This window comes from Phaseolus vulgaris, chromosome 3, assembly GCF_000499845.2.
Source record: "Phaseolus vulgaris cultivar G19833 chromosome 3, P. vulgaris v2.0, whole genome shotgun sequence".
NCBI lineage: Eukaryota > Viridiplantae > Streptophyta > Magnoliopsida > Fabales > Fabaceae > Phaseolus > Phaseolus vulgaris.
Window position 1 is genome coordinate 18,671,591 of NC_023757.2, and position 71,397 is coordinate 18,742,987.

Below are 71,397 nucleotides of genomic sequence, written 5' to 3' on the forward strand. Positions count from 1 at the left end.
GCTGCGCGGGAACAATTTGCTTGCCTGTTCCCCGACCTGGATCTCAGCATGGTGTCGCTGAACAATGAAGTGGTGGATGGAAAAGTCGTTCCTGCAGAAGACTAATCAACTCTTCTTCATCTGCTACCTTCGTGTTTTCCCTTGTATTATAACTTGTAATAAACTTTACGTCCCTTCGTATATATGATCTGAACTGTTAACTGTTAATGACAAAGGTCTACGTTTTTCCTTTTATAACTTCTTCACTCGCTTCAACTTTCCTTGCTTGTTTAATTTCAAAGAAATGACTTAGGAAAACTGTAGGTACAACCTTTGACTTAACTGCTTCGGATCACTTCAGCCTTAAGCAACAAACACTTAACAATTCGTAATCTTAAGGCAGTTAACCTTATCGTAAAAATATCCCTCAAGCAATGAACTGTAACTCAGTTACCGGCTTAAACACCGCTCCACTCGACCTGCTCCATCAAACAGGTGTTTTAACCTTCTCGCCGCTGTTTGAACTTTTCCTGATCGCCAAAGACTCTTGGTGATATTAGCTTCTTTCTAGCCTCATGCTTTGGCCATTGTTTCTTTGTCTGGGGGATAGAAACACCTTTTGGGATCCTTCGTTACCTCCCTAAACTTCAGAACAAAAGACCGGGTGACTAGGCGTTCTCTTCGAACCTACCTTAGCCACCTTCCAAGCTTCTTCCACCCTATGCACCATACCTGAACTCGTTCGAGACGAGAAGGATTTTATCTTGCCTAAGCTCGCATGTAGGCGAGAAGGTCTTTAACTCGCCTGAACTCGCTCATCGGCGAGAAGGTCTTTAACTTGCCTGAACTCGCTCATCGGCGAGAAGGTCTTTAACTCGCCTGAACTCGCTGATCGGCGAGAAGGTCTTTAACTTGCCTGAACTCGCTCATCGGCGAGAAGGTCTTTAACTCGCCTCTACATTGCCCCAGGGGTTACATCTTCTCGCCCCCAGAAACACGGAGGACTTTTTACTGGTGCCTCTACATTGCCCCAGGGGTTACATCTTCTCGCCCCCAGAAACACGGAGGACTTTTCACTCTTCCTCGCCTGCACTCGCTCGACGGCGAGGAGGTCTTTATCTCGCCTCAGAACGCGCGAGGGCGTTGAGGTCTTTTATCTGGTGCCTCCGATCGCCGAAAAACGATGAGGTCTTTAAATCTTTAACTGGTGCCTCCAATCGCCGAAAAACGATGAGGACTTAAAAACTTTAACTGGCGCCTCCAATCGCCGAAAAACGATGAGGACTTAAAAACTTTAACTGGTGCCTCCGATCGCCGAAAAACGATGAGGACTTAAAAACTTTTTAGAAAGCATGCGATATATCTTTACTTGCCTTAAATCACGTACAAGTGACAAGGTCTTTCTTCAAAACTTTTGGAAAATAGGAAACATGCAATCTGAAAACGCCTTATACTTCGAAAACTCTTCTTTTATTGGGTGGCCTCATTAAAAACCCTCCTTAGGGAAAAAATAGTGCCCCCTTCAAACCGTTTCATCAGAGACATTGTAATACGACTTTTGTGTTTGTCTTTACTTACAAAGCTCTTAACTATAGTACAACTTCAGGTGCGTGGCGTTCCAGGTGCGAGGAATCGCCCCTCCTTCCAGCGTCTCTAAGCGGTAGGCGCCGTTCCCGAGCGCCTCGGTTATTCTGAACGGTCCAGTCCACTTGGGCGACAGTTTATTCTCCATCTCGTACTGGTGGGCCTTCCTCATCACCAGATCGCCCTCTCTAAACTGCCTTGGCATCACCTTCGAGTTGTATCTTCGTTCGATCCTCCTCTTCACCGCCTCAGCCTTTAATCTCGCCTCTTCCCTGACCTCATCCAGTAGATCCAGGTTTAGCCTCCTCTCTTCATTCGAGTCTTCCTCTACGAAGTTCTGGAATCTCGGCGAGTTCTCCTGGATCTCCACTGGAATCATGGCATCACACCCATAGACCAAGCTGAACGGGGTCTGATGGGTTCCTGACTGCTCGGTGGTGTGGTACGCCCAGACTATACGGGGTACCTCCTCAGCCCAACCTCCCTTGGATTTCTCAAGCCTTCTCTTCAAACCTCTCAACAACACCCGATTGGCTGACTCCACCTGGCCATTCGTCTGAGGGTGCTCGACGGATGCGAACACTTGTTGAATTCCCACCCCTTCGCAAAGCTTCTTCAACAGGTGACTTGCAAACTGAGTCCCGTTGTCCGACACCAGGCGCTTGGGCACACCAAACCGGCACACAATATTCTTCCACACGAAACCTTCGATCTTGTGTGCGGTGATCTGAGCCACTGGTTCTGCTTCGATCCACTTGGTGAAATATTCAATCGCCACCACCAAGTACATCATCTGCCTGATCGCCAGCGGGAAAGGTCCCAGGATGTCGATTCCCCAGGTATGAAACGGCCAAGGGCTATAGATCGACTTCAACTCCTCGGGAGGCGCCTTATGCCAATCGGCGTGCTGTTGGCATTGTTTGCAACACTGGGCATACTTCTTGCAATCTTCTCTCATCGATGGCCAGTAATATCCCGCACGGAGAGTCCTCGCGGCCAGAGCTCGACCCCCGACATGGCTTCCGCATATACCTTCGTGGAGCTCCGCCATGATTCTCGTGCACTTCTCGCCGTGTATACATTCCAGGAGCGGGTGAGTGAACCCAAACCTGTACAGATCGCCATCAATCAGGGTGTACTTGCTAGAATTCTTCTTTACCTTCCTAGCCTCATTCGGATCCAGCGGGAGAAGGCCTTCTGCCAGGCACCGCTTGTACTGTGTTATCCAAGTGTCTGGCTCATGGGTAGCGCAGACCTGCATCACATTCACCTTCTCTCCTCGGCATGCTCTAATTCTCGGCGATCTCAGAGTTTCTTGCGTCAGGGACCTATGACTTCTTGCTGCCTTCTCCGTCGACTTGCTTATCTGAAGAACCAGGTGATCTGCCACAAATGCCCTTGGCGTCTTCAGAGTTTCTTGAATCACCGTTCTCTGCCTTCCCCCTTGCCTGAGCTGGCGAGCTTAGCAAGCAAGTCAGCTCGGGCATTCTGCTCTCTGGGTACATGTACTACTTCAAAGGAGGCAAAGGAACTCTTCAATTCCTGCACATACGCCAAGTAAGCCGCCATTTGTGGATCTTTAGCCTGGAACTCGCCTGTTACTTGCCCCGTGACTAGCAGCGAGTCACTCTTAGCCATCAGCACCCTAGCTCCCATCTCCTTGGCCAGCAAAATTCTGGCGATCAGCGCCTCATACTCTGCTTGATTGTTACTGGCTTTGAAGGAAAACCTCAGTGATTGTTCGATCAGCACGCCGTTGGGTCCTTCCAATATGACTCCAGCACCGCTGCCCTGCTGGTTCGACGATCCATCCACCGAAAGTACCCAACGGAAATCGCCTCCTTCAACCCGCGTCGCCTCTGATGAGAGCTCAACCACGAAATCTGCAAAGATTTGCCCCTTGATCGGGCCTCGGGGCTCATATTTGATATCAAACTCTGACAATTCTACTGCCCACTTCACCATCCTTCCTGCAATGTCAGGCTTCTTCAAGACCTTCTGGATGGGCAGGTCAGTCATCACCAGTATTGTGAAACTATGGAAGTAGTGGCGCAACCTCCTCGCCGAAAATACCACAGCCAGCGCAGCCTTTTCCAGGGCCTGATATCTCATTTCTGGGCCCTGCAACACCTTGCTCACAAAATAAATAGGCTTCTGAGCCTGATCTTGATCCTGGGCGAGCACCGCACTCACCGCCCTCTCAGTTACAGCAAAATACAACCTGAGAGGGATTCCCACCAGCGGTTTGCACAGAACCGGCGGGCTCGCCAGATACTCCTTCAGTTTGACGAAAGCTTCCTCGCACTCTTTCGTCCAAACGAACTTATTGTTGCGCCGCAGACACTGAAAATAGGGATGCCCCTTTTCTCCGCTAGCTGACACGAAGCGAGATAGGGCTGCCATCCGACCTGTTAGCTGCTGGACTTCTTTCACCGTAGCTGGGCTCCTCATCGCCAAGATGGCGGCACACTTGTCTGGGTTGGCTTCTATTCCTCTTTCAGTCAAGAGGAAACCCAAAAACTTTCCAGCCTCCACGCCGAAAATGCATTTCTCCGGATTGAGCTTTAGCCTGAACTTGGCGATCGTCGTGAACAATTCTTCCAAGTCTGCAACGTGCTTGCTTTTTTCCAGCGAGGTCACGACCATGTCATCGACGTACGCTTGCACGTTCCTTCCCAGCATTGGTGCAAGTACTCGATCCATCAGCCTCTGGTATGTGGCCCCCGCGTTCTTCAGCCCAAACGACATCACCTTATAGCAATAGCACGATCTCTCCGTCATGAAGGCTGTCTTCTCTTCATCCATGGGATGCATCTTGATCTGATTATATCCCGAGAAGGCATCCAGGAAACTCAGCAACTTACACCCTGCAGCACTATCGACCAGGGCATCTATGCTTGGTAAAGGATACGAATCCTTTGGGCAAGCTTTGTTCAGGTCGGTGAAGTCGACGCACATGCGCCATTTCCCGTTACTCTTCTTCACCAGCACGACATTTGCCAGCCATTCAGGGTACTGGACTTCCCTGATGTGGCCTGCAGCAAGGAGCTTATGTGTTTCTTCTCTAATCGCCTGCCTCCTTTCTTCGTTGAACTTTCTTCTCCTTTGTCGTACTGGTCTCACCAAATTGTCCATCGCCAGATGATGGCACAAGAAGTCGGGATCAATCCCGGGCATGTCCGAAGCGGACCATGCAAACGCATCCAGATGCCGCTCAATCACCTTGGCGATCTGGTCCTGGAGCTCGACCTCCAGAGATCTTCCCAGCTTGAAGATCTTTCCTCCGATCTCCTTTTCGAGCCACTGCTCGACAGGTTTTGGCCTGGATTCTCTGGCGATCACCGCCCTGGCGATTCCCTGCTCCCTCGCTTCCTCAGGGCGATTCCGCGCCTCTTCCTCCTCCAGACCAGGATTCCTCTCCCCCAGCTCAGCGTCCACCATCTCCACATCCCTTCCGACGGCCTCCTCTGTTACCGTCGATCTGGGCTTCACACCGGGAGGTGGGGTGGTTGTTACATAACTTACCGACCTCTTGTTTTTCAGGCTATTCTCATAGCACTTTTTCGCTTCTTTCTGATCAGACTTGATCGTGATCACCACCCCCTCCATAGACGGCAACTTCACCTTCATGTGCCGAGTCGACGGAATGGCGCCTATCCTGTTAAGCGTGGGCCTTCCCAACAGGATGTATGCTGAAGGAGCGTTCACAATGAGGTACTTGATTTTCTCCGTCCTCGACCCAGCCTCATCTGTAAACGTGGTTCTCAGCTCAATGTACCCCCTGACCTCCACCTGGTCACCAGCGAACCCATATAGGCACCCTCCATAGGGCCTTAGCTGGTCAAGGGGCAACTCCAGCTGCGTGAAAGTCGGCCAGAACATCACGTCTGCCGAGCTTCCTTGGTCCACCAGAACTCTGTGGACCTTCCTTCCCGCCGTAACCAACGAAATGACTATGGGATCGTTGTCATGAGGCACAACGTCCCGAAGATCCTGCCTGGTGAACGTAATGTCCACTTCCGGCGAGTGATCTTCAAACATATCCATTGTCATCACCGATCGCGCGTACTTCTTCCTCTGCGATGCGGTGCATCCACCACCTGAGAAGCCCCCTGCAATGGTGTGGATCTCCCCGTGGATAGGCATCTCGTGTTGCTGGGCTTCTCCACCTGCTGGCTGGGAACTCGACGCTCCCCCCGTCCTCCTGTCCAGCAGATAGTCATTTAGGAACCCGCTCTTAACCAGATCGTCGAGCTGATATCCCAAGGACAAACACGAGTCCAAAGTGTGGCCAAAACCTTGGTGAAACTCACACCAGGCATCCGGTTTTGACCCCAGCACCTTGTCGCCCACCTTCTCAGGCGCTTTCAACCTAGCAGATATGTTAGGAATGGCGATCAGATCCGCTAGTCCCATGACAAACTTGTGCTTAGGCGGGCGATTGTATTCCCGGCGTGCTGGTTGCTGGCGCCCCTGGCTCCTTCCCTTGTTCCTCCTATCGTAAGGATGGCGAGTCCTCTGGTCCTTCCTGGCCGCCGCCGCTGTTTCCAGCACCCTCTGCGGCTGGATCCTGGTCTGGGCGCGTGGCCTGGCGGGAGCCACGCTTCCTCTCTTCTCGGCGACTTCACTCTCGTCGGCGATGTGAGCCACCGCAAGTCGCCTGACTTCAGCAAACGTCGCGGGGTGAGCCCTGATCAAGGCCTCGCAGAATGGTCCTGGCAGCACGCCCTTCTTGAAGGCATAGACCAGCATTTCTTCATCCTTGGCCGGCGATCTGACCATCTGCGCTCCAAAGCGATTCAGGTAATCTCTGAGGGACTCTCCCTGGTACTGCCTTATATCAAACAGATCATAAGACACCCTGGGCGGTGCCTTATTCACGATGTACTACTCGACAAAAATCTTCGAGAACTGTTGAAAATTGGTTATGTGGCCGTTAGGCAGGCTCACAAACCACTCCATCGCCGTTCCCTGGAGCGTACTCACGAACATCTTGCAGTAGACGGCGTCTGACCCTCCCGACAGCATCATCTGCGTATGGAACGTGGTTAGATGAGCCTCTGGATCCTCCACGCCGGTAAAGACAGCCTTAACCGGAACCACGCTCGCAGGAATAGGCGTGTCAGTAATCGCCTGAACAAAAGGCATAGGGAAAACACGAGGTGGCGATGACGGCGCCACCTCCTCAGCAGAAGAACGCCCTTGCTGCTCCTGAAGAGCTTGACGCAACTCCTCAGTCACCTTGCTGAGCTCCTCGTTCCTGGCGCGAGAGGCGACCAGGTCCTCATGCATTCTCGCCTGCTCTACGCATGAGGCTTCCACAGTTGCCTGCAACGAACGCATCATCTCTGCCATCTGCGCCATGGTCATGGCAGCGGCGCCTTCGGCAGCAACGGGCGCAACTTGACTTGAACGATTGCTTCTCATTTTTCTCATGAAACTCAGCGAATCACAGAATGCAACGAACGACACTTCAACCACGATCGATCCAGCGATCAATCGGAGAAAACTGTGCGAAGCTGCGCAAGAAAACTCAAGAACACCGTAAACCTTCAAAGAAAACCACAACTTCACCAGAAACCACCGCTTCCCCACGGACAACCAAACGAGCGAAAGAACTCGAACTCCACTGAACAAATTACGCGGAAACAGCAGGGAAACCTCACTCCGCCAATCGAAAACCCAAACGAACGGTATAAAACGCGAATTCACCGAACGAAACTCAAGCAGACAGCGAACGATGGTTGCACCAGCACACAACCACGCAGAAAACTTCGAAAACCTCCAAGAACTCACGCTGTGGATGGGAGCAAGTTTTACACGGCCCCACGGTGGGCGCCTGATGATCCTGCCTATTGACCGGAACGCTGGAAACTGCCTCGTCAAAGGATCGACGTGCGCACCGCTTCACACCTCCGTTCCTCTCGAGATCCACCTCAAGAACCTGCAAAGAAACAGAGTGGCGCCGCTGCGGCCGATCGCACTCCAACGCCCAAGTCAGTGACCGAATCACCAAATACTAAGAGAACAAGAACCGTGCAAATCCTCTCTCACAGTCAGCTCTATAACTCGCAAGCGTAAAGAGTATAATCTGAACGTGCATACCTCATAAAGTTCGTTGAGAACTCTTATATACCTGGTTGCTTTCTCTCTCCTGGCAGTTACAGACCTGGACACGTGGCTCGCATCCAGTCGTACACGTGCCATCATCTGGAGCCTCCTTGACTTGGCGCTGCTTCTACTCTCATTTTGGCTAAGTTACTTATGCATGGTACTGCCCAGTGCACAGCTAACTTGGAAGTGCGATCTCTACTGGAATTGGCGAGTTAGGGTGTCCTCATACACCTTCCCTGTGGTCTCGCCGGCCGCCTTCATAACTTGCTTCTCCTTCGTCTTCGGCGATGTGCTTTCTCTGGCGATCTCCAACCGCTTGGTCGCCTGAGTTCACATCTGGCGACTTCATCTTTAACCCGGTGATCGCCTATTCTGATATGCTGGAGATCGGAACACGCCAACTCAAACTGGCGGCTTCACGAGCCCCCCGACTTCCTTTCCTTCTACCAGCCTGGCGCCTTGCCAACACGCCTATACTGTAGCAGGATGCCACATCATCACTCCCGACTACCAGGGCGGTACACACTCTGTAAAACTGTTTGTAAAATCCTGTAAAGTCAGTGTGATTCTGGCTTGAGGTGTTGGCTGTGTGCAAAGAGGGTGAGTAGGCTTTGTGGGATTCAAAGTCACCTCTTTGTGGTGTGTGTTTGTAGTCTGTGATTGGTTACGTAGTGGAATACTCAGTGGTTTGACTGAGAACAGGATGTAGCTCAGGGATTGAGTGAATCAGTATAAACCTTGTGTGTAAATCTCTCTATCTTTTCTCTCCATAACTGTTTGATATTTTCGCTGTCATAAACAACCAATTAAATCGTAATTTTAACCGATTATAATTCTGATATCAGTTTATGTTTGACTATTTGATTGGCTTTCTGAATTGCTTTTTTGAGTTGATTGTTAAAGATTCATTCTAAGAAAAGTATTTGAGAAAGTCTTTTATAAACAATTCAACCCCCCTTCTTCTTCTAGCCATCAATCCTAACATCTTTGTTTCTATGTATATGATATATTTAAGTCACCAGCTAATAAATATTGTCTAAATTACCCACAATTTAAAAAATGTGGTCTAAAGTGTTGTTTAAAGCACCCACATTTTAGAAACCGTTGACTGAAATACCCACATTTTAAAAAGTGTTGCTTGAAGTACCCACATTTTAATAAGTGTTGCATATAATTGTCCATGTTTTATATCCTGTTGTTTGAAATGAATAGACAACATTTTCCCTATATACTTTGAGTCAAAGACAAAAAAAACCTTACTATATAGCCAACAATTAAAAATCGTTCTTTATCTTTATTTTTTGCAACAACTTTAAACTATTGACATGTCAGCGTGACCTAAAATAAAAATGGTGTAGTGATATGTAAAGAACTAATTGGATGATTAAGTCATTGATCAAATCTAGAGGTCAATATAAGCAGACTATCAAGGTCTATACATATAAAAATCAATTAAAATATTATAAATAGTTGATGATCCTAAAGTATAAACTATTCATTATTACATACTTATTACCTTAGTTTGGCTTAAAAATGTTATAGCATATTTGTAGGCATATTCACCCACTAGTTTAAATGTTAATGAAAAGATACTTGTTCCGTCTGGTTGACCTGAGACGTCTTCGTGCGCGACCTCAACTGTCAGCTAGGGACTCCTTCCCACTGGTTACCCGGAAATTCCTGCAAAGAAGGACAAAAGGGCGCCCTAGCGGCCGTTTGCACTCCGACGCTCAAGTCAGCCAGCAAGAAACACCAAAAACTATGCACCTCCGTATCGGAGCACCGCGTATGGCACTCTGAAGGTGGTAAAAAGGAAACTGTGTCTAATGTATATTTTCTCGTTCTAGCCAAAATCCTTCCCTAGTCCCTTGTGCGTAACCTCAAGGCTCGAGCAAGCAACTAGAGTGTTTCTGGAAAATTAGCCAAAAGTTCGAACCCTGTTTCCAACATTCTCGGCGCTATTTAAACTACCCAAGCATTTAAAGCGCCTTAAAGCGCTTTTAATCATAAAATGTAACGCACTTAATTAACGCGTCTAATTAGAAAACGTAGCGCATTTAAGACGTTGAAACGCTTGGGAGCCTTTATAGTACCTTAAACGCTCGAAACATAAACTGTATTAAATGACTTTAATTACCTGGTACCTGACTAAATGGTGTTTCTGTTCTGACCTGACTGTATTAAATGGTGTTTCTACGTGTGAGTCCTCCTGCTTGGGAGTGCTACTGCGCAAGGGGTGACTTTTTGGGTGCCAACTCATGCCCCCAATCATCTAGTCACTCACTTTGAGAGCGTATCTGCCTTCCTCTCGTACCCTGCACCTGGCTACCCTGGGCGTGACCCTCCCCTTGAGTCGTATCTGTCCCAAAGGCGTCTCTGGGGTGGCAGGGGTACTTCACGAGTCAGGCTGCCCTACACTGGTGCTATCACTATGGCCTTGAAGCCACCTTTTCCTTATTTTTATCACTACCCCGGATCATCTGGACCTGAGGCCTTCCCACGGCGTCGCTCCCTCCATGGTCTTTCCTACCCATGGGTATCGGGGAACCACACTGTGATTGCCTTGCCTTAGTGATATTTGATCTTGGCGACGCCCTGGTTGGGCGACGCCTTCACCTAGGCGACGCCTTGCCTTGGCGACGCTTCCTCTTGGCGACGCTGGCACTTGGCGTCTCTTCACCTAGGCGACGCCTTGTGTTGACTTTGACTCCTGACGTTGACTTTGACCTTGACTTTGTCAACGCCCGGATACGGGACGGTACAATACTCTTGAAACAACTCAATCTTACTAATTCCATTTCATATATGATAAACAAATTTCTTCTCTATTGAAGCAACACATCTAATTTCACCTATATTTTTCTCCTTAATCCATTTATTTGTAATTTCAACATCCAATGTAGTCTTAGGTATTGATGGAAAATGAAATCATTCTCGCAAATATTGTTTGAACTCGTCCTGATTATAGTTAGAAATTTGTGCTTGGGTATGAGTATATGTATTTTAATTTGGATATATAGGGATGAAGATGAGTATGTACATATTCGTCCGTCTTTGTCCTCATACCCGTCTCAATACCCATCCCCGTCTCGATACCCATCCCCGTCTTCATACCCTTTTCCGTTTTAAATTACTAAAATACCTTTAATTTATTAGGTAACCTAAAAAAACTTATATACAATTTTCTTTGATTTTCAATTTCATACATTATTTTTTAATTCACACATTTGATTATTTTTACTTTTTCTATAATTATTTGAATTTTATCTAATTGTTATTTGATACTTTAATTTGATATTTATACAATTATAATTTCTTTCTTAATATATGAAAATAATATATATATATATATATATATTATTTTGACATTAAATATTTAATAATATCATGTTTCCTTTGTTTTGATTTTTATTTCTTATAAAATAAATATTTAATCAATATTTGAAATAATAAAGAACTAATGGTATACATGTTTCTAAGGATAACCATGAATTTTTTATTTCGGGAATGTGAATTACATAATCAAACTCCACGTCACATTGTTATCCCTAATCTTAAGAGTAATTATAATTACTACGCTTTAATTGACATAAATTATGGTTAAACTCTTCTCACTTATTAATATCCATATTTTAAAAGTGTAACAACAATAATAAGAATTATTATTATTATTATTATTTTGTTATAGATGTGCTAACCATATTAAATAATTATAATTGCATCTACCTAAATATATTTAATTAAAATTAGATAATTACTCATTTTTAACAAACAATATTTTGATTTATATATATTATTTTAAATTTCTTTTAGTTCTTACTATCTAAAGTTGAAAGGACTATAAAAAAATAATATTTTATAATAATATTAAAAATTTAAGGTGATTTGAAAATTATATATTAAATAAAAATAAGTAAAATGAATAATATAAAGTACAAAGACCCAATCCTTATAAAATTTTGAATCGAAAATAATGTGTCTTTTATATGATTTTGTTGACGGGAAGAACTCATCAATACCATTATCATAAGAATCAAAATCAAATTTGAATAAAAATACATAAATCAAATATGTATTAAATTTAATGAATAAATATTTTCAATCAAAGAAACCTGTAAAGTAGTCAAATACGAATAAATTTTAATTTCTCTCCTTCTCACGTAAGCTTTCAATTTCTTTATTAACTTAAACTATTACCAAATCTACATAATAGTCAATGCGTAAGATTATAAACAAAGGATTGACATTTGACCTTCGAGACACAATGCAGTGCATCATGTTCATGAATGGGTTACGTAGCTGATGAGCTGATGGATACGTTTATCAAACACAAATTGGCCACCCAAACATGTGAGTCTATTTTTTGTGTTTGTCATAAGAAACTTAAGCAAAATAGTAAACATACAAAAGTCAGAATATAACATAAATTAACCTTGGAATGAAAAGACCAAATTTCAAGAATGAAGAATATAAAGGAGACCAAAAGTACCAACACCTCGAATTTTCTTCGCAGTTTCAAATCGTTAAAAGTGAGCAATCCTTCGGAAATCAGGCAGTTTCGTGAAAAAAAGTCCAAAACTTTGTACATTAGTGTCGTGTTCCTTTTACGTTTCCATGAGCAGCCAGCGTATACGATTCAATCTTTCTTTTAATGACATGCACACAGTATCATTATCAAGATGATTGTTGGAATATTAAACAGGTTCGAACATGGCTTACTTAAAGATCATAAATTAAGAAACAACTAATTAATTACATAATAGTATAATATAAAAAAAAAACCCCACCACCACAAAATTTGTTCTTATAATTAAGCTCTAAATAGGCGAAGGACTAAAAGTAACAACAGTTTTAACTGTGAGATTAACACAGAAATATATAAGATTTTAATATTTTGCCACACGTGTTGGTCATAGTAGAGGAACACACAACTATTTTTTTAAGTAGTAATTTAAAATATTAAATGATGAGTGATCAGTAGGAAAGAATGAGAGGCTTTAAACAATATATAACAATATATCTTAAAGACGATACACTTTATTTCTTTGAATTTTAAGAAGATTATTTTTAATTTTAAATTGCCGTATAAGCATCGCAAGCAGTGACTTATGTATGGAAATCAAAATAGAGAAAGAAAGCCCTCTTTATTTAATCACTTGTTTATCTCATATGTTATTGGATTGTTCAATAAGTAAACAGAAGAATGGAGATTAGAAAGGAATTGGTGATGATGGTGATAATGTGTACTGTGTTGTTCCTGAAAGGCAGCGCCATCTCATCTCTCAATTCTGAACCCTGAAGAGTGATGTCACCTGGTGTGGTCAGAGTTGAAAAAATTGAAGTAAAAATTGAAGAAGAAGGCATGAGAGTAGGACATTTAAATACAGCCAACCCAACTCCTCACACAACACCCCTAACCTCTTTCTCTTTCTCTTTCTCTTTCTATCTCAACAACACCACCAACATATTTTGTCACCCTTCTCGAAGTTCATAATTAATCATGGGCACTCTGGTGGGACATGTAGCTCCAGGTTTTGGTTTCTTGTTGATAGGTTTGTGGCACCTCTTCAACCACATAAAGCTCCATGCCCTTAACCCAAAGTCCTACAAGGGTCCATCATGGTTCCCAACTGCCAAGTTTAGATACCTAGAGTTGGTGCTCATCATGGTAGGCTGCACGGCCTCCGTAGCAATGGAACTCTTCATAGGCCCAGATCGCCACCAACCTCTTGACCCAGATGGAACCATTCCCTCCAACCATCTCCACAACTTCGAGCACTCTTCCATCTCCATCACCTTCTTCCTCTACGCAGCTTCTTCCATCATCCTGGACCGTGCCCAACCCCAGGCACAATTCGTATTAACCCAGTTTCTTGGGGCCGTAGCATTTGCTCAACAACTGCTTCTCTTCCACCTCCATTCCGCGGACCACATGGGCCCAGAAGGCCAATACCATCTTATGTTACAGCTTTTGGTCTTTGTTTCACTCTCCACCACAATCATTGGAATTGGGTTCCCTGAGAGTTTCATAGTCAACTTCGTTCGTTCCATCAGCATTTTCTTCCAGGGGCTGTGGTTAATTGTGATGGGCTTCATGCTTTGGACACCTTCACTCATACCCAAAGGTTGTTACATGAATCAGGAGGAGGGTCACATGGTGGTTAGATGCTCATCCCACGAGGCAGTACACCGTGCCAACTCACTCGTTAACATTCAGTTCAGTTGGTTCATCATTGCTGTCACCCTTTTTGCGGTTTCTTTGTACTTGGTTTTGGTCAAAGTTTATGGGGAGAAGGTGCAGTATTTTTCCCTCGGCAACGAGGATGAAGAGTCAAACTACGAGGTTGAGTCTCAAAAGACCGTTGCCTTTGACAACAACAGTAAAAGCTTTATTCACGTGGGCAAAATCTTTCCTCAAAATCATATGGAAAGGTAGATAGATAGATAGATATAAAGAGAGTCATGGAATGAAAGTGTGTCAGTTTGTGATTACTGGTTGGGCGTGTGGGTGTATTGAATAGCTCTCTTTTGATTAGGATTGAGATTTAGCTTAAGATTGTTGTTTTTATTTGTGAATGTGGGAATTAGTTCATTTCATTTGTTTGTGTTTGTTAGTTAGTGGGGGCAAGAACGAGTGTTTTTGTTTCTTGATGAAACCATCTTTTAATTGTTTCTTGATGTGAAACTATCTGTAACTCACCTCAAACTCAGTATATAATATATTTTTTTCAGTAAGAGTTAAATCATAAAACGCATTAGGAGTTTTCTATCAATCTATAGAGCAAGATAAGAAGAAAATAATAGTACAAAATGTTATTTTATATTTGTGCTTAGTAATTAAAAATACACGATATTTAAAACAGAAGGTGTAATAATAATAATAATAATAGTAATATTTCATCATTATTATTTAAATTTAATGTTTCCCGAAACAATGTCATTTCTATGAAAGTCTAGAACTCAATAATCTCATTTGAGTCATTTGGTTGCTTCTTCCTGATCACATCAATACAGGAAACAACCTTGAGACTGAGGCCAAAGAAAACACGGTGGAATTATGTGATCATGCAATAATACCAAAACTCAAATGTCTCTCTTTTCTTGACACCAATAATTTTAAGATTGTTGGCTGTCAGGGAGTTCATATCACAATCTACAGTATTTCAGAAATATAACAACAATCAACTAACTAACAATAAATGGTAAAAATTCAAGATATTATGATAGGTGCCTTCGATTGGTTTCATATTTTTTTTTTTTGAGTTTATAATGATTTTTGCGGGAAGAAATAGATTAAGGAGAGTTTCAATGAAGCTATGATTTTCTTGTAAGTGCATGAAGAGTAGAGAGAGTGATTGTTTCGGCCGTATCACTTAGAGAGGTGAAGAAGATCAAAGATGTATATCTTAAAGAGGTTTAGACAAAGAAGTGTTTACGCTAACAATTTGGTATAACACTCATAAAATTGATTTTTCTTTCCATGAGCCAAACACTTCAATTTATAGGAGAGAGAGCTGAATATTTTGAAGCCAAAATTTGAAAATTCAAAATAAAACTCTTCAATGAGAAGATGCCATGTGGACTCATACTTTCCATGTTTAGCTCATACCTTCTATGCTAAATCCTTTCCACTACTAGCTGCCATGGACGTCCATGTGCTCCATACCAAGGTAATTTTCGTCCTCTAATATATCCTAGACGTTCTAGGGTTACATTGGGCTCAAAGAAACCCATTTGTTATCCTGACTAGTCACTTTTTATCCTAACTAGACATATTTTACTATTGGTCCAAATATAAGTCCAAAAACTTATGCTACTTGGCTCACATATTTGGTTAAATTATTTTATGCTACTAAGCCCAATACATGACCTATGAAATCATAAACAACTTTATACAATTATTTAAGCTAAAGCTTGACCCAAAAATAAGGTTCAGCCGAAACACAATCTTCTCGTGTTCTTCTGACCAAAACTCTAGTTTATATTTTGATGAGTTGGAGGTATTTTTGGATATGTTTTGTACATTCCTTCATCCTAGAGTTTTCCTCTTCATTGGACGTACAAAGACAAACAAAATCCTAATTAAACCCATATTTACAAATAAGTCCATATAAACTTTAGGTCTTCATCTTCCTTATTATGTGATTGTGTGTGGTTGGGGGTTCTGTCATCATATTAGGGTCAAGAACATCATTCATTGATTTGCATTGCTTCAATTCAAAGGTGGTGGCATAGAGGAGGTAAGATTGTTTGACTGGTGAGGTGGAGGTGGCTGACTTCCCATTTTTGATGGAGGTGGAAGAGGCTTGGGAGGAGCTTGTGAAGGTGGTGGCCTCTGGCTAGATACTAGGGTGTCGTGGCCAAAAATGTTGAACTTGAGGTGGAGGAGGCATTGTAGGAGGTAAGATTGTTTGACCGAGCTATTGATGATGTTAGGTTGATTGTTCAGGCACGGACATAGGCGGGAATGCAGTAGCTTAAGGGGGTGGTGGCTTATAAGGTTAGGAATGACATAAGCTGGAATGCAGCACCGTAATGAAGGTGAGTTATGTATCGACCGGTCCCCGAGCGTTTACTGACCACTAGTAATGTTGGTGCCATGTAAGCGAGTCCCACGAGCAGCGCGGGCCAGTACCCCGCAAAGCACGTGCGCCAAGGAGCCAAGGGTGGTCAAACATCAGTCATCAGGATGTACCGACTTGCCACTAAACAGTGTGGAGAGGTCGTATATCGGAAATCCAAACAGTAAGAGATGGGTCACGAGAAGTGGATCCCAGGTCACACACCAGTTATCAGTAAGGGAGAAGCCTAGATCACGAGTGCCTATGCGTGTAGAGTGGACGACGCGTTCAGGCGTGACACAAATTATAAGAGCCACTGGAAGGATATGGCCTACAAGGGTCACGTTCAGGGGCGAGTTGCATGCATAACAGCTAGGGCACTCCCAGAGGCGGCTGACCCCAGAGATCAGGTGCACGAGGAGGCATCCAGGTGGTCATCCCGTCAGAGGTTGCACTCCAGTTAGGGACCCCATGTGCTAGGTTATCCTGAGAGCAAGGTAACAACAGTGCTGGACCCGCCCATCAGAAAGGCCCATTTCAGGTAAACAGGAAACCCTAGTTTCTATCTATAAATAGTAAGTTAACAAACTTGACAAGGGAGAATTCTCTTGCGCTGTAAAACACACACAGAGTAGCAAGATTATACAGTTTTCGGTGTTTCCTAACCCTAGTATTGACTTGAGCGTCGGAGTGCAAACGACTGTTAGGGCTCCCTTTGTTTTTATGTTCAGGTGTTCATCACAGGAAAGGCACACGTGAATGCAAGGACTCTAGACGTAAGAGTGACGTAGGCGTACGAAGGCGTTTCGAGTCAACCGGCAGGAACATGTTATGTTTGCAACATATATATTATGAGATGTATATGACTTCCACCGTCAAATAAAGTAGGAGGTATGTTCTTCTTTGTAGTTGGATTAATTGAGGTCAAAACTGTGTCTCCAGGTCGTGTGTCATGTTTCTGTTTGGATAAGGGAGGATGTTTGAAAATTTGAAGTAATTTGAGAAATAAATTGAAGAAAATGTGATTGTTTTCATTAAGATATACATGAATTTTTTTTATTAAATTTTATGAGTGATATATTGATTGTAAAGAAATTTTTAAATTTTTTAAGAAATTAATGTAAGTTTATAAATTTGTTTTTATTTTAAAAAATATATAAATAATAAAATGAGATATTTTTTTTATAAATTTAAATTAATTAAAATTTTATAAGTTATTTTTTAATGTCACTAAATAGTTATTTTTTTAAAAATATGAATGACCTTTCATTGTCAGAACATAAAAAAAATTCATAAATTAAATTATAAAAATATTCAAAAAATAATTTAATATAATGGATATAATTAATTATTTTTTAATTAATAAAATAAAATACTTTAATTAATGAAAAAATTACGTATTTATATACAAAATCTATTTTAAAACATTATTAATAAAATATTTCAGTAAAAAAATATAAATTGTCCAATAATAAAAGTTATTAAAAATTAAATTTTTATAAAAATAAATAATATTTAAATATTTTTAATTACAAAAATTCAATAAAAAATTATTTATATTAAACAATATTATTATTTATATTTATTTTTGTATACTTAATACTATTATTATTTAAATTTATCTTTTTATTATATATAAATATATTTATTGTTATTATTATTTTATGATTATAATTTATTATTATAATTAATTACTATTAAATTTTTTTATAACATAAATTTATTTAATATTTTAAATTTTAAATATTTTTTTTCTTATATTATATTTAATTATATAATTTACTTATATATAATTAATTATATATTATATTATATATATAATCAGTTATATATATAATATGATTTATTATGTTAATTTTTCTAATTTTAATATTTATATGTGAATTATTTAAGAAAAATAATAATATAATTAAATACTATAATTTATTTAATTTTCTTATAAATTTTTAACACACATGTAAAGATGAAAAAAACTTACTTGAACGCATTTTTCACATTCACAAATCCACTTTTATAAGCATATGACACTGTAATTTAACGATTGCAAATATATTGTGCATTCATCGCCTCAATGGCAGAATGAGATTGCCTCAAATCAATCATAGCTCATGAAGCCAAAACCACGGCATGTTTAAATAATTATGTTTGCATCTAGTTGTATATAACTAAATTAGATTAATTACTGATGGAATCCTTATAGTTATATAAAATATAAAATTTACCTTTTTAATTTTTACTTCAAAATTATTCACTTTTACAAACAATATTTTGATTTATTTTAATTTCTATTATTGATTTATTTTAATTTCTATCACTACCATCCTTGTGAGGAAAAAGTTTTAACCACTACACCAAACAAATTCTTTTGTCATAATATGATTTTTATTATACTTATTATTATTATTATTATTATTATTATTAATAATGTGGGGCATGTGAAACATGCGTGGGCCGTGGCCAACGCAAATTAAATTTTTTTTTTAAAAAAATTAAATTCATAAGTGCGTCCATTTTTGCGTTAAATGGTATTTAGCGTAAATTTTGCGCTATTTTAACCGACAATATTAGCGTGCTGACCCACGCAAATATTTGGAAGCTAATAGCTTATTTTCTTGTAGTGTATATATATTTTTAATTTATTTTGGTTCTTATTATCTAAAAGCGAAGGAACTGTAATAAAAATTAAAAAATGATATGTATAAAAACCAAAAAAGGATGATATTTAGATATAAAGACTAAAATAAAATTTATTTTAAGTGCAAGAATGACGTAAGTAATTTTACCTATTAATTAATACGTATAAACAATTATTTTATAACACGCTTAGATTGTTATATTTAGTTTTTTTAACTATAAATTTAGTCCTTACAAGTATTTTATTAAAAATACTTAATAATAACAAATAAACATTTTTATAAAATGAATTGTAAATTTAGACGAAAATCTAAATAAAAAATATTTCATTTAAAATAAAACTAAGCTTAGAAATTAATATCATCCAAAATCAAATTTATTAACAGAGATTACAATAGAATATCCACACAAAAAATACTTCTAATGCGTAAAATTGAGAAGTATAAACATATTTACCATTAGTTTAAATTGGTAGAAAGTTATCATTCAACTTAAAATTATCAATAGAAATATGCAATAGTATCCATCAAATTAGCATGGTCCAAACTTGAGTAATAATTGTACAATAAAGATTACAGGTATATATATATATCAATCAGTGAAGGTATGGATATTATAATATTCAAATTTTTATTGTACCGCCCAAGTAGTCGGAATATATGACGTGGCCGCAAGCAATAGTATAGGCGTGTTGAACGAGACACCTGGCTGGTAGAAGGGAAGGACGTCGGGAGGCTCGTGTGATCGCCAGTCGTTAAGTTGGCGTGCCCCGATCTCTAGCATACCTAAAACGGCGGTCACCAAGTTTGTGTTGTAGTCGCCAGATGCGAACCCAGGCGACAACGTGATCGGAGATCGCCGAGAGGATGACATCGCCGAAGGATCAGGAAAGCTTGTTCCAGGATTTCGAAGCAAAGGATGAAGTCGTCAGATGGTCATTCCCTAGCTGGCCAGAGGTTGAGGTCGGGGAACAGATTACCCGAACATGCACAGTGAAGTAAGTAAAGTAGAATATAATGGCGGCCAGCGAGACCACAAGGAAGGTGTGTATGAAGACACCCGTACTCGCCACGCAGAAGAGATCGCGCTCCAAGGCAGTTATACGCTGAGTTGCTTCCTGCATAAGTAACTTAGTCGAAAGCCTGAAGAGTAAGAGGTGACGCTCAAGTCAAGGATGCTCTAGATGGTGACACGTGTACAGCTGGATGCAAGCCACGTGTCCAGATGTGTAACTGTCAGGAGAGAGAAAATGCACAGGTATATAAGGAATCCTAACGAACTTTTGAGGTACGTGCGTTTTAGAATACTTCTTTTACGCTTGCGAGAACTGGAGTACGCTGAGAGAGAATATTGCACGGTTCCTGAAGTTCTTAGTTTTCTCTTAGTATTTTGGTGGTTCAGTCGCTGACTTGGGCGTCGGAGCGTGATCGGCCGCAGCGGCGCTGTTCTGTCTTTTGCAGGTTCCTGAGGCGAATCAAGGCGAAGGACGGAAGCTAGCACGGCGCAAAGTCGATCCAAATTAGACGAGGCGAGGCTCCAGCGTTCTGGTCAACAGGCAGGATCATCAGGCGCCCACCGTGGGGCCGTGTAAAACCTGTCCCCATCCATAGCGTGAGTTCTTGAAGTTTCGGTAGTTTCTGTGTGGTTGTGTGCTGGTGTAACCATTTTCGATTCTTTTTACCGTTGGTTTGAGTTTTCGATCAGTAGTTTGACGTTTTTCGCCGTTCGCTGGAGCTTTTGTTTGGAGAATTGAGGTTTTCCCTGTTTGTTTGAGTTCTTGTTCGGTGAGGTGAAGTTTTTCACCGTTTGCGCGAGTTTCAATCGGTGAAATCGAAGCTTTACCGTTCGTTCGGATTTTTGACCGGTGAATCAGAAGTTTTGGTGGAGAAGTGGTAGGTTCGTGCTAAGATTTCAAGTTTCTGTGGAGGTTTTTGCTGTTGTGATTGCATTCTTGGAAGTTCTCTGGAGTTTACGAAGTTTTGACCGGTTGATTGCTGGATCGATTGTTTCGCTGGTAAAGGTTTTGTCCGTCGAACTTTGGTTGGCTGAGTTTTCATGAGAAAGATGAGAAGCAACCGTTCAAGTCCAGTTGTGCCAGTTGCTGCTGAAGGCGCCATGACCATGGCGCAGATGATGGAGATCATGCGTGCACTACAGGCGAACGTGGAGGCCTCGCGCGTAGAGCAGGCAAAGATGCATGAGGACCTAGTTACCTCTCAGGCCAGGAATGAAGAGCTCAGAAAAGTGACTGAGGAGTTGCGCCAAGCTCTTCAGGAGCAGAGAGGCCGCCCAGTCGCTGAAGAGGTCGCACCATTGTTGCCACCTCGCGTTTTCCCTATGCCATTTGCTCAGGCGATCACAGACACGCCTATCCCTGCGAGCGTGGTACTCGTGAAGGCTACTTTCACCGGCGTGGAGGATCCTGAGGCACATCTCACCACGTTCCACACGCAGATGATGCTGTCAGGAGGCTCGGATGCTGTGTATTGCAAAATGTTTGTGAGCACGCTCCAGGGAACAGCACTGGAATGGTTTGTGAGCCTGCCTACAGGTCACATAACCAATTTCCAGCAGTTTTCGAAGATTTTCGTCGAGCAGTACATTGTGAACAAAGCGCCACCCAGAGTGTCTTACGACCTGTTCGACATAAGGCAATACCAGGGAGAGTCCCTCAGGGACTATCTGAATCGTTTTGGAGCACAGATGGTCCGCTCGCCTGCGAAAGACGAGGAGATGCTGGTATATGCCTTCAAAAAGGGCGTGCTGCCGGGACCTTTCTGTGAGGCACTGATCAGGGCTCACCCCGCCACGTTTTCCGAGGTTAGGCGACTTGCGGTGGCCCACATCGCCGATGAGAGTGAGGTCGCCGAGAAGAGAGGGAGCGTGGCTCCCGCTAGGCCACGTGCCCAGACCAGGATCCAACCACAGAGGGTGTTGGAGACAGCGGCGGCCAAGAGGGATCAAAGGACTCGCCATCCTTATGATCCAAGGAAAAACAAGCGCAGGGGCCCAGGGCGCCCCAGGGAGTACAATCGCCCGCCAAAGCATAAGTTTGTCATGGGGTTGGCGGACCTGATCGCCATCCCCAATATAGCAGCCAGGCTCAAGGCACCCGAGAAAGTGGGCGACAAGGTGTTAGGACCAAAACCAGACGCCTGGTGCGAATTCCACCAGAGTTTTGGTCACACCGTCGACTCATGTTTGGCACTGGGATACCAGCTCGACGACCTGGTCAAGAGCGGTTTCCTGAATGATTACTGTACCGCCCTGGCAGTCGGAAGTGATGACGTGGCATCCAGCTACGGTATGGGCGTGTTGACAAGGCGCCAGGTTGACAGAAGAGGAGGAAGTCGGGGGGCTCGTGAAGCCGCCAATTATTAAGTTGGCGTGTTCCGATCTCCAGCATACCAGAACCGGCGATCACCGGGTTAAAGATGAAGTCGCCAAATGTAAACTCAGGCGACCAAATGATTGGAGATCGCCAGAGCAAGCACATCGCCAGAGATGAAGGTGGTGCAGATTATGAAGGCGGCCGGCGAGACCACAGGGAAGGTGTACGAAGGCACCCTAACTCGCCAGTTCCAGTAGAGATCGCACTCCCAAGTTAGCTATGCACTGGGCAGTACCATGCATAAGTAACTTAGCCAAAAAGAGAGTCAGAAGCAGCGCCCAAGTCAAGGAGGCTCCGGATGATGGCACGTGTACGACTGGATGCGAGCCACGTGTCCAAGTCTGTAACTGCCAGGAGAGAGAAAGTAACCAGGTATTTAAGGGTTCCCCAACGAACTTTTGAGGTACGCACGTTCAGATTATACTCTTTACGCTCGCGAGTTCTTGAGCATACTGTGAGAGAGAACATTGCACGGTTCCTTGAGAGTTCTAGAGTGTTCTTGCTCTTAGTATTTGGTGGTTCGGTCACTGACTTGGGCGTTGGAGTGCGATCGGCCGCAGCGGCGCCGCTCTGTTCTTTTGCAGGTTCTTGAGGTGGATCTTGAAGAAGGACGGAGGTTTGAAGCGGTGCACACGTCGATCCTTTGACGAGGCAGGTTCCAACGTTCTGGTCAACAGGCAGGATCAATTACCTGCTGGACAGGAGGACGGGGGGCGCGTCGAGCTCCCAGCCGGTGGGTGGTGAGGCTCAGCAGCACGAGATGCCCACTCATGGAGAGATCCACACCATCGCAGGAGGTTTCTCGGGTGGTGGATGCATGTTCGAGGACCACTCGCCAGATGTGGACATCACGTTCACAAGAGAAGATCTCAGGGACGTTGTGCCTCATGACAACGATCCCATAGTTATCTCGCTCGTCACAGCGGAGAGGAAGGTTCATAGGGTACTGGTGGACCAAGGAAGCTCGGCAGATGTGATGTTCTGACCGACTTTCACACAGCTGCAATTACCCCTTGACCAGCTGAGGCCCTATGGAGGGTGCTTATACGGTTTCGCTGGTGACCAGGTGGAGGTTAGGGGGTACATCGAGTTAAGAACTACATTCACAGATGAGGCGGGCTCGAGGACGGAGAAAATCAAGTACCTCGTCGTGAATGCGCCCTCAGCATATAACATTCTGTTGGGAAGACCAACACTCAACAGAATAGGAGTTGTGCCCTCGACCAGGCACATGAAGGTGAAGTTGCCTTCTATGGAGGGGGTGGTGATCACCATCAAATCTGACCAAAAGGAAGCGAGGAACCGCCCAGAGGAAGCGAGGGAGCTGGGAATCGCCAAGGCGGTGATCGCCAGGGAAACCCGTCCCAAACCCGTCGAGGAGTGGCTCGAGAGGGAGATCGGGGGAAAGGTCTTCAAGCTGGGAATATCTTTGGAGGCTGAACTCCAAGACCAGATCGCCAAGGTGATAGAGCGGCATCTGGATGCTTTCGCATGGTCTGCTTTAGACATGCCGGGAATCGACCTCGACTTCTTGTGCCATCGCCTAGCAATGGACAACCAGGTCAGACCAGTGCGGCAAAGAAGAAGGAAGTTTAACGAGGAGAGGAGGCAGGCGATCAGGGATGAAACACAAAAGCTCCTCGCCGCGGGCCATATCAGGGAAGTTCAGTACCTTGAGTGGTTGGCCAATGTCGTGCTGGTGAAGAAAAGCAATGGGAAGTGGCGCATGTGCGTCGACTTCACTGATCTGAACAAGGCTTGCCCAAAGGATTCGTATCCTTTGCCAAGCATAGATGCCCTGGTCGACAGTGCTGCAGGGTGTAATTTGCTGAGTTTCCTGGACGCCTTCTCGGGGTACAACCAGATAAAAATGCATCCTATGGACGAAGAGAAGACCGCCTTCATGACCGAGAGATCGTGCCACTGCTACAAAGTGATGCCCTTTAAACTGAAGAACGCGGGGGCCACGTACCAAAGATTGATGGATAGGGTACTTGCACCAATGCTGGGAAGGAATGTGCAAGCGTATGTGGATGATATGGTCGTGACCTCGCCGGAAACGAGCAGGCACGTTGCGGACCTGGAGGAATTGTTCACCACAATCGCCAAGTTCAGGTTAAAGCTGAATCCCAAGAAGTGCATTTTTGGCGTGGAGGCAGGGAAGTTCTTGGGATTCCTCTTAACTGAAAGAGGAATAGAGGCCAATCCTGATAAGTGTGCTGCCATCTTGGCGATTAGGAGTCCGGCTACTATGAAGGAGGTGCAGCAGCTTACAGGTCGGATGGCCGCCCTGTCTCGTTTCGTGTCGGCTAGCGGGGAGAAAGGCCATCCGTACTTCCAGTGTTTAAGGCGAAACAATAAGTTTGCCTGGACGAGGGAGTGTGAAGAGGCCTTCGTCAAGCTTAAAGAATACCTGGCGAGCCCGCCGGTTTTGTGCAAACTGTTGGTGGGAACCCCTCTCAGGTTGTATTTTGCTGTGACTGAGAGAGCGGTGAGTGCGATGCTCGCCCAAGACCAAGACCAGGCTCAGAAGCCTATTTATTTCGTCAGCAAGGTGTTGCAGGTCCCGGAGGTGAGGTATCAGGCCTTGGAGAAAGCTGCATTGGCTGTGGTGTTTTCGGCGAGGAGGTTGCGCCACTATTTTCACAGTTTTACAATACTGGTGATGACCGACTTGCCCATCCAGAAAGTCCTGAAGAAGCCTGATGTAGCTGGGAGGATGGTGAAATGGGCAGTGCAGCTATCGGAGTTCGAAATCAAGTATGAGCCCCGAGGACCGATCAAGGGGCAAGTTTTCGCCGATTTCGTGGTCGAGCTCTCGTCGGAGGCAGCACGAGTTGAAGGGGATGGTTTTCGTTGGGTGCTCTCGGTGGACGGATCGTCGAACCAGTAGGGTAGCGGTGCTGGAGTCATCCTGGAAGGGCCCAACGGTGTGCTGATTGAACAGTCCCTGAGGTTTGCGTTCAAAGCCAGCAACAATCAAGCAGAATATGAGGCGCTGATTGCCGGAATCTTGCTGGCCAAGGAGATGGGAGCTAGGGTGCTGATGGCTAAGAGTGACTCGCTGTTGGTCACGGGACAAGTAACAGGCGAGTTCCAGGCCAAGGATCCACAAATGGCGGCTTACTTAGCGTACGTGCAGGAATTGAAGGTTTCCTTTGTCTCCTTTGAAGTGGTGCATGTGCCCAGAGAGTAGAATGCCCGAGCAGACTTGCTAGCTAAGCTCGCCAGTTCGGGAAAGGGGGTAGGCAGAGGACGGTGATCCAAGAAACTCTGAAGACGCCTAGAGCATTTGTGGCAGACCACATGGTCCTTCAAATAAGCAAGTCGACGGAGAAAGCGGTCAGGAGTCACAGGTCTTTGACTCAGGAAACCTTGAGGTCGCCGAGAATAAGAGCATGTCGGGGGGAGAGGGTGAACATGACACAGGTCTGCGCTATACATGAGCCAGACACATGGATAACATAATACCAGCGACGCCTGGCAGATGGCCTTCTCCTGCTGGATCCGACGGAGGCTAGGAAGATAAAGAAGAACTCCAGCAAGTTCACAATGATTGATGGCGAGTTGTATAGGTTTGGGTTCACACACCCACTCCTGGAATGTGTGCACGGAGAGAAATGTACAAGAATTATGGCCGAGCTCCATGAAGGGATATGCGGAAGTCACATCGGGGGTCGAGCTCTGGCCGCAAGAACCCTCCGTGCAGGTTACTACTGGCCAACAATGAGGGAGGACTGCAAGAAGTATGCACAGTGTTGCAAGCAATGTCAGCAGCACGCCGATTGGCACAAAGCGCCGCCAGAAGAGTTAAAGTCGATTTACAGCCCTTGGCCGTTTCATACGTGGGGAATCGACATCCTGGGACCTTTCCCATTGGCGATCAGGCAGATGAAGTACTTGGTGGTGGCAATTGAGTATTTCACCAAGTGGATCGAAGCAGAACCAGTAGCCCAGATCACCGCACACAAGATCGAGAGCTTTGTGTGGAAGAACATCGTGTGCCGGTTTGGTGTGCCTAAGCGCCTGGTGTTAGACAACGGGACTCAGTTTGCAAGTCATCTATTGAAGAAGCTGTGCGAAGAGGTGGGAATTCAACAAGTATTTGCATCCGTCGAGCACCCTCAGACAAATGGCCAAGTAGAGTCCGCCAATCGGGTGTTGCTAAGAGGCTTGAAGAGGAGGCTGGAGAAAGCCAAGGGATTGTGGGCTGAGGAGGTACCCCGCATAGTTTGGGCATACCACACCACCGAGCAGTCAGGAACCCATGAGACCCCGTTTAGCTTGGTCTATGGATGCGATGCAATGATTCCAGTGGAAATCCAGGAGAGCTCGCCGAGATTCCAGAACTTTGTAGTGGAAGACTCGAATGAGGAAAGAAGGTTGAATCTGGATTTACTGGATGAGGTCAGGGAGGAGGCGAAAGTAAAAGCCGAGGCAGTGAAAAGGAGGATTGCACGAAGGTATAACTCGAAGGTGATGCCAAGGCAGTTTAAAGAAGTCGACCTGGTGATGAAGAAGGCCCACCAGTACGAAATGGAAAACAAGTTGTCGCCTAAGTGGACGGGACCGTTCAGAATAACCGAGGCGCTCGGGAACGGCGCCTACCGCTTAGAAACATTGGAAGGAGGGGCGATTCCTCACACTTGGAACGCCACACACCTCAAGTTATATTACAGTTGAAGCTTTGTAAGTAAAAACAAACACGAAGAGATTTGCAAGCTTTCTGTTAAAACAGTTTGAAGGGGGCACTCTTTTCCCTAAGGAGGGTTTTTAATGAGGCCACCCAATAAAGAAGTGTTTTCAAAGTTTAAAGTTTCTAAGATTGCATGCTTGTTGTTTCGAAAGTTTTAGAAAAAGACCTTGTCACTCGTGTGTGATTTAAGGCAAGTTTGAAGATATGCTACATGCTTTCTAAAAGTTTTAAAGTCCCCATCGGTTTTCAGCGATTGGCGGCATCAGTTAAAGTTAAAAGTCCTCATCGTCTTTCGGCGATCGGAGGCACCTGATACGTTTAAAAGACCTCAATGCCCTCGCGCGTCCTGAGGCGAGAAAGAGATTAAAGTCCTCCTCGACTTTGTGCGAGTGCAAGCGAGAACAAGTTAAAAGTCCTCAGTGCATCCAGGGAAGAGGAGATGTAATCCCTGGGCAAAGTAGAGGCACCAGATAAAGACCTTCTCGCCGTCGAGCGAGTTCAGGCAAGATAAAGACCTTCTCGCCGTCGAGCGAGTTCAGGCAAGATAAAATCCTTCTCGTCTCAAACGAGTTCAGGTATGGTGTGGAGGGTGGAAGAAGTTTAAAGGATGGCTAAGGTAGGTTCAAAGAGAACGCCTAGCTATCCGGCTTATTGTTCTGAAACTCAGGGAGGTAGAAAAGGATCCGAAAGGCGCCTCTACCCCCAGATGAGGGAACAATAGCCAAGTTATGAAGGCAAAAGGAAGCTTACATCGCCGGGACCCTACGACGATCAGAAGAAGTCCAGGCGATGGCAAGAGTAAGGGCCCATTTCGGTGGAGCAGATCAGGTGAACTATGTCTTAAACTATCAGTTGGATTGAAACTTGTTGTTTAGTAAGTAGTTCCACGCTGAAGTTAGTTGCCTTAAGTTCACAAGTTATTAAAATGCCATCGGTTGAAGAGTTGATAGTTTGCTCGAGTTTGAAGCAGTAAGTAAATGATTGAGCCCGCAGAATCGCTAAGTTAATTCGTTAAGCGATTTTTACAAGGAAAGGCAAAGTAACAGAGAGACCATGTGCAAAAGCGGGAGAAGTTATAATAAAAGTGGTATCAGTTCGAATGCATAAGAAGAAAAGAAAAAGTTATTACAGGTAAAGTTTGTGCAAAAAGGAACAAGCATTAGTTCCTAGGGAATAAGTGATGGAGGGAGACGACTAATCTTCGGAAGGCACGATCTTCCCATCCACCACTTCGTTACATATCGACACCATGGGGAGGTCGAGCTCGGGGTACTGGCAGGCGACTTGCTCCAGGGCGGCGTCGAATCCGGCGGCGAGAACTTGGGCAGCTTAGTTCGAGCTCTTTGTTTTGTTGTTTGAGCCCCTCAGTTTGCTGCTTCAGCTCGTCAGCTCGTTTCTTCAGTTCTTCAGTTTCCCCACGAGCCTGAGCAAGGTCGTCAGCAACCTTCTTGCCTTCGCCCCGCGCCTGGGCCAGCTCTGCAGCAATTTTCTCGTTTTCCTCTCGAGCCTTGGCGAGCTCGTCCACGGCGTCGTCCTTCTCCTTCTCGACCTTTCCAAGGAGAACCTCCCGATCAGCCGACCTCTTTTCAAGGTTCTCTACCTTGGCTGCATCCGCTTTCATCGATGCCTCCAAGTTGGCCACCTTAAGCCTGTAGGGAACCAGCTTGCTCTCTAGCTCGATTTTCTCTTGAGCTAGGAGGTGCAGTTTCTGGCGCAGATCGGAGGCCTCCTTGCGCGCAACCCTCAACTCGGCACTCATGGCGTCCTCCACCCTTGAGTGATCGATCTCTGCCATCATCAGGTTGCAAGACAGCTTTTCCGCCTCGATCCTTATCAGACGATTCTCCTCCTGGAGTGTGGAGATCTCGTCCTGAAGCTTTTTGTTGGAGCTCTTCACAGCCTTTGTTATGATTGAGGGAAGGTCCTCTGCCATCATCTTTAGCTTAGCTGTGAAAGGCCCCCAGACTTGTTTGACCAAGGGGGAAGGGTTTGCAACTGCTGTTGGTGGAGGTGCTGAAGGAGCCTGGTGCTGACTCTCACCACCACCCTCTTGAATTGGTTGAGCAAGGGGGGCTTCCTGGCGTGGTGGTGAAGTGGGGGACTCGGTTATGAGTATCGGTGAGTTGTGAGCGCCTTCATGCCCACCTGGTGCAGCTTCAGCGATTGAGGCGGTTGAAGGAGGACCCTCTCCAGCAGATATGAATGGCGTGGAGGCACTAGGAGGGTTCTCCATGAAGTAGGGCTCGTTGCTTTCAACCGCAGGGAGCGCGACCGCCAAGGGTGTTGCTTGGACTGGCGGTGTTGGAGCTGGGGGAGAGGACGGTGTTGGAACTGGGGGAGAGGGCAGTGTTGGTGTTGGGAGAGCGGGTGGTGAAGAAGGTGCCACCCTTTTCCTTTTGGTAACGAGGCCGTCCTCAGTCGCCTCATCATCCTCATCCTCGTCTTCTTGAACCACTTGAGGAGTTTTCCTCTTTGGTTTCCTTAAGATGAGCTTTTTTCGTTGAGGGGCGGGCAGTGTCTCTAGAGGAGCTAGGCCTTGAGGAGGCGATCTACCCTGGGCAGCGGCGATCTCCACCACCGAGTTGGGCACGGTTTGGGAACCCGTCGCCAACTTGTGAGTTCGGGCGAGTGCCCTCAGTTCAGCTAATTTGCCTTTGCCCAACATGAGGTCTGCACAGGGTAAAAATATACAAGTAAGCGCAAAGGCAAAAGCGAAATATACGAGTACGTGTGCGAATGATGCAAACAAATGGTGCATGAATTAAAAACCAAGTCCAGTGCACAACAAGCAGGACGCCCGATAGTAGATAACAGAGATGCGCAATCAATTCCAACACAAGACGAAAACCTAAGTGTCGAGGTAAATGCTAACTTATGTGAGCTTCGAGTTGGTCCTCGAGGAACTCGAAGGAGATTATTGCGGAGGTGGGAAAGGTGATGTTGGTGGCTGCTACTTTCTTCTAGAAAAGGCATAGATCTTTGTCTAGCTCGCCCATGTTGTCGGGACTTCTGGGCCTCCTGAAGCTCTCTTTGGCGTCTTTGTTCCCCTTGTGCACCCAGTACAAGGGGAAGCCGTCGAGCAGGGAAGGATCTTGGTCGTTGGCGCACACCTTCACAAATTTTCCTTTCCAATCTTTGTAAGATTGCTGGAAGATGGAGAGGATTGACCTTCCAGCGATCCCGTTCAGGCTAATCTATGAGGACTTTGACTGGGATGGCCATGGATTGGTTCATCAGCCTCCCAGAGGGTCACATCATGTCTTTCGCACAGCTTTTGCGGCTATTCAGAAAGCAGTATTTAGCCAACAGGGCCCCAGCCCCAGTCTCATACGACCTATTCGACGTGAAGCAGTATCAAGGGGAAACCCTGAAAGAGTACATAAGCCGCTTCGGGGCGCAGGTGGTGAAGGTGGGTACCACAAACGAACCCATGATCGTGTACGCATTCAGGAAGGGGGTGTGTCCTAGGTCTTTCAGCAAGTCGCTCAATCGCAGCCACCCCAAAACTTTTTGCTGAAATAAGGCGTCCGGCGGTAGAACACATTTCCTCTGAGGGAGAAGCATACGAGAAGTGCACGACTGCTGCGCCCACACGCCCGAGAGCGCAGATGCGCTCTCAACGTAAGAAATATGTGAGGTCAGTAAGTTCGGTTGCAGAGGAATTTCCAGATGACCCGTGGGAGTCGGACCTCGTTTTCACAAGGGCTGACCTGCGGGATGTCGTCCCACACGATAATGACCTAGTGGTCATTTCAATAGTCACAACGGGAAGGAAGGTACATAGGGTCCTCGTCGACCAATGCAGTTCTGCAGATGTCATGTTCTGGTCGACCTTCAATAAGCTACAGTTGTCCCCCGACCTTTTGAGACCCTATACTGGATGCTTATATGGGTTTGCAGATAATCCTGTAGAGGTACGTGGCTACTTGGAGTTGAGGATGACGTTCACTGATGGAGTGGCATCACGCACCGAGAGCATCCGGTACTTGGTGGTTAACGCCAACTCAGCTTACAACATTTTGTTAGGCAGACCTGCCTTGAACAGATTAAGGGCGGTGTCCTCCACGCGCCACATGAAGATGAAGCTACCAGATCTTAGTGGCAAGGTGATTATGATCAAGTGAGATCAAGAAGAGGCCCGTAAGTGCTATGAAAATAGCCTAAAGACAAAGAGAGGCGTGGTCATGGTTATTGAGCGACCACTCGTTTCAGATTCGCAAATGGAGTTAGAGCTGTTGGAAGAGGCGACGCCTATAGAAGATGCACATACAGAAGGAAGAAATGGCGATGCCTCGCCGATGGAAGGAGTACGCGGCAAGGCCTTGCCCGCTGAAGAAGAGCCAGAGGAGGCGATGCCCGATGCATTCGTTGGGGCGACGCCTATGAAAGAGGACTCCACGAATGAGTCTCTTGTAGAGAATGCGCAGAATGAGCGACCCCAACCAGAAGATAACATGGTGGAAAGACAGATAGGGGGTAAGGTGTTCAAGATAGGACGCTTGCTGAGCAAAGGAGAACAAGAAGAGGTAGCCGCAATAATCTCGCGCCACCTAGATGCTTTTGCGTGGATTGCGGCGGACATGCCAAGTACCGACCCAGACTTTTTGTGCCACCATCTCACCATGGACGCCAAGGTTCGCCCTGTGAGACAAAAAAGGAGGAAGTTCAACGAAGAGCGATGCCTCGTCGTGAAGGAAAAAACATAGAAGCTGCTCAGCGTTGGACAAATTAGGGAGATACAATACCTTGAGTGGTTAGCCAATGTAGTTCTAGTGAAGAAGGCGAATGGGAAGTGGAAGATGTGCGTTGACTTCACAGATCTGAACAAGGCATGCCCTAAAGATTCGTACCCACTGCCCAACATCGACCCATTAGTGGATAGCGCCTCGGGTTGCAAGATGCTAAGTTTCTTGGATGCATTCTCAGGTCACAATCAGATCAAGATGCATCCCAGGGACGAGAGCAAAACGACATTCATGACGGAAACGTGTAGTTATTGCTACAAGGTGATGTCGTTCGGGCTGAAGAATGCAGGCGCCACCTACCAAAAGCTGATGGACAAGGTCCTTGCACCCATGATGGGAAGGAACGTGCAGGCCTACGTAGATGACATGGTCGTAACTTCACAAGAGAGAGGGCAACACGCAGCTGATCTGGAAGAACTGTTTGCTACCATATCAAGGTATCGCCTCAAATTAAACCCAGAAAAGTGCATTTTTGGCGTGGAAGCAGGGAAGTTCTTGGGATTTATGCTCACTGAAAGAGAAATAGAGGCGAACCCCGATAAGTGTGCAACTATCATAGCCATGAGGAGCCCAACCTCAGTTAAAGAAGTCCAGCAATTGACTGGGAGGATGGCAGCTTTGTCTAGGTTTGTGTCTACTGGGGAGAGAAAGGCCACCCTTACTTCCAATGCCTCAAGAGGAATAGCCGTTTCGCATGGACAGATGAGTGTGAAACGACGTTCCTCAAGTTGAAGGAGTACTTAGCGACGCCACCTGTGCTTTGCAAGCCACAAGTAGGCATGTGCTGGTCCAGGAACAAGACAAAGTGCAGAAGCCCATTTTCTTTGTAAGTAAGGCCTTGCAAGGCCCGGAATTGAGGTACCAGTCACTAGAGAAGGCGGCACTAGCAGTGGTGTTCTCAGCCCAAAGACTCCGCCACTATTTCCATAGCTTCACAGTGGTGGTGATGACAAACCTCCCTATCCAAAAGGTACTTCAGAAGCCAGATGTAGCAGGGAGGATGGTTCGTTGGGCAGTAGAGTTGTCAAAGTTTGATATCCAATATGAAACCAGGGGGTCCATCAAAGGGCAAGTCTATGTTGACTTCGTGGCAGAACTTTCACCAGGAGGAGACCCTCAAGAGGTGGAGTTAGGGTCACAATGGATGCTCTCAGTGGATGGATCTTCCAACCAGCAAGGGAGTGGCGCTGGGATAATCTTAGAGGGGCCTAATGGAGTGTTAATCGAGCAAGCCTTACGTTTCGCCTTCAAAGCGAGCAACAACTAGGCGGAGTACGAGGCGTTGATTGCTGGGATGCTGTTGGCAAAAGAAATGGGTGCTCAGAGCCTCCTGGCGAAGAGTGACTCACAGTTGGTCACAGGGCAAGTGACAGGGGAGTATCAGGCAAAGGACCCACAGATGGCCGCCTACCTAAGGTACGTTGAGGTGTTTAAAAGAGCTTTCGCTGCGTTTGAGCTGGTGCATGTCCCTAGGGAGCAGAATGCCAGAGCTGACCTGCTCGCCGAGCTGGCCAGCTCAGGCAAGGGGGGAAAGCAGAGGACTGTGATACAAGAGAGCCTCAAAACGCCGCAAAAATTTGTTGCAGACAACAGGGTGGACGTTCTTCACGTTAGTACAACAAGAGGAAAACCAAGGAGTCATCGCTCTTTGAGTCAAGATACGGCAAGGGCACCCTGCATCAGTACTTATGCGACCCCGCCAGAAGAAGAAAAAGGCGACACATGGATGACCCCTTACAGGCGATACCTGGCGGACGGAATCCTCCCAGCGGAGCCGGAAGAAGGCAAGAAGATTAAGAGGAACGCCGCAAGATACACATTAGCAGATGGGATATTATTCAGACACGGGTTTACGCACCCCATCTTGACGTGCATGAGTGACGACGAGTGCACCAGGATAATGGCTGAGCTCCACGAAGGTATTTGTGGAGCCACGTGGGAGGAAGATCCTTGGCATCCAAGGTAATACGCGTAGGGTTTTTCTGGCCAACAGTAAGAGAGGATTGCGTGCGATACGCCCAACATTGCAAGGAGTGTCAGATGCACACTGATTGGCACAAGGCGCCGCCAGAGGAACTAAGATCCATATACAGCCCGTGGCCGTTTCATACTTGGGGGATTGATATCTTAGGCCTGTTCCCGCTGGCGATAAGGCAGATGAAGTACTTAATCATTGCCATCGAGTACTTCACCAAGTGGATAGAGGTCGAACCAGTGGCACAGATCACTGCGCACAAGGTACAACACTTTGGAAGAACATTGTGTGTCATTTTGGGGTGCCAAGGCGTCTCATTTCAGACAATGGCACCAAGTTCGCGAGCCAACAGTTGGGGAAGCTATGTACAGAAGTAGGAATCAAGCAAGTGTTTGCATCAGTCGAACACCCATAGACAAATAGGCAGGTCGAGTCAGCAAACAGAGTTTTGTTGAGAGGTTTGAAACGTAGATTGGAGAAGGCTAAAGGGGCGTGGGCAGAAGAAATACCAAGGAGCATATGGGCTTACCACACCACGCCTCAATCCTCCACCATGGAGACGCCTTTCAGCCTAGTGTATGGATCAGACGCCATGATCCCAGTGGAGATCCACGAGAGCTCGCCTCGTTTCCTAGGTTTCGTGGCAGAAGAGTCCAACGAAGAAAGGAGGGTGAACCTGGACCAGAGAAGAGGCAAAAATTAAGGCTGAGGCTGTGAAGAGAAGAGTGGAGCGTCAGTACAACTCTAAGGTGAAGCTACGACAGTTTCAAGTTGTTGATTTGGTCTTGAGGAAGGCTCACCCTTACGAATTAGAAAACAAGTTTTTTCCCAAGTGGACTGGACCGTTTAGAGTAACCAAAGCCAAAGGGAATGGTTCATATCAGTTAGAAACTCTAGAAGGGGGCCCCGTCCCACGTAGTTGGAATGCGGCTAATTTAAAGTTTTATTTTAGTAGAAATTTTGTAAATGGGACACTCTTTTTCCCTCCCACGGGTTTTTTAACGAGGTCACCCAAATAATGGAAAGAAAAGTTTAAGATATTTCTGCCTTAGTTTTTCCCTTTCTTGTAAGATAAAAAATCAAAGGAATAGAGACAAAGATGAGGCGTCGCCGAGATAAGGCGTCGCCAAGATAAGGTGTCGCCAAGATAAGGCGTCGACAAGATAGCGACGCCACAACAAGGCGTCGCCAGAAGTATGCATCGCCAGATAAAGAAGCGGGAGTCAGATGCAAAGCAAGATGACAAGTATGTTGAGTATAAGTTAAAAAACCGAGCGTCTAGTCCTTGAGCAGGGGATGAAGGATTCCTTCGGGACGCTCCCTCCTCAAGTATGAATAGCTAGCCCTGGTACCAGATGTTAGTATAAGTTAAAAATCCGAGCGTCTAGTCCTTGAGCAGGGGTTAGAGGATTCCTTCGGGACGCCCCCTCCTCAGGTATGAATAGCTAGCCCTGGTGTCTGGTGTTTTAGACACCCTGAGGATGATACGGCGCTGCTGTAATAGGCCTCTACTCAAGTGTAGGCACCAGACGCAAAGAGACAAGGGCTAAGTCCCCCTGATGTTTTAGACACTCCATGGACGATACGGTGCTGATTATATAGGCCTCTCCATGGGCGTGGGCACCAGAGCACGACTTCTGTCCCAAGTGTCTAGAAACGCTGAGGACACCCAGAGCAGTTATCCCCTCGAGCGTAGACACTCAGTATAGGTAAGATAAGTCCTCCTCACCCTTGAGCGATGTCGAGGCTAAAACCCTCGAGCGATGTCGAGGCAACAGAGTAACAGATAAGTCCTCCTCTCCCTTGAGCGATGTCAAGGCTAGAAAGAAGACGAGGCCCCTATGCATCTTAAGCAATGATGAAGCCGGCGGTGTCCCTGACAGTCAACGCTCGAGGGTTCGAGAACAAACAAATAAAGAGATGGTTAAAGGTTGGCAAAGTTAAGTCCTACTTTGCCTTTGGGCAAAGGCGAGGCAGGTGACGCCTTCATGAGGAAGATTCCTCACAGATAGGAAGGCTAAGCAAATTTTTGAGGGAAATGACCAAGAAAAGGACGTGCGTCACGACTTAGAAGGAAAGAATAAGAGAAGGAGTCATGTGCTACCTAAAGGGTTAGAAGCGAAGCGATGAAGTGATGTGCCAAAGGTAAAAGTACCAGTTGTGCCGAGCGGCGTAGAAAAGAAAGTAAAAACAGATAAAAGGTGTAAGGGAAGTTAAAACAGATAAGGAGGTAAAAACAAAAGTCACATAACATTTAGACAGGTCAAGTTAAAAGTTGAGATTACAAGTCAATATAAATAAGAGTTTGCTGTGATTACAACCAGAAGCTATTCCTCAAGGGCCTCTAATGGAACGATCTTGCAATCAACCACCTCATTCAGAGGGTTGCACCCGGAGACGTCGATGCCAGGTTTGGCACAGGCTGCTTGGACTAGAGCCTCCGTGAACCCATCAGTGAACCCAGTGGCAGCCTCCTCGACCAGCATCTCCTTAGCAACCTTGAAGTTGGCAGCTTGAGCGGTCATCTCTTGGTCCTTGAAGGCCAAGGCAGAAATCAACTCTTGGACATTGGCTTGGAGGGAAGTGTTCTCACTAGCTAACCGGGAGCATTCATCAGTTTTATCCGCAAGCGCGACCTCAGTCTTTCCCAGTGTCTGCTCCCGATCCACACACTGGTCCTCAAGTTTCTTCTGATACGCCTTGGAGGTTTCTGCTGCCGCTTCAAGGTCAACAATCTTTGTTTGAAGGGGCACCACCTGATTGAGAAGCTCGGCGTTGGCTTGAGCCACCTCATGCAATCGTTTGTTGGGATCCTCCTTCGCCTTTTGCGATACCCTCAGCGAGGTCTTGTATGCCTCCTCCTGACGCCCCCAGTGGGAGGCTAGCTTCTCCTTCTCCTCCTTTAGAGAAGCAACTTCCTTCTCCAGTACTCGAAAGGCGGAAGCTTGGGCTCCCTTAGCCCTGGCCTGCATATGCTAAGAATGGGCGCAAGCCATGAAGGCACCCATGTAATAGTATAGGCTATCCCTCTGGGGCCCTTTAGCTTGACCACCTGGGGACGCCCTACCCAAGAAGCCCCTCAATGAATCTTGCATGGGAAGAGGGAGCTCTGGGGCAGGTGGAGGAATGCCTGTGGGCTCAGCTTCAACTCCTCCCTCCAGGTGGAGGAGAGGTGGCGCTCGGTGGGTCCTCCCTCAAGGACTCAGCCCCGTGAGAAGAAGAAGTAGCAGAAGTGACCATCTGAGGGGCATGTTGAGTTCTTTGTCACTTGAAGACTTGCCCCTCAGCGGAGTCTTCATCGTCAGAAACTACCTCCACTACCCTCTTTCCCTTGTCAAAGGGGCCTGAGGAAGCACCATCCTCGACCAGCGCGAGAGGCATGGCCACGATGGGTGGTGGCGAGCTCGGAGGTGGATTGGGAGAAGTTTGGACCGATGGGGTTGACGGTGTTGTGGCAGATTGGGGTTGGGGGTTGGGAGAAGACGGGGGGCGGCGGCGGTTGAGAGAGGGGACGCCGAAGCCCCGTCTTTGGACTTCAACACCTGAGCCAGTCGCAACCGTCGTTGCCTATCCATCTTAGAATCTGCACAAAGAAGACAAACATGGTAGAGGTTAGGCACAAGTTAAAGCTAAAACACAAAAGGAAAAGACAAATCATGTATCAAGCAAGAATCCAGCAGAAGCAGAGACTAGAAGGTTATAGGGAGAAGCACTCATACTTATGTATTGTGCTAGAGCTTCGGCGTTGTACTCTAGACTTATTAGGGTGGCGGTTTCAAAACCCCCTCACGCTGGTCAAAATTTGACAAGCCTCTCGATCGTTCAAGGGCAATTCGTTCAGCGACTTGGGCTTCACGGTCTTTACCTCCTTCACCCAGTTTAGAGGAAAGCCGTCAAGGGCAGAGGGGTCGTAGTCGGAGCAGCAAACCTTGAAGAATTTGCCTTTCCACCCCTTGAAGGATTGCTGGAATAGGGATAGGAGGACCCTTCCAGGGATATTGATGAGGCTCACCCAGAGGCTCTTCTCCTGTTTCTTCACTTCGAAGAAATGTAGGAAGACGTCAATAGAGGGTGCGCACCCGAAGAACCCGCACAACACACCAAAATCCTTGACGAAGGCCCAGCCGTTGGGGTGCAGCTGGGCTGGGGCGATGTTGATCTTTGTTAGCAACTCCCTCTCAAACCAGGAGAAGGGCAAGCGCATCCCAATACGCTTGAAGACCACTTGATAAAAGTAAAAGAAGGGGACCCCGTTGTTGGCCCGTTCATCCCCGCACACGGGCTCCCCAAGAGTGCAAGGAAGCACTGCGATGTCGTTATCATGCCTTTTCGCGAAGGCACGATGATCGTAGGTGCTTGGCTCCCCTATATGATCCCTCCAAGCTTTAGTGGAGACCAGGCTCGAGCACTCGTCGAGTAGCTCGTCTGAGGGCCCTATGGTTGACTTTGGGGGGTGGAGGGTTGGCAGTTGTTTTAGTACGTGCCATTGAAGAACAAACTGAAGAATGAAGAAGAGGAAAGGTCCTGCAAATAAGGACAGGAAGAAAAGGGGGAAGAAACCCTAAGAAAACCCCTACCCACGCGAGAAATTCAAGGGGGGGAGAAATTGAGAAATAAGGAAGGGAATACAACAATACAAGAAAAGACCATATGTTCTGATAGAGCAATACAGTAAAGAACAAGGGTAATGATCCTGCCTGTTGACTTAGCGCAAGAGCGTTGCCTCGTCACGATCTTCCTCACCAGCTTGACACCACGTGCCCTCCAAGTCCGCTCCACAGATAGCCTCTCTGAGAACCTGAAAAAGACACAGTGGCGCCTCTGCGGCCGGTGGCGCTCCGACGCTCAAGTTAGATCGCAGAATCACTAGAGAAATAATGCGTGTAAAAACAGCGTGTGAAAGAAAAAACTCCCTTCTGAATCTCACTCTGATTCTCTTTTATGCCTCCCTCTGTATTTGCGCCTAACAGAATTCTGTTATGCCTCTCTGGCATGTGTCAGAACCCTGTTGTGCTTTTCTGTGGCAACGTACCTCCAAAATCAGTAAAACGGGAGTGTCTGCGCGTGTCTGTACCTTCAGCGGTACGGAGTGCACCTTTGTCTGGACCGCGCCCCTCTCAGATGATGACACGTGGAGGCATGCAACTAACCACACACGTGTCACTACTTGAAGGGCTCTAGCGCTTCTCTCTGTGTGTCTAAGTCATTCCCTTGCGGAGTAACTTAGCGCATTCCTTTTATCTGGGTAAATCGCATACTCCTAGGAGAACGCCAAGTGTGGCTGGTCTAGGCACACTCACCAAGCATTGCTCTCTGCGCAAACGATTTCCCCTTCACGATGCCATGCACGTAATGGGTTGAGGGAGTCACCAATCACTGACCGGTTTACCAACTCCCTCAGGCCACTCTCATGCGCGATTCTCTGAGATATGTTCATGCGAGGTTCGTGCGTAACGCTCTCGCTGGGAACCTCAGTCCCAGCTTAACTGCGTGTGACACGAGACCCCGATGACCTTGCACTCGATGACTGATCGGTGCTCTATTACTTCTCGCGTTCTGCCCCCAGGTGTTCATCTGGGAACTGGTCTGTCGGTGACCGCTTGGTTACTGACCACCGATCACCGTTCTGGGTGATCAGTCCCCTGACCTCTCTGCCAACTGATCTGTCGGTGGCCACCTGGCTATTGACCACCGATCACCTCTTTGGATGACCCCCCCCCCCTGGCCTTTCTGTCACCCGATCCACGTGTCACCCTACGAGTGGTCCACGTTATTATCTTCTGCTGACGTCATCAACTACCGATGACCGATCGGATCAGGTAATGTGAATGGAAAGACCATACCTTTTGTGGTTGGAAGGAAAAAAGGCGTGAGCTTTCGGAAATGGAGAACGCAAGAGTCGCAGGGAAGATGAACAGTGCGAAGAGAAATCAGAAATGATGAAACAGTGCTTTGGGCACACGTTTTCGAAAGGTCATAACGTTAACTTGGGAGCGTTAACGACACTCATCCCCAGCCATAGGATCGAGCCACGTGTCGAGGGACTAGCGCACAACTTAAGACGTCACATCTTCAGTGCAGAAAACGTCGCGTCAAACTCTCAGAAAGTGTCAAGTCAACTGCTCAATGGGAATGTCACGTCAGCAAGAATGCCACGTGCATGATGGGGCGAGGCCTTAGTCTTTTTGCTGAAACAAGTGTCAGCTCAAGACTGGGGGGCTTGTGTATCGTCCCGTCCCCAGGCGTTGACCAAAAGTCAAAGTCAACGTATGGTGGGACCCCTCGAGGGGTCCAAGGAAGAAAGTCAACAGATTGACCACTTGAAGCATCGCCAAGTTAAGGCATCGCCAGTAGGAGGCGTCGCCTAAGGAAGGCGTCGCCAGGTTAAGGCATCGCCAAGCTAAAACATCACAAGGAGGCTTCGGGCCTCGACAGTTCAGGACAGTAACAAAGAAAAGAGAAAGGTGGCTTCAAGACCATAAGTCCCAGTACCAGTAGGGAGTAACCTAACTCATGAAGTACCCACGCCACCGTTGGGAAACCCTGGGACAGATACGACCCATGAGGGGGCCATGCCCAGGGGAGAACCACGTGCATGGTACGAGAGAGAGGTAGATACACTCCGAAGGTGAGTGACTAGAGGTTGGGGCGCATGAGTTGGCACCCAGAAAGTCACCCACCCCCTCGTGCCAAATGCACTTCGAGAAGGGAGGGTTTGCACGATGGATTAACCCTAAGTTGGGTTACGGCGTTGTAGGGCCCTCTACGAAGAGTCACGATCAAGTTAGCCGAACATGTGGCAATGAGCACTGAAAACGTCAAGGCTTTCCTAAAAGTTCGCTAAGGTACGCGTTAATTCAGTTAAGATTCGAACGTTTCAAGGAATATTTTTATACGCTTTCAATGCGCTTTAACGCGCTTTAACGCGCTTTAACACGAGAGGTGTATAAAAAGGGACCTTGGGGCGTTTGAATGGGGATCCGAGTTTTGACCTACTTCTCGTAGCCTTACACAGAGCACAAACCCTAGTTGTTTTCGCTGCGCACCCACTATGTGCACAAGACGATTATGGCAACACAGTTTCAGTCATTCAGTTATTTTTCGATCACCTTCAGAGCATTCTTTACGGTGTTGCGATACGGAGGTGCGTCACCTTTGATGTTTCTCGCTAGCTGACTTGATCGTCGGAGTGCAAACGGCCGCGAGGGCGCCCCTTTGTTCACTTCTTTTCAGGTATTCAAAGACGGAGCAGAACGAAGGTGCCCTAGCTTGTGAGGACAAGCCTCGCATAAAGACAACCCAGGTCAACCGGCAGGAACAACACGCATTGACTTTCTCTTATTCAATGGCGAAAATGTTAACCAGTGGATTTATCAATGCGAAAATTATTTTCTTATTGACAAGACTCCGGAGCAATTCAAGGTACAGTTGGCACTTGTGCATCTAGAAGGCAAGGCCTTGCAATGGCATACCGTTATGAACTCTGATTTAGATATGGATGCACCTTCATGGCCAGGATTTACCAAAAGTCTAAATGATCGGTTTGGTGCAATTGGCGATGATCCCATGGTTGTGTTGATGCGTCTACGACAAAAGACTTCAGTTGATGCCTATCATGAAGAGTTCAATTCAATCATTACAAGATTGAAGTTAGCTAATGATCATATTCTCAACTGCTTCCTTGATGGCTTAAAGCAAGACATCCAAATGATAGTACGCATGTTCCAACCTACATCTCTACAGCATGCATTTACTTTGGCTAGGACGTATAAAGTAGCCAATTCTAGCAAGTCGACGACCAAATTCCACAGGGGAGTCTTAGGTCCAGCTCCAGTGCCTCTATCATCGTCAGCTCCAATCAATGCGGTCCCCAAACCTAAACCCACACGCCACTTAACGTTGGAGTTCATAGCAGAACGCAGAGCCCAAGGCCTTTTTTATTTTTGTGATGAACCCTACTCAATGGAGCACAATAGGGCACACAAGAAATTACAAGTTCACGTCATGGAGATGGAGGAGGAAGATGACGCACAGGATAGTCCTCCCAATGACACGACTGACTTATTGCAATGGAAGGAACCACAAATCTCAGTCAACGCATTAACAGGAGTGGCTGGGTTCAGAACTATGAGAATAACTGGATATCATCAAAAACGACCTTTACATATTCTCATTTATAGTGGCAACACTCATAATTTCTTAGATACCCAAATGGCTCAAAAATATGGGTGCATAATTTTGTACCGTCCCGTATCCGGGCGTTGACTAAGTCAAAGTCAAAGTCAACGGCTGGAGAGTCAAGGTCAACGCAAGGCGTCGCCTAGGTGGAGAGACGCCAAGAGGAAGCGTCGCCAAAGCAAGGCGTCGCCTAGGTAAAGGCGTTGCCCAATCAGGGCGTCGCTAGATCAAATAGTGCTAAAGCAAGGCAATCACGGTATGGTTCCCCGATACCCATGGGTAGGAAAGACCATGGAGGGAGCGACGCCGTGGGGAGGCCTCAGGTCCCGATAACCCGGGGCAGTGAAAAAGAGAAGGAAAAGGTGGCTCCAAGGCCATAGTAATATTACCAGTGTAGGGCAGCCTGACTCGTGAAGTGCTCCTGCCGCCCCAGAGACGCCTGTGGGACAGATACGACTCAAGAAGAAGGTCACGCCCAGGGCAGCCGGGTGCAGGGTACAAGAGGAAGGCAGATACACTCTCAAAGTAAGTGACTAGATAATTGGGGGCATGAGTTGGCACCCAAAAAGTCACCCCTAGCGCAGTAGCACTCCCAAGCAGGAGGACTCACACGTAGAAACGTCCTCAGATGGGCAGAAACGCCCCCAGATGGGGTCATGGCGTCGTGAGGACCTCCACGTGTACGACAGCCGTGCCAGAATAGAAACACCCTTTAGTCAGGTGCCAGGTAATTAAAGTCCTTCAATACAGTTTCCCTTTCGAGCATTCAGGTGTTATAATGGCTCCCAAGCGTTTCAACGTCTTAAATGCGCTACGTTTTCTAATTAAATACGCTGATTGAGTGCGTTACGTTTGTAATTAAAGGCGCTTTAAGGCGCTTTGAATGCTTGGGTAGTTTAAATAGCGCGGAGAATGTTGGAAAGAGGGTTCGAACTTTTGGCAAATTTACCAGAACTCTCTAGTTGCTTGCTCGGGCCTTGAGGTTACGTACAAGGGACTGGGGAAAGATCTTTGCCTGAGAGAGAGAAGACAGATACACAATACACAGTTATTTCGTACCACCTTCTGAGTGCCATACGCGGTGCTCAGAAACGGAGGTGAACAGTTTTGGTGTTTCTTGTTGGCTGACTTGAGCGTCGGAGTGCAAACGGCCGCTAGGGCGCCTCTTTGTCCTCTTTTTTGCAGGGATCCACAGGCAATCAGTGGGAAGGAGTCCCTAGCTGACGGTTGAGGTCGTGCACGAAGACGTCCCGGTCAACCGGACGGAACATTTTGGCGCCCACCGTGGGGCCGATATAAAACATCAGTCCCATTACAAGTTCGAGAAAATCTACGAAGTTGCAGTAACGTGGGAGGAGGTTGGAGTGACGATGGCCCCCACCAGACGAAGCACAGCACGCGCAGCCCCCGCAAAACTATCCATGCAACAGGTCCTGGAGATAATGAGGGGGCTGCAGCAGGACATGGCGGATTCGAAAATGGAGCAGGAACGCATGCAGGCAGACCTTGACGCCTCGCATGAGCGGAACGAAGAGCTCCACCGTCTGAATGAGGAGTTGCGCCAGGGCCTGAGAAATGATCGGAGGCGGCCTGGACACGACGAGATGGAGAACCATTCCCCGCCAAGGGAGTTTTCCACTCCTTTCTCGCAGGAGATCCTAGACGCAGCGATCCCGAACACATTCGCGGGACCCAAGGTGATCTTCGTCAATTAGCCTCCCAGAGGGTCATATCACATCTTTCCGCCAATTGTCGCGATTGTTCAGGGAACAATACCTAGCCAACAAGGCCCCGCCGCCGGTCTCCTACGATCTGTTTGATGTGAAGCAGTATCAGGGGGAGACCCTGAAGGAGTATATCAATCGCTTCGGGGCCCAGGTCGTGAAGGTTGGTACGACAGAGGAGCCTATGATCGTGTACGCATTTGTGAAAGGCGTATGCCCCGGTCCTTTTGGAGAATCCATCATCCGCAACCGCCCTAGGACTTTCGATGAACTACGGCGTAGGGCGGTAGAGCATATTGCTTCTGAAGGAGAGGTGTGTGTGAAGCGCACGAACGTTGTGCCCTCACGCCCGAGAGGACCGGCGCAAGCTCAACCCGTCAGGGTCAATGAGACCACGACGGGGAGAAAGAAGCCAGTGGCGAGACGCCCCTACGAGGCCAGAAAGCCCCAGCCCCGGGGTCCAGCAGGAGGCGATCGCCCCGCCAGAGAAAGAGCGAGACCGGCGAGGTACAACTTCGTGGTTGAGTTGAAGGATTTGATCGCCGTGCCTAACATAGCTGAGAGGCTGAGGCGACCGGCGAAGACCGACAAGGTGTTAGGGCCTCGTAAAGACTCTTGGTGCGAATTCCACGAGGCTTTCGGGCACCACATTGATAATTGCCTGTCGTTGGGCTACCAGCTAGATGAGCTGGTGAGGACTGGGTTTTTAAAGGACTATGTCGCAGATTCCACAGCGACCGCCACCTTGCCGCCGCCGGCGGATAAACCAGCACACGAGATGCCTGTGCTTGGCGAGGTCCACACCATTGCTGGAGGTTTTTCTGGCGGGGGACCCACCGCCTCCCAGCGGAAGAAATACGCAAGGGGGGTGAATTCAATCGAAGAGAGGCTCTCGGGGGAGCCGTGGAAGTCGGATATCGTGTTCACGAGAAGAGACCTCCGAGATGTGGTACCCCACGACAACGACCCCGTTGTCATCTCAGTCGTCACTGCCGGAAGGAAGGTGCACAGAGTGCTTGTAGACCAAGGAAGTTCGGCAGATGTCATGTTTTTGTCGACCTTTAATAAGTTACGGCTGTCCCCCGATCTGTTGAGTCCCTATACTGGGTGCTTGTATGGGTTCGGGGATAACCAGGTGGAAGTCCGGGGGTACCTGGAGTTGAGGACTACGTTCACAGACGGAGAGGCCTTCCGTACCGAGAGCATCCGGTACCTCGTCGTGAACGCTAATTCTGCCTACAATATTTTGCTGGGCAGACCGGCGTTAAACCGTCTGAGCGCGGTGTCCTCCACCCGTCACATGAAGATGAAGCTGCCGGACCTTAGTGGCCAGGTGATAGTCATCAGGTCAGACCAGGAGGAGGCAAGGAAATGCTATGAGAACAGCCTAAAAATGAAGATAGGCGTGTTCATGGTGTATGAACGTCCGCCCAGCGCGGACACGACGATGGTTGAGGCGGCGCCCGCTGGGTTGACGCCTGACGAGGCACTACCAGCGAAGGCGACGCCCGAAGCTGAAGCACCAATGGAGGAAAGCCCTGAGGACGCAGCGCCCGTAGAAGAGGCGGCGCCCGTCGAGGATGATAGCAGGGAACAGCCAACGGCTAACGCCGTAGAAAGGGAGATTGGCGACAAGACATTCAAGCTAGGGAGTTCGCTGAGCCCAGAAGAACAGGAAGGGGTGGCGGAAGTGATTTCACGCCACCTGGATGCCTTCGCATGGTCCGCCTCGGATATGCCCGGCATCGATCCCGATTTTCTGTGTCACCACCTCAGCATGGACGCCACGGTCCGCCCGGTGCGTTAGAGAAGGAGAAAATTCAATGAGGAACGACAGCAGGTGGTGAGAGACGAAACGCAGAAGCTGCTGAGTGCTGGCCACATCAGGGAGATTCAATACCCTGGGTGGCTCGCCAACGTCGTCTTGGTGAAAAAGGCGAACGGAAAGTGGAGGATGTGTGTTGACTTCACGGACCTAAACAAGGCATGCCCAAAGGACTCGTATCCGCTGCCCAGCATCGACGCCTTGGTAGACAGTGCGTCCGGCAGCAAGGTGCTAAGTTTCCTGGATGCCTTTTCAGGGTACAACCAAATCAAGATGCACCCAAGAGACGAGAGCAAGACTGCATTCATGACTGAGACCTGCAGTTACTGCTATAAGGTGATGCCTTTTGGGCTGAAAAATGCGGGCGCCACGTACCAGAGGCTAATGGACAAGGTCCTGGCGCCAATGCTTGGAAGGAATGTGTACGCCTATGTAGATGACATGGTGGTGGCGTCGCAGAATAGGGCGCAGCACATGGCGGACCTGGAGGAGTTGTTCGTCACAATATCCAAGTATCGCCTCAAGTGAAACCCTGAGAAGTGTGTTTTCGGGGTAGAGGCCGGAAAGTTCTTGGGTTTTATGCTCACAGAGAGGGGAATAGAGGCGAACCCCGACAAATGCACGGCGATTATCGCCATGCGGAGCCCGACGTCGGTAAAGGAGGTGCAACAACTGACAGGGCGGATGGCGGCGCTCTCTAGGTTTGTTTCCGCCGGAGGAGAAAAGGGGCACCCGTATTTCCAGTGCCTCAAGAGAAACAGTCGTTTTGCATGGACTGATGAATGCGAAGCGGCTTTCATTAAGCTGAAGGAGTACCTGGCGACGCCACCGGTCCTCTGCAAGCCGGTAGCGGGCGTGCCCCTCCGGTTATATTTTACTGTAACGGAGCGGGCCATCAGTTCCGTGTTGGTCCAAGAGCAGGACTAGAGTCAGAAGCCCATCTATTTTGTAAGCAAGGCCTTACAGGGAGCTGAGACGAGGTACCAAGCGCTAGAGAGGGCGGCGCTGGCGGTGGTGTTTTCTGCTAGGAGGCTCCGTCATTACTTCCACAGCTTTACGGTGGTGGTGATGACCAACCTCCCTATACAGAAAGTGCTGCAGAAGCCGGATGTGGCGGGAAGAATGGTGCGCTGGGCGGTAGAACTGTCGGAATTCGACATCCAGTATGAGCCTAGAGGATCCATCAAAGGGAGGTGTACGCAGATTTTATAGCGGAACTCTTGCCCGGAGGTGAGCAAGAGGTGGAGGTGAGTTCGCAGTGGCTGCTCTCGGTTGATGGCTCTTCCAACCAACAAGGGAGCGGTGCGGGAATAGTCTTGGAAGGACCCGACGGCATACTGATCGAGCAGGCCCTGCGCTTCGCCTTCAAGGCAAGTAACAATCAGGCAGAATATGAAGCCCTGATAGCAGGAATGCTCCTGGCCAAGGAGATGGGTGCACAGAACCTCCTGGTGAAGAGCGACTCCCAGCTGATTACGGGGCAGGTGTCGGGTGAGTTCCAGGCGAAGGACCCGCAGATGGCGGCGTATCTGAAATACGTCCAGTTGCTGAAGGGAGCATTCAACGCTCTTGAGCTGATACATGTCCCGAGGGAGCAGAATGCCAAAGCTGACCTGCTCGCAAAGCTGGCCAGCTCAGGCAAGGGGGGTAGACAGAGGACAGTGATCCAGGAGACTCTCAAAGCTCCGCGTCGATTCGTGGAAGACAACAGGGTGGATGTCCTCCAGATTTATACATCAAGGGGAAGTCCGAGGAGTCATTCCTCTTTGACCCAAGATACGCAGAGGGCGCCCCGCATCAGCTTGTACGCGGGTGTGCCTGAGGAAGAGCAGATGCAGGTATGTGTTTTGTCCAAGGGAGACACCTGGATGACGCCCTATAAGCGATACCTGGCGGATGGGGCTCTTCCGGTGGACCCTGAAGAGGGTAAAAAAGTCAAAAGAAATGCCGCAAGATATACTTTGGTGGATGGGGTGCTGTTCAGGCACGGTTTCACTCACCCTATCCTAACATGCGTCAGTGGCGATGAGTGCACCAGGATAATGGCGGAACTACACGAAGGCATCTGCGGAAGCCACGTAGGGGGAAGATCCTTAGTCTCCAAGGTAATACGCGCAGGTTTCTTCTAGCCAACAGTGAAAGAGGATTGCGCACGGTACACCCAGCAGTGTAGGCAATGCCAAAAGCACGCCGACTGGCACAAGGCACCGCCAGAAGAGTTGTGATCCATATACAGCCCGTGGCCTTTCCATACATGGGGAATCGATATCCTGGGCCCCTTTCCGCTGGCGATCAGGCAGATGAAGTATCTGATCGTTGCCATCGAATACTTCACCAAATGGATAGAGGCAGAGCCCGTTGCACAGATCACTGCGCACAAGGTACAACATTTCGTGTGGAAGAATATTGTGTGCCGTTTTGGCGTACCTAGGCGCCTGATATCTGATAACGGGACCCAGTTTGCCAGTCAGCAGTTGAGAAATCTATGTGCTGAAGTAGGAATCAAATAGGTGTTCGCATCGGTTGAACACCCCCAGACCAATGGACAAGTGGAGTCGGCAAACAGAGTTCTGCTAAGGGGGTTAAAAAGAAGGTTAGAGAAAGCCAAAGGGGCGTGGGCGGAAGAGGTACCAAGGATCGTATGGGCGTATCACACCACGCCCCAATCCTCTACAATGGAGACGCCTTTCAGTTTGGTTTACGGTTCGGACGCGACGATTCCAGTAGAAATACATGAAAGCTCACCTCGTTTTCAACACTTTGTGGTGGAGGAGTCCAATGAAGAGAGGCGGGTAAACCTGGATCTGCTAGACGAGGCCAGGGAAGAAGCTAGAATAAAAGCTGAAGCGATGAAGAGAAGAGTAGAGCGGCAATATAGCTCTAAGGTAAAGCCGCGACAATTTCAGGTTGGCGACCTAGTGATGAGGAAAGCTCACCCATACGAGTTGGAAAATAAGCTGTCTCCCAAGTGGACCGGACCCTTCAGAGTTACTAAGGCTAAGGGCAACGGTTCGTACCACCTGGAGACTTTAGATGGAGGTCCTATCCCGCGCAGTTGGAATGCAGCCAACTTAAAATTTTATTTAAGTTGACTTATGTAAGCAGTATGTAACAATTTAGTTGAAGGGGACGCTCTTTTTCCCTCGGGGGTTTTTTAATGAGGTCACCCTAATAAAAGGAAAAACCAGTTTGAGAAAAAGAAGTGCCTTGGTTTTCAGCCTTTATCTTTCTCTGTTTGAAGTAATGTGATGCGCCGCCTAGGTCATGGCGTCGCCAGGAAAGAAGGCGTCGCCTAGGTCATGGCGTCGCCCCTAAGAAGGCGTCGCCCAAGTGAAGGCATGCACCGTTGGAAGAACAGGACGAAAGAAAAGCGCGCAGTACGTGGAGCATATGCAAAGTAAAGTGGCGTTGCAAAGAATCAAGTATGATATTGAAAAGTTGTTGTTACAAGCAATGTTCAATACAATGGGAGTAGTACAAACGGAGCAAACGCTACAAATCATGCAAAAACACGAACAAGCCATTCCTCAGTGGTCATCAGAGTCATCACTGGAGGGAGGCGAAGCCCCTTTCCCAGCCCGCAGAGCTCGGGTAAGTCGTGTCCTCCTTTCTTGGTTTATTTTCGAACCTGCACCAAGGGAGAAGACGTGTTAGAGACACCATGAAGCAAGACATGCACAGTTAGAAAGCAATGAAGGCCGAGTTTTCTAAGGCAGTATTTCTTACATATGTACTTCTCAAGAGTCCCAGCGTTGAACTCCAGGCTGATCACAGTGGCAGAGTCAAAACCGCCCGCCTCAGCAAGAATCCGGCAAGCTATTTGATCACTTGGAGACAGCTTCTTGAGGGGTTTGGCTTTGAGGGCCTTCTCCTCTCTCACCCAGTACAGCGGAAACCCATCAAGAGCGTCGGGAACAAGGTCAGTACGGCAGATCTTGAAGAACCGGCCTTTCCACCCGGTGAACGAGCTTTGGAAGGGTGTGAAGAGAACTCTCCCGGGTACATTACTGAGAGTTACCCAGAGGTTGTGTCTCTGCCTCTTCACCTCAAAGAAGTGAAGAAAGTGGTCAACCGAGGGTACACAACCCAGAAACCCGAAGAGAATGTCGAAGGATTTGACAAAGGCCCAGCTGTTGGGATATAACTGGGCCGGGGCAACGTTGATCTCCGTCAGCAGTTCCTTCTCGAACCAGGAAAAGGGTAAGCGCACTCCGATGGTCCTGAACACCACCTGGTAAAAGTAAAAGAAAGGGATGCCTTCGTTGGCCCGTTCGTCTCCACATACTGGCTCCCCTAGAGTGCAAGGGAGCACAGCGATGTCGTCGTCATGCCTCCTCGCGAAGGCCCGGCGGTCATAGGAACACGAATCCCCTTTGTGCTCCCTTATGGCTCTGGTAGAGAGTAAGCATGAACACTCATCAAGAAGTTCACTCGAAGCCCAGGGGTACAAATCCTTGGGACTGACCCTGGACGAAGCAGCATGAGAAGACATTCTTTAACAAGATTAGGGGTTTCAAGGGTGTAGGGACTGCCTGAAATGCAAGAGTCGAACGAGGGGAGCGAAGGCTGGAACAACCCTTCATGAGAAAGAAAGGGTGCAAGAAGGAAGGGTGCAAGAAGAGAGAACGTAAGTAGGTTATGAAGAATGGGAAAATGATGAGGATAGTTTCAGAGTTTGAAGAGTTAAATAAAGCGGTTAGAGCGCCAAACGACGCGAATGGATGCACCGCACGATCGACCCACGTGGCAGTAGAGGGAAGGGTTGCCCTGGCACCCCTGGTTAAGCTCAGAACACGTCGTATCAATAGAATACCTGATGGTACGATGCGCCGTCGAAAGGGATCAGGGGCACAGTAGGATTCAGGATCAAATCGAACGAGTCCCATCAGCCATACAGAAAGCGCCACGTGGATCAAATCGAATGACTGGATGTCCCATCAGCCATATAGAAAGCGCCACGTAAAGCAGGTTGAATGACTGGATGTCCCATCATCTATACAGGGAGCGCCTCGTGGAAGATACGGGAAGGGCCTTGAGCTCATCGCCGCCCCCAGGCATCGACCAAGCCCAAGGTCAAAGTCAATGTCAAGTTAGGGACGACGCCCGAGGCGACACTGGCATGAGATGCCCGAGGCGTCGCCTGGAATGACATAAAGGACGACGCCGGCATGAGACGTCGCGGGCATCGCCAACCCAAATATCAGTAGGGTCGCCTCCCCGATACCCACAAGTAGGAAAGACTGTGGAGGGAGACGAAGGTGAAGGAGGCAGAGTTAGTTGCTGGTGTTATCTCCCCGATACCCGCGGGTAGGAAAGACTGTGGAGGGAGATGAGATCGCCAAATGCCAGCGAATTGCCGGCAGGGTGTTCCCCGATACCTATGGGAAGGAAAGACCATAGAGGGAACGACCCCCCCAAAGCACTCGACGTTTTAGACACCCGGGGACGATACGGCACTGCTGTAGCAGGCCTCTCCTTAGGCGTGGGCGCCGGGGGCTAAGAATCAGGGAGAGAACCGTTTCGGTGTTAGAGACACCCCGTGGACGATACGACGTCACTAGGTGAGCCTCTCCATGGGCGTGAGGGTTGGCACGCGACCTTTCCCGGTCATACAAGGCCGCCCAACGAAGCAAAGAAGCGAATATGATACAAACAGAACAACCGAAGCATAAGAAGGCAAAAGATGAGAATAAGATCGCACAAGCAGAATCGTATATGGCAAAAACACAAAAGCAATCATACGAACACCCAAATTTGTAGCAAGAGTACGGATGGTTCAAAGAGTTACAAGTTTAAACAGAAAGAGTCAAAGGCAAGCGTAAAGAATAAAGGAATTAAGCTTGAAGGTGAAGGTGGCGGGTGAGAGACAGCGGTTCAGTCATCCAAGTCCATGGGCACGACCTTCCCGTCGACGACATGGTGTGTGGGGTCGCAGTTCGAAATATTGATGCCAGGGTTCTCGCAGGACGCCTGGGTCAGAGCCTCTTGGAACCCCTCCTCGAAAGTACCCGCCATCTCCTGGATAAGGGACTTTTTCTCCTTCTCTAGCTCCTCAACGGCGGCATCCCCAGAGGTCACCTGCTTCTCCAGAGCCTCTTTCTTAACGCGGAGTCGACTGACCTCGACCTGTAGTTTGTCATAGTCAGCCCGGAGAAGGTCCATAGCTTTGGCCTGGGTGGCCATTTCCCCCTCCATCCGCTCCGTCTTGTAAGCCTGCTCACGGCAACGGTCCTTCAAGTCCTTTTGAATTTCTGCATCAGCTTTGAGCAATTCCTGAAGGCCCGTTACCTGGACTTGGAGGGCGACTTCACGAGTATAAAAGCCAGCCTGGAGCTCCAATGCCTCTGCCAGTGGCCTCTCAGTTTCTGCTTTGGACTCTTGCGCTTGCTTCAGAGAGGTTTGGTAGGTTTCGTTCTGGCGCCCCAGGGTCCTCATTTCCTCCTCCAGAGTAGTCGCCTTTGTTTCCAAGGCCTGGAGAGTTTGAGTTTGCATGACCGCGTTTCTGGCCTGGGCGCGCCATTCGAGGGCCATCGCCAAGAAGGCCCCCAAGTAGAAGGGCATGCCTTCCTTCCTGTCGGTGCCCTCTGGCAGAGTCCCGCCACTGAAGCCCCTCATTAGATGCATAATCGGAGGAGGGATGGCGATGAAATCAGGGGCGACAGCGACGGAAGCAGGGGAAGCAATGGTTTCTGCCGGCGGCGGAGGCGGGGCAGATTCGGCGCCTCGCCCCTTTCCTCTTGGAGTGTCATGGGAGGGAGTGAGGTCGCGCTCGGGGGGTTATCCATGAAGGGGTTCCCTCCCTGAGGCGACGCCTCTACCAAAAGAGGAACCCGCGCAGATTTTCTTCTTCTGAAGGGAGCCACGCCTTCAGAGTCCTCATCATCTGATAGAATCTCCAAAACCCGTTTCCCTTTGTCAAGGGGGGTTGGAGCCGGTGACGAGGCCGCGGCTAGGGGAACAGCGGCGATGGGTAGAGGAGAGCGGGGAGTCTGAAGTGCTGCGAGGCTGTGTGGAGATGACGGAGGTGAACTCAGGGGAGCCTCGGCGGTGACCGGAGGAGGCGGTGACAGAGTCGGTGGGGGAACCGGATCGGCAGCAGGGGTGGAGGAGGCGCCCGCCTTGGCGGCACGTGCCTCCTTCATTGCCTTCGCCAGCATCATTCTCTTAGAAGCGCCCATCACCGATCCTACATCGAGACAAACCAAACAGCAAGAATTAGGACCAAAGCAGCTATGCAAAATTACAACACATAGGGAGGCGTGAAATGCAAGTAACATGGCACGATATAAAACGAGCATAACAGTCTGGAGGAACAAACGTTCGATAGCAGGCTGTTCACAACAAGAAAGATGAGGGGTGAGCCCCCTTACCAAAGTAGGTGGTCAGGGCGTGAGCATTGTACTCGCTAGCGACCAGCTTCAAGGTATCAAAAATGATCCCCAACCCGGCCAAGGCTTTGCTTACCTCCCTATCGGCGGGAGATAGCTCTTCCAGGGTTTTGGCCCTGAGCAGTTTAGGGCGTTCCGTCCAGTAAAGGGGAAAGCCATCCAGAGCTGTGGGATCGTGCTTGGCGCTGCACACCCTGAAGAACTTCCCTTTCCAGTTCTTGTAAGAATTTTGGAAGAGGGAGAGGAGGATCCTGCCCGCGATTCCGGAAAAGCTTACCCAGAAGCTCTTCCCCTGCTCCTTCACCTCAAAGAAATGCAGGAAGACATCTATAGAAGGGGGGATACCCAGGTGTCCACAAAGAATTTGAAAACCCCTCACGAATGCCCAACTGTTGGGATGGAGCTGGGCGGGGGCAGTATTGATTTCAGTGAGGAGTTCCCGTTCGAAGGGGGTGAACGGGAGACGCACTCCTACGCGTTTGAACACGGTCTGGTACATGAAGAAGAAGGGTTTCCCTTTTCTAGGTCTGTCGTCCAAACAAACAGGTTCCCCAGGCCTGCCGGGACGGACGGAAATGTGGGCGTCGTGTGTGCGGCAGAAGGCGTTAAAGTTGTACAAATGGGGGTCCCCACGGTGAGCTTCCAGGTCCTGGAAGGAAGTCAGGCTGGTGCATTCGCTCAGGAGCTCGTCGGGGGCCCAGGGGTAGAAGGCTTTGTAGTTGGACTTGGGGGTCGTGGGGGAGGAATCAGGCTCCGCGTTCGCGCGCGTCATGGTGTAAACAAATAACTGGAGAAAGAAGAGAGGAAAAAGGGTTTAGCAAGTGTAGCCATGGCAGGAAGGGGAGGGAGCCCCAAGAAACATCACCCACGCGAGAAAACCTAGAGGAGGAAGGAGAAGTGGAGAAACACAGTAATGCACGAATAACAGTAGTCCCAGGCAGTTCAATAAATCACCTAATGCGACGAAAGGGGAGAGTCGTGAGCACTAGAAATCGTACCTTTGCTATTGGAGTAGAGGCAGTAGAAGAGCGCAGGAAGGAGAGAATCGCGATTGCAGAGAAAAAGGGTTTTGAAGGCGATGAACAATGCGGAGATGCAGAGAGAATGAATGTAACAGTAGGGTGAGCGCGGGGTTTGGAGTAACTTAAACGTTACATTTCGCAACTCAAGAGGCGTTAACTGAGGGCCGTGGGATCGTGCCACGCGTCAGCGGATCAATTGCCCATGGGAAACGCAAAGGTCTCTAGAGGATGGCCGCGCGATGGGCCACGTGGCGCACGATCAAGGGTAGCCCAAAAGGTGTTATCATCATCGTTTCAGAGGAGGTCAAATCAATCAGTAAGAGCGGTCCTAGGGTTCAGAGAGCGTCACGTCAACAATTCGAGAATTGTTGAGTCAGCAGGGAATGACACGTCATCAGGATGGCACGTGGACGGCGTGGGCGAGGCTCTAGTCTTTACGCTGAAGACAAGTCTTCAGCTTAAGACTGGGGGGCTTGTGTACCGTCCCGTATCCGGGCGTTGACTAAGTCAAAGTCAAAGTCAACGGCTGGAGAGTCAAGGTCAACGCAAGGCGTCGCCTAGGTGGAGAGACGCCAAGAGGAAGCGTCGCCAAAGCAAGGCGTCGCCTAGGTAAAGGCGTCGCCCAATCAGGGCGTCGCTAGATCAAATAGTGCTAAAGCAAGGCAATCACGGTATGGTTCCCCGATACCCATGGGTAGGAAAGACCATGGAGGGAGCGACGCCGTGGGGAGGCCTCAGGTCCCGATAACCCGGGGCAGTGAAAAAGAGAAGGAAAAGGTGGCTCCAAGGCCATAGTAATATTACCAGTGTAGGGCAACCTGACTCGTGAAGTGCTCCTGCCGCCCCAGAAACGCCTGTGGGACAGATACGACTCAAGAGGAAGGTCACGCCCAGGGAAGCCGGGTGCAGGGTACAAGAGGAAGGCAGATACGCTCTCAAAGTAAGTGACTAGATAATTGGGGGCATGAGTTGGCACCCAAAAAGTCACCCCTAGCGCAGTAGCACTCCCAAGCAGGAGGACTCACACGTAGAAACGTCCTCAGATGGGCAGAAATGCCCCCAGATGGGGTCTCTGCGTCGTGAGGACCTCCACGTGTACGACAGCCGTGCCAGAATAGAAACACCCTTTACTCAGCAATTGAACTACTGGTTTTGCAGTAATTGAACTACTGGTTTTGAGTTCTTGCATCTTCTATTCAGGTGTTATCTTTCTTGTTCTGTCCGGTTAACCTGGGACATCTTTGTGCACATTCTCACCCGTCAGCTAGGGACTCCTTCCCACTGGTTACCTGTGAAATCCTGCAAAGAAGGACAAAAGGGCGCCCTAGCGGCCGTTTGCACTCCGACACTCAAGTCAGCCAGCAAGAAACACCAAAAACTATGCACCTCCGTATCGGAGCCCCGTGAAGGGTACTCTGAAGGCGGTTAAGCGAACTGTGTCTAGTGTCTATTTTCTCGTTCCGGCAAAGATCTTTCCCTAGTCTCTTGTGCGTAACCTCAAGGCTCGAGCAAGCAACTAGAGAGTTTCTGGTCAATTTGCCAAAAGTTCGAACCCCGTTCCCAACATTCAAAGTGCTATTTAAGCTTTTCACACATTCAAAGCACCTTAAAGCGCATTTAATTATAAAAACGCTCAGCGCATTTAAGACGTTCGAAACGTTCGGGAGCATTTATAGTACCTTAAACGCTCGAAACGGAAAACTGTATTAAATAACCTTAATTACCTTGTACCTGACAACGTGGCGTTTCCATTCTGACTTAGCTGCTGTACACGTGGAGGACCTCACAGCACCGTTACCCTATCTGAGGGTGTTTCCTCGCGTGAGCCCTCCTACCTGGAAGTGCAACTGCGCAAGGGGTGACTTTTTGGGTGCCAACTCATGCCCCCAAGCCTCTAGTCACTCACTGTGAGAGCGTATCTACCTTCCTCTCGTGCCCTGTGCCTGGCTGCCCTCGGGCATGACCCCTCTCCTGGGTCGTATCTATCCCAAGGGCGTTTCTGGATAGGGGCACTTCACGAGTCAGGTTGCTCTATACTGGCGCTATTTCTGTGGCCTTGAAGCTACCTTTCTCTTCTCTTTATCACTGTTCCCTGGTTATCAGGGGTCTGAGGCCTTCCCACGGCGTCGCCCCCTCCATGGTCTTTCCTACCCATGGGTGTCGGGGAGCAGCGCTGTGGTCACCTTGCTTTTGTGTCATTCCACCTTGGCGACACCCTGCTAGGCGACGCCTTATCTTGGCGACGCCCTGCTAGGCGACGCCTTATCTTGGCGATGCTTCCTCTTGGCGAAGCTTCCTCTTGGCGACGCCTACGCTTGGCGTCCCCCACCTGGGCGACGCCTTACGTTGACTTTGACCTCGACGCTGACTTTGACCTTGAATTCGTCAACGCCCGAGTATGGGATGGTACACAAGCCCCCCAGTCTTAAGTTGATGACTTGTCTTCAGCGAAAAGACTAAGGCCTCGCCCACGCCATCCACGTGGCACCCGGTGATGTGTCATTCTTGCTGACGTGGCAACCTTGAAAACATTGACGTGACACTCTCTGAACCCTTGGGGTGCTCTTAATGGCTGATTGGACATCCTCTGAAACGGGGAAAACAACACTTTTTGGGCCATGCTTAATCGCGTGCCACGTGGTTCATCACGCGGTCATCCCTAAGAGCCTCTTGCGCACCCCTTGAGTTGCAAGTGTAACGTTTAAGTTACCCAAACCCCGCGCTTGAAACCACTGTTACATCCACTTTCTCTGCCTTTCCTCACTGTTCATCTTCTTCGAAAATCTTCTCTCGCGACCCCTGCTCTTTCATGCTTCCGCTCTCCACACCCTTCGATCCCCAAAGGTACGGTTTTCGCGACTTGTTCGACGTGCGTCAATACCAAGGTGAGTCGCTGAAAGACTACCTCAACCGCTTTGGGGCACAAGTGGTTAGATTGCCCAGCAAAGATGAAGATATGCTGGTGCACGCGTTTAAGAAGGGGGTGCTGCCTGGCCCCTTCAGCGAGTCTCTCATCAGGAGCCATCCCAGCACCTTTGCAGAGATCCGACGACGGGCGGTGGCGCACATAGTGGCAGAAACAGAGGTTTCTGAGAAGAGGGGAAGTGCTGCACCACCAAGACCGCGTGGAGGGCAAGGAAAGCCACAGCAAGCAAGGGTGCATGAGGCCAAAGAGGGGAAGAAGGTGCGGGAAAAACCTCGTCCCTATGCACCAGGCAAAGATCAGAGCAGGGGTGCGCAAGGGAGAATAACGCACCCCCGAGATACAACTTCATGGTAGGATTGGCGGATCTCATCGCCCTTCCTGCTGTAGCAGCAAGACTACGAGTACCAGAGAAGACAGATAAGGTACTTGGAAGGAAGAAGAATGAATGGTGCGAGTTTCACCAGGCCTTTGGCCATACACTTCACTCTTGTTTGGCACTAGGACACCAACTGGCAGAGTTGGTGAAGCCTGGTTTTCTAGCAGATTACCTGCGTGAGCCGCAGGGTGATCGCGCGTCAGGATCCCAGACTGGAGAACAGCAGCATGAAGTCCCTGTGCATGGGGAAGTGCAGACGGTCGCAGGAGGCTTCTCTGGTGGGGGATGCACAGCTTCACAGAGAAGGAGATATGCTCTATCGGTGATGGCGGTAGATGCGGTAAATGAGAGTCACTACCCTGAAGTGGACATTATCTTCAGGAAAGCTGATCTACGGGACGTTGTCCCACACGACAACGACCCTGTGGTCATTTCTCTCATCACAGCGGGAAGACGAGTGCATAGAGTACTCGTGGATCAAGGAAGCTCGGCAGACGTCATGTTCTGGCCAACATTCAACAAGTTACAGTTGTCCCCTGATCAGCTAAGACCGTATACCGGGTGTCTCTACGGTTTTGCAGGAGATCAGGTAGAGGTGCGGGGATACATCGAGTTGAGGACAACGTTCACTGACGGAACGGCAGCCCGCACTGAAAAGATAAAGTACCTGGTGGTGAACGCCCCTTCTGCGTACAACGTCTTGTTGGGGAGGCCAACACTCAATAGATTGGGTGCAATACCATCGACGAGGCACATGAAGTTGAAGCTGCCGTCGATGGAGGGGACCGTGATAACCATCAAGTCGAATCAGGCTGAGGCAAGACGCTGTTATGAGAACAGCTTGAAGCAAAAAAGAAGTGTGTGCCACGTCACCACGAAACCACCACCAGGCGTGCGCGAAGAGCGATCGGTGGTCAGGGAGATACATGGCGCTCAGAGGATGGAGGATGCCGCGGTGGGGGGCTCCCAGGTAGCCCAAGTTGAAGAAGAAGAGGGAGGCGCGATCGCTCCTCGCGAGTCAGGGATCGCGAGGGTGGTCATCGCCAATGAGAGAAGGCCCCACCCAGCTGAAGGATGGGTTGAAGCGGACATCGGGGGAAGAAAGTTCAAGTTAGGGGGATCCCTCGTTGAAGAAGAGCGATGGCTGATCATGGGTGTGATTGAGAAGCACATGAATGCCTTTGCATGGTCAGCATCCGACATGCCAGGAATCGACCCCGATTTCCTCTGCCATCGTCTGTCGATGGACCCTATGGTTCGACCTGTGCGACAGAGGCGAAGGAAATTCAACGAGGAGAAGAGGAAGGTGATCCACGACGAGGCACAGAAGCTCCTTGCCGCAGGGCACATCAGAGAAATCCAGTACCCCGAGTGGCTAGCGAATGTGGTACTGGTTCAGAAGGCAAGCGGCAAGTGGAGAATGTGCGTGGACTTCACTGACCTCAACAAGGCGTGCCCCAAGGATTCTTACCCCTTACCCAGTATAGATGCTCTAGTTGATAGCGCATCGGGGGGAAAGCTACTCAGCTTCTTGGACGCTTTCTCGGGGTACAACCAGATCAGGATGCACCCCATGGATGAGTGCAAGACTGCGTTTATGACGGAACGGTCTTGCTATTGCTACAAGGTCATGCCATTTGGGTTAAATAATGGGGGCTACCTACCAGAGGCTCATGGATAGGGTGCTCTCGCCCATGCTGGGAAGGAACGTACACGCCTATGTAGATGACATGGTGGTTACGTCCCAAGAGAAGAAGCATCATGCAGCTGATCTGGAAGAGCTATTCACCACCATTGCCAAGTACAGGCTGAAGCTCAACCCTGAGAAATGCATTTTTGGTGTGGAGGCTGGGAAGTTCTTGGGTTTCCTCTTAACAGAGCGGGGAATCGAAGCTAACCCAGAGAAGTGTGCGGCGATCGTGGCAATGAGGAGCCCAACGACGGTGATGGAGATCAAGCCCAAGAGAACATGGAGGCCACTCATCAAGCTCAAGAAAAGGTGGAGGCACAAATGGAGGACGCCCATGGAGGTCAAAGTCCACCTCAAAGGATTACAAGAAGCATGTTCAAAGCCTTGGGAGCTAGAGGACATTTATTTTCTCTTTTTGTAGTGTCTTTAGTTGAAGGTGCTTAGAGGGAAACCTTAGAAACCTCTTTTGTTAAAGCATCTTTTAGTCTTTAGTTAAGAGTCTTAGGGGGGGGTGTATTAGTAGATAGGTGTAGGAGTAAATAAGGAGGTGCCAAAGTGAGAGAAAGGATCACACCTTCCTCATGCCTTGTTTTAGGCGCAAATTCTAGAAGCTTTTTGGGAGGGAGTTTTTTTTGAATTTGTGTAGCTTACATTTCAGCACCTTAGGCTATAAATAGAGGTGCTCTCTTTGTAAAATGCAGATTTGAATTTTATCTAAAGAAACTATACTCAAAATTGGAGTGAGCATTTGGAGAGCTTTGAGCTTCTTCTCTAGTCTTATCTTGAAGGACCATGGTTTCCTCAAGTGGCGGCTTCCACACTCATCTAGGAGCATCCATTCTTCTAGTGGCGTGATCATCCAACCATTCCTCCATCTTCATGAGCATTCTCTTCTCCTTCCTTTCTTCTTCTTCAATTTGTTCTTATTGCCTTGAGTTTTGAGTTGTTTTTGTTTCGGTTCCTTTAATTTTCCAGCACCTATTTTCTGTTTAGTTTTTAAATTCTGTTCGGTTCTTTTGTTTTGAAGTTCAATTCTGTTCGGTTTGTTCTTTTCCTTCTCCTTTGTTGATTCAATTTGACAATATTTGGTTCATCCAAATGAGTTTGGGATTTGGTACTTGTTTTGGTGAGTTCTTGATCTTAGAACTATGATCCAACTTCTAAGAAAGTGCCTCTACATTTTCCAGCTCAAGGTGATTCCTCAAAGTGTCAAGAATCTTGTTCTATGTGGCTATTGGAATCACATCATGTGGTATCATGAGTCTTAGGTTCATTCTTGTTTAATTGTTGAGTTGTGTGCACTTTATTTCAAGAGCTCTTTAATTTCTTGCAATTTAAGTTTCTGTTTTAGAATTTTAATTGAGTTTTCTTGCTGTTTTTCTTTTGCTCCAAGTGTTTGTGGAAAGGTTTATGGCACTCATAATTCTTATGAGTAAGGTTGCTCTTTTGGAATGGCATTATCCTTCCTAGAGTTTACCTTAAGCTTCCTTTCACTTGTTACAATTTGTGTTGTGTCTTTTAATTTTTGAATCATGTCAAGTTTTGTCTTAAGTCATGTTATTCCATATATGTCATTACTTCTAGTAGTACTTTTATTGTTTTGATTGTTTCTTGCTTTAGTGTCATATAATTTTCTGAATTGATGTTGATCCTTTGTGCATTTTCTTTTTAGAATTGAGTTCATACTTGTATTCTAGACCTATACAAGTTCCAATACATCATTTTCTATTATGTCTTTGCTAGTTCATCATCCTGTTTTTTATTCTTATTAGGATTCCTCTGTTTCTGAAAAGAGTGCTTACTGTTTTTCCTTATTGCAACTGATTTACGTACTGTAAAATTCTGAAATTCTGGATTTGAGATATTCAAAGTGTTAGAAAAGAATAAAAAAAAGAATCATTCAAAAATATGAAGTACACAAAAAATGATAAATAAAATAAAAAAAGTGTACATTCCTGCCGAAAAAAATACGGTAATCTGGCAGTGATTTTAAAAAATTTATTTCTCTCAATTGGCTTACTGTTTTTAATTGATTCCAGTGCCATTATTGAGTTAACATCTTGAAGTTTCTGTGGTATAAATTTCATAATCCAGTTCGCTCTACAACGTTCCAGTTAAATCAGTGAATATCAAACACAGTTGGCATAAAAAAAAATAATTTTCCAGTAGCTAAATTTTTTTTGTTTTCTTCATCTACTCTAGTGCTTTTCCTTAGGTATTCTTTTGTGTGCCTACTTTTCTCATTGAGTTCTTTATTTTCTTGATTGTCTTTCATTCTTACTCTTTGAGTTTGTCTTACATATAGTATTCCTTTTGCAATTACCTTTCCTTGCTTATACCTTTTCTTGTTTGTCTTTATTGTTTCTTTGGTTTTGTGGTGGTTTGCTCTTAAGATTGGTGTGCTTGCTTTGACATATTTCATTTGAGGATTCCAAGGCCTCAAGATCAGATTGGAGCAAGAACATTATTTCTTTGAGAGTGATATCTTTTTCAGCCTTAAATTCACTTCGGCAGTTTCAAGTGCAAAGCTCACTGTTTTTGCTAATTTTTAACTTGTTTGCTGTTTTGTGTGTTTGCTGTTTTTTATTTACAAATGGCTGGATCTTCAAGTGATGCATCCTACAAGCAGAATTCTCCTTCCAAAGCTTCCATTCTTGGTGAATTACATGAAGCTCAAAGAACAATTAGAAGGTTGGAGGAAAAAATGCAAAAGATGGAGGTCCAACAATCTAGACCATCTCCTTCTATCCATGATGGACATCATTCTCATAGACCATCTTCAAGAGCTTCTTCAAATGATGTTGGCCGTGAAGATGAGCATAGGAGAAGGAGACCTCCACCCCAAGTCCATGGACAAAGACATCATCACCAAGGGGAAAGAATTCACTACGGCAATGGCTTCTACCATGATGCAAAGTCCAAGCTTCCTTCGGTCAAACTACCTTGCTTTAATGGTTCTAGTGATCCAAATGTGTATTTAGATTGGGAGGCTAAGTGTGAACAAATTTTTGAGATCCATGAGATCCAAGATGAGCATAAGCTCAAGCTAGCCACCCTAGAGTTTAGTGATTATGCCATGAAATGGTGGCATGGAATTGTAAAGGACATTATCTATCACAAGGGTCCTCCCGTGGACTCTTGGAACTCTTTAAAGGATCATATGCGCGCTAGGTTTGTGCCCCCACATTTTAGGAAAGACCTCATGTTGAGACTCCAACGGTTTCAACAAGGCACGCTAAATGTGGATGAATATTATAAGGAGCTTGAGACGCTTGTGCTTAAAATTGAATTAGAAGAAAGTGAAGAAGCCATGGTTGCTAGGTTTGTGAGTGGTCTTAGGAAGGATATCCAAGACATTGTTGAGTTACAAGAGTATTCATCATTGGGCTCTTTAGTTCATCTTGCAATGAAGGTGGAAGCCCAACTTGCTAAGAAAAACTCTTTTAAAAATGCTTCCAATAATGGATACTACTCCAAGTCTTGGAGAAACAAAACTTCTTTTTCAAAACATCCTTCCAAAGATTCTTCTTTCAAACCCAAGGAATCTAAGCCATCAACATCTAGACCTAAGTCTCCCACTAGAACATCTAACACTAAATGCTTTAAATGTATGGGTTATGGTCATATTGCTGCAAATTGTCCTTCAAAACGAAGTATGTACATGCATGAGGGCATTGTAGTTAGTGAGCATGATTCGGATTCTTCCAAGCATTCATTGCATTCTCATGCATCTAGTGAGGAAGAGAGCGAATGTCCACTTGAAGGGGACTTGTTAGTTGTGAGAAGACTTCTTGGACAAGTTTCACAACCTTTTGATGAAAGTCAAAGGGAAAATATTTTCCATACAAGATGTCTTATTCAAAACAACATTTGTTCCTTGATAGTGGATGGGGGTAGTTGTGCAAATGTGGCTAGTACAAGAGTAGTAGATAAGCTTGGATTGCCTACTATCTCTCATACAAAGCCCTACAAATTACAATGGCTTAGTGAAGTAGGAGAAATAATTGTTAATAAACAAGTCCTCATCCATTTCTCCATTGGAAAATACAAAGATGAGGTATTATGTGATGTTGTGCCCATGGAAGCCACTCATGTTCTTTTGGGAAGGCCTTGGCAATTTGATAGAAAAGTTTTACATGATGGCTTTACCAACAAATTATCTTTTGAATTCCATGGTCACAAGGTTACTTTAAAATCTCTCTCTCCAAGAGAAGTCCATGAGGACCAAGTTATCATGAAGAAAAAGAGGGAGAGTGAAAAAGATAAAAAAGATAAAAAAGATAAGAGTTCTAAGCCTACACTCCTTGTGTCTAGGCGTGACATTGAAAGGGAAATAGTGGCTCATCATCCTCTTTTTTTAGCCATCCCTAGAACTCTTAGCATAGAAACACTTGTTGATAGTCCTCATTGCTTGGAAAATTTGGTAGAAGAGTTCAAAGATGTGTTTCAAGATCCTCCAAATGGACTTCCACCTTTGAGAGGGATTGAGCACCAAATTGATTTGATACCGGGCTCTTCTTTACCAAATCGTCCCGCATATAGGACCAATCCAAGTGAAACCAAGGAAATTCGCCAACAAGTTGAGGCTTTGATTGAAAAAGGGTGGGTGCAAGATAGCATGAGTCCTTGTGCTATGCCTATCATCTTAGTGCCAAAAAGGATGGCACATGGCGAATGTGTTCGGATTGTAGGGCCATAAATAACATAACCATTAAGTATAGGCATCCCATACCTAGACTAGATGATTTGTTGGATGAATTACATGGTTCAAAAATCTTTTCAAAGATTGATCTTAAAAGCGGCTACAATCAAATCCGTATCAAACCGGGTGATGAATGGAAGACGGCTTTTAAGACCAACTTTGGTTTATATGAGTGGTTAGTTATGCCTTTTGGTTTAACTAATGCACCAAGTACCTTCATGCGCCTCATGCATCATGTTCTTAGACCTTTCATTGGTAAGTTTGTTGTGGTTTACTTTGATGACATTCTCATTTATAGCTTATCTTTGAATGACCATAGGTTGCATGTTAGGCAAGTTTTGGAAACCCTTAGGAAGGAACATTTGTATGCTAACCTTGCTAAATGTATGTTTGCTCTTGATCATATAGAATTCCTAGGGTTTGTTGTGAGTTGTAAAGGGGTCCATGTGGACAAAACCAAGGTGGTGGCCATTCAAAATTGGCCTACACCGAAATCTTTGAATGAGGTCCGAAGTTTTCATGGGCTTGCTTCTTTCTATAGAAGATTTGTCCCAAACTTTGGTACCATTGCCGCACCACTCAATGACATAGTGAAAAAGGATGTGGTCTTTCATTGGGGAGAAGCACAACAAAATGCTTTTGATACTTTGAAAGAAAAATTGACTAATGCTCCCATCTTGGCCCTTCCTAATTTCACTAAGACATTTGAGATTGAGTGTGATGCTTCAAGTATAGGTATTGGGGCTGTTCTCCTTCAAGAGGGCCACCCCATAGCCTATTTTAGTGAGAAATTGAAGGGAAGTCATCTCAACTATTCCACCTATGATAAGGAATTATATGCACTTGTTAGGGCTTTGTTTACTTGGCAACACTATCTTTTTCCAAAAGAGTTTGTGATACATAGTGATCATGAATCTCTTAAATATTTGAAAAGCCAAAACAAACTTAACAAGAGGCATGCTAAGTGGGTGGAATTCATTGAGCAATTTCCTTATGTGATCAAACACAAGCAAGGCAAAATAAATATTGTGGCGGATGCTCTTTCTAGAAGATATACCTTGCTAAATCTTTTAACCTCTCAATATCTTGGTTTTGATCACATTAAGGAACTTTATCATGATGACCTTGATTTTTCTCTCCTCTATCAAGAGTGTCTTAAGGGAGGACACAAAGACTTTTTTATTCAAGATGGCTTTCTTTTTAAAGGAAAACGTCTTTGTGTTCCCCAATGTTCTATTAGATTATCTCTTGTTAGAGAAGCTCATGAGGGTGGCTTAATGGGACATTTTGGGGTTGCTAAAACTTTGGATGTGTTGCATGAACATTTCTTTTGGCCTCATATGCATAAACATGTTCATAGTTTGTGTGATAAATGCATAGCTTGCCGCAAAGCTAAATCTAAAATGCATCCCCATGGTCTTTATACTCCTCTTCCTATCCCTTCAATGCCTTGGGTAGATATATCTATGGATTTCATCTTAGGCTTACCCAAGACATCAAAGGGAAAGGACTCCATTTTTGTGGTAGTGGATCGTTTTTCAAAGATGGCTCACTTTATTCCTTGCCACAAAGTGGATGATGCATGCCACATTGCAAACCTCTTCTTCCAAGAAGTGGTTCGCTTGCATGGGATTCCTAGGTCTATAGTGTCCGATAGAGATCCTAAGTTCTTGAGTCACTTTTGGAAGACCTTGTGGGGCAAGCTTGGAACTAAGCTTTTATTTTCTACCACTTGCCATCCACAAACCGATGGTCAAACCGAGGTGGTGAATAGAACTTTGGGACAACTATTGAGATGCTTTATTTCGGGGAATCCTAGAGTGTGGGAGAATTTACTACCCCATGTTGAGTTTGCATATAACCGAGTAGTAAATTCTACCACCTCCCATTCTCCTTTTGAGGTGGTCTATGGGTTTAATCCCCTAACACCTCTTGATCTTCTTCCTATTCCCCTTCTTGACGATGTCTTGTGCAAAGATGGGGATGAAAAGGCTTCTTTTGTGAAAACTTTGCATAAAGACATCAAGAAGAGAATTGAGAAGAAGGTTGGCAAGTATGCTGAACTTGCCAATAAGAGGAGAAAAGCATTGTTGTTTGATGAGGGCGATTGGGTTTGGCTTCACTTGAGGAAGGATCGTTTTCCTACTCAAAGGAAGTCCAAACTAATGCCTCGAGGGGATGGACCTTTCCAAGTCCTCAAGAGGATTAATGACAATGCTTATGAGTTAGATATGCCTGATACATTCTTAGGTAGTCATACTTTTAATGTCAGCGATCTAACTCCTTTTTCTGTAGGTCTCCAGAATTCGTGGTCGAATTCTCTCCAACTCGGGGAGTATGATGGAGATCAAGCCCAAGAGAACATGGAGGCCACTCATCAAGCTCAAGAAGAGGTGGAGGCACAAATGGAGGACGCCCATGGAGGTCAAAGTCCACCTCAAAGGATTACAAGAAGCATGTTCAAAGCCTTGGGAGCTAGAGGACATTTATTTTCTCTTTTTGTAGTGTCTTTAGTTGAAGGTGCTTAGAGGGAAACCTTAGAAACCTCTTTTGTTAAAGCATCTTTTAGTCTTTAGTTAAGAGTCTTAGGGGGGGGTGTATTAGTAGATAGGTGTAGGAGTAAATAAGGAGGTGCCAAAGTGAGAGAAAGGATCACACCTTCCTCATGCCTTGTTTTAGGCGCAAATTCTAGAAGCTTTTTGGGAGGGAGTTTTTTTTGAATTTGTGTAGCTTACATTTCAGCACCTTAGGCTATAAATAGAGGTGCTCTCTTTGTAAAATGCAGATTTGAATTTTATCTAAAGAAACTATACTCAAAATTGGAGTGAGCATTTGGAGAGCTTTGAGCTTCTTCTCTAGTCTTATCTTGAAGGACCATGGTTTCCTCAAGTGGCGGCTTCCACACTCATCTAGGAGCATCCATTCTTCTAGTGGCGTGATCATCCAACCATTCCTCCATCTTCATGAGCATTCTCTTCTCCTTCCTTTCTTCTTCTTCAATTTGTTCTTATTGCCTTGAGTTTTGAGTTGTTTTTGTTTCGGTTCCTTTAATTTTCCAGCACCTATTTTCTGTTTAGTTTTTAAATTCTGTTCGGTTCTTTTGTTTTGAAGTTCAATTCTGTTCGGTTTGTTCTTTTCCTTCTCCTTTGTTGATTCAATTTGACAATATTTGGTTCATCCAAATGAGTTTGGGATTTGGTACTTGTTTTGGTGAGTTCTTGATCTTAGAACTATGATCCAACTTCTAAGAAAGTGCCTCTACATTTTCCAGCTCAAGGTGATTCCTCAAAGTGTCAAGAATCTTGTTCTATGTGGCTATTGGAATCACATCAGACGGTGAAGGAAGTGCAGCAGCTCACCGGTCGCTTGCCGGCTTTGTCCCGATTTATGTCCGCTGGAGGGGAGAAAGGTCACCCATACTTCCAGTGTCTCAAACTCAACAGCAGATTTCTCTGGACGCAGGAGTGCGAGGAGGCCTTCATCAAGTTAAAGGGGTATCTGGCGAGCCCACCAGTCTTGCGGAAACCTCAGGTAGGCATCCCTCTTCGTCTATACTTTGCTGTGACGGAGAGAGCAGTCAGCTCAGTCCTGGTGCAAGAACAAGACCAGACCCACAGGCCTGTTTACTTTGTGAGTAAGGTGCTGCAAGGCCCTGAAACAAGGTACCAGGCCCTCGAAAAGGCTGCTCTGGCGGTGGTGTTTTCAGCCAGAAGACTCAGGCATTACTTCCACAGCTTCACAGTGGTGGTGATGACTGATCTGCCTATCCAGAACGTATTGAAGAAACCTGATGTAGTAGGAAGGATGGTCAAATGGGCGGTGGAATTGTCAGAATTTGACATCCAGTACGAGCCCCGAGGACCGATCAAGGGGCAGGTGTTCGCGGACTTTGTCGTCGAGCTGTCGTTGATCGCGACACCTGCGGAAGGATTAGACTTCCGATGGGTATTATCGGTGGATGGCTCCTCTAATCAGCAGGGAAGCGGCGCGGGAGTCATCCTGGAGGGACCAAACAGGGTACTGATCGAGCAGTCCCTCCGCTTCGCCTTCAAAGCTAGCAACAATCAGGCGGAGTATGAAGCCCTGATCGCAGGAATGTTGCTAGCAAGAGAAATGGGAGCAAGAAATCTGCTGGCCAAAAGCGACTCTTTGCTGGTCACCGGGCAGGTTACAGGGGAGTTCCAAGCAAAAGATCCCCAGATGGCAGCCTACCTGGAGTATGTGCGGCTCCTGAAGACGTCCTTCGCCGAGTTTGAATTAGTGCACGTGCCAAGAGAGCAAAATGCCAGAGCAGACCTGCTTGCCAAGCTGGCCAGCTCAGGCAAAGGGGGGAAGCAGAGGACCGTCATTCAGGAGACCCTGAAGGTGCCGCACGCGTTCGTGTCAGACAACCAGGTACTTCATGTATACAAGTCGATGGAGCGTCTAACGATCGGTCATCGGTCGTTGACCCAAGAAACGCTGAGAGCACCAAGGGTGAGATCGGGACCGTCAAAGACCGATGAGTCGATGGAGGTCCATGCGGGGAAGGAACCCGACACCTGGATAACGCCGTACCAGCTATACTTAGAAGATGGTGTACTCCCGCTCGATGCGGCAGAGGCCAAAAGGATAAAGAGGAGTTCAAGTAAGTTCACTCTTATAGATGGAACCTCTTTAGATTTGGATTTTCTCACCCTGTGCAGATCTGTGTGCACGGCGAGCAATGCACCAGACTCATGACTGAGCTGCACGAGGGGGTGTGCGGAAGCCACGTAGGTGGTCGCGCTTTGGCAAGTAGAGTACTCCGCGCGGGGTACTACTGGCCAAAGCTGAAGGAAGACTGCATAAGGTTTGCTCAGCGTTGCAAACAGTGTCAGCTGCATGCAGACTGGCACAAGGCACCCCCTGAGGAGTTGAGGTCCATCCATAGCCCGTGCCCATTCCATACATGGGGGATTGACATCCTAGGACCCTTTCCCCTGGCGGTGAGGCAGATGAAGTTCCTCATCGTGGCCATCGAGTATTTCACCAAGTGGGTGGAGGCAGAGCCAGTCGCACACATCACCGCACAGAAAGTCGAGCACTTCGTCTGGAAGAACATTGTCTGCCGCTTCGGAATACCCAAGAGGCTGGTTTCCGACAATGGCACCCAGTTCACAAGTCATCAGCTGAGGAAGATGTGTGAAGAGTTAAAGATACAACAGGTTTTCGCTTCAGTGGAACACCCACAAACCAATGGGCAGGTGGAGTCAGCAAATCGAGTACTGCTCAGGGGGCTGAAGCGAAGACTAGACAAGGCCAAAGGAGGCTGGCAGAGGAGGTCCCCAGAATTGTATGGTCTTATCACACCACCCCACAGTCCAGCACCCATGAGACACCTTTCAGCCTTGTCTATGGGACAGACGCCATGATTCCTGTGGAGATACAGGAGAGCTCCCCCAGATTCTTGAACTTAGTTGCTGAAGAGTCCAATGAAGAGCGTAAGGTGAATCTGAACCTGCTAGACGAAGTGCGAGAAGAGGCCAGAGTCAGTGCTGAAGCTGTGAAGAGAAGAGTAGAGCGGAGGCACAACTCTAAAGTCAGGCCCAGGCGCTTCCAGGAAGGTGATCTGGTGATGAGAAAGGCGCATCAGAACGACATGCAGAACAAGTTGTCCCCAAAGTGGACAGGCCCGTACAGAGTGGTGGAGACATTGGAGAACGGAGCCTATCGCCTAGAGACTTTGGAGGGAGGAGCAATCCCCAGAACGTGGAACGCCACCCATTTAAAATTTTATTTCAGTTAAAACTGTACAGTAATGGCGTTCTCGCGCTAAAAGATACATGTTTTGTATGTGATGGAAACAGTTTGAACAGACAAGGGGGCACTCTTTTCCCTAAGGAGGGTTTTTAACGAGGCCACCCAATTAAAGAAAAATTTCCAGCATTATCAAGTGTGCTCAAGTATTAAAGTTAAAGTCCTCCTTGCCCCAGGTGCAAGTGCAGGTGATTGGTTAGGCCCTACTTGCCCTAGGAGCAAGTACTGGCACCGATCCAAGTCTTCCTCACCCCAGATGTGAGCGCAAGCAGTTAAAGGTTTGAAAAGCCAGGGGTGCTAGTAAGACCAAGGAGGGAAAGGGAAGGTTTTGACGAAATGTCCTTACCCGCTTGGCATGCACCAATATTGGCCCAGTAAAGCCCTTATCCCGAAACCCTTCTCACCCCAGGAGTGAGGCAGGGAATGAATGACTCAACGCCCCGAAGGGTGATGACCTTGGGGAAAGTAAGAGGGGTTAGCGAGAAACACTTTTATTTCCCCAAAGCAAGGCATCACTTCGAGCGATCCGATGCCAAGGTCTCTATGCACTTAGTGCTAGAGAACAGGGAAGCTAGGTGAAGATCGAAGAACGATCACTGACGAGTCGTCAGTGATTGGTTAGTGGTGTGAAGCAGCGCACGAGGACTGTCAAACACCAAGCTAAGGGAATAGCCAGTCGTGATCAAGTAGAAGCGAAAGAATAAGAGAAGCAGATCGCGCTAAGCCTAAGCTGGTTAACACTTAGTCGTGCGCAAAGTGAAAGACAAAGCTCAAGATCGCGCTAAGCCTAAGCTGGTTAACACTTAGTCGTGTGCGAAAGGAAAGATAAAGCCCAAGATCGTGCTGAACCTAAGCTAGCTAACAGTTAGTCGCGCGCATAAAGATGAGTGAAGCTCAAAGAAAATACAAGAGAATAAACTTATGCAAAAAAAAGAAGCATTGAGAGTTTGTATTCACAGTCAAGTCTTATACAAATTTTGGAGTAGTAAGAAAATTTGTGCAGAAGTTAAATTTACAGAGAAGAGAAAAGATTAAGGGGCAGGAGGGATGAGCTTTCCATCTACCACTTCATGATAGATGCTGAACTGCGAGAGGTCCAGGTCCGGGAGAACACATCTGATTTGCTCGAGTGCTAGCTCGAATCCATCAGTAAGGGCATCAGCACCCACATTCATCAAATCAGCATTCTCCGCCTCCAGTTTTGCTTTAAGGCCTCCGCAGCATCTCTCTCAGTGGTAGCGGCAGCAAGGGAGGAGGCAGCTTCAGACAGTTTGCCCTCCACCTCCTCAAGTCTCTTCTCCCCAACAGCAGCTGCTTCTTTGGTGGACTCGAGCTCCCCCACTACTTGAGAATTCAGTTGGCGTAGGGAGGAGGTCTCGGCCCGCAGCTCCACCACCGTGCAGTCCAAAGAGCTAACAGCTTGCCCCATCAAGATCTCCGTCTTGATGGTCTCTTGGACCTGCGCTAGGTACTCCCTCCTAGCTTTCTCCACCATGCCCCGCATCAACTTTACAGATGCTTGGGCAGCTTCGAAGTCACTTCGCAGTGACTCCTTGTCGTGCTCAAGATCCTTCACCCTCTTCTCCAGGGCTAGTTGCTTGCGATGCTGGGTGGAAAATTCCAGAGAGAGCACTACCTGCTTGGCCAGGTGCATATCCACTTCATCACCACTCCACTCGACAAGCTCCCGGTTGCTTATGAGTTGTCGAACCAGGGTGATGACCCTGCTGAAGTTTTCGTGGTTGGCCCCAGAAGTGCTTGGGCGCGAGCTGGACCCCCCACCTTCAGCAGTGGCGGTGGGGATTGGCAGTGGTGGTGGTGGACCCCCAGCAGGATGAGCAGGTGGACCAGGTGATTGGCCTGCTAGGGGGGAAGATGGCAGTTGGGAAGTTGGAGGCAACTGCTGGCCTGGAGAAGGAAGACTGGAGGGCTCTGAGGCAGGTTGAGCACAGGGAGGTAGGGAAGACCCTTCCTCTACTTCCACTACCTCGATCTCTCCAGGCTGGAGAGACGAAGCCCCCTCAACTGCCGCCTTCTTCCTCTGACGGTGTATAAGAGGAGAGCCAGAGCTCTCCTCTTCAGTTGAGGCGACGGTAGCAGCAGCAGCAA

At 47.5% G+C, this 71,397-nt stretch overlaps 3 protein-coding genes across 3 annotated transcripts; 2 read left to right on the plus strand and 1 right to left on the minus strand.

Annotated features, from left to right (window-relative positions):
* The first annotated feature begins 12,854 nt into the window (after positions 1–12,854).
* Positions 12,855–14,412, plus strand: LOC137806822 (uncharacterized). The gene has a single exon (XM_068607123.1). The coding sequence runs from the start codon at positions 13,178–13,180 to the stop codon at positions 14,111–14,113; it is 936 nt and encodes a 311-aa protein (XP_068463224.1). The 5' UTR covers positions 12,855–13,177; the 3' UTR covers positions 14,114–14,412.
* Positions 14,413–28,193: 13,781 nt separating this feature from the next.
* LOC137839281 (uncharacterized) lies at positions 28,194–30,391 on the minus strand. Its single transcript, XM_068648402.1, has 3 exons — positions 30,388–30,391; positions 28,701–29,629; positions 28,194–28,586 (listed from the first exon to the last, which is right to left on the minus strand). The coding sequence occupies exons 1-3, from the start codon at positions 30,389–30,391 to the stop codon at positions 28,194–28,196; spliced, it is 1,326 nt and encodes a 441-aa protein (XP_068504503.1).
* Positions 30,392–33,016: 2,625 nt separating this feature from the next.
* On the plus strand, positions 33,017–33,670 carry LOC137839283 (uncharacterized). The gene has a single exon (XM_068648403.1). It carries the CDS (start codon positions 33,017–33,019, stop codon positions 33,668–33,670), a length of 654 nt encoding a protein of 217 aa, XP_068504504.1.
* The last annotated feature ends 37,727 nt before the right edge of the window (positions 33,671–71,397 follow it).

Coding starts and splice junctions, on each gene's coding strand:
- LOC137839281 (XM_068648402.1), bottom strand. Junction 28,587..28,700: donor CCATGAGTGCCGAGTTGAGG/GTTGCGCGCAAG, acceptor GCCAACTTGGAG/GCATCGATGAAAGCGGATGC.
- LOC137839283 (XM_068648403.1), top strand. CDS start 33,017: ATGGGTGCTCAGAGCCTCCTGGCGAAGAGTGACTCACAGTTGGTCACA.
- LOC137806822 (XM_068607123.1), top strand. CDS start 13,178: ATGGGCACTCTGGTGGGACATGTAGCTCCAGGTTTTGGTTTCTTGTTG.